This window comes from Lotus japonicus, chromosome 1, assembly GCF_012489685.1.
Source record: "Lotus japonicus ecotype B-129 chromosome 1, LjGifu_v1.2".
In the NCBI taxonomy this organism is placed as follows: Eukaryota; Viridiplantae; Streptophyta; class Magnoliopsida; order Fabales; family Fabaceae; genus Lotus; species Lotus japonicus.
The window spans coordinates 37999083-38071171 of record NC_080041.1 but is presented as its reverse complement, the minus strand read 5'-3'; the positions used below and the strand labels follow the sequence as shown (position 1 = coordinate 38071171).

General features: G+C 36.1%; 3 protein-coding genes, 2 long non-coding RNA genes and 1 pseudogene across 9 annotated transcripts in view; 2 read left to right on the top strand and 4 right to left on the bottom strand.

Annotated features, from left to right (window-relative positions):
* LOC130734629 (uncharacterized) overlaps positions 1–2300 on the top strand; it is a 6133-nt gene extending 3833 nt beyond the window's left edge. The window contains exons 1-2 of the long non-coding RNA XR_009018022.1: positions 1–1716; positions 2007–2300. The exon at positions 1–1716 is cut by the window's left edge and continues 3833 nt beyond it. This is a non-coding gene — a long non-coding RNA (uncharacterized LOC130734629). The remainder of the gene's footprint in view (positions 1717–2006) is intronic.
* A 14936-nt stretch (positions 2301–17236) lies between these two features.
* LOC130734625 (uncharacterized) lies at positions 17237–20972 on the bottom strand. 4 transcript variants are annotated; one of them, XR_009018020.1, is made up of 6 exons: positions 20834–20964; positions 20474–20513; positions 20161–20348; positions 19901–20042; positions 19079–19199; positions 17237–18721 (listed from the first exon to the last, which is right to left on the bottom strand). It is a non-coding gene; the product is annotated as an uncharacterized LOC130734625 (long non-coding RNA). The 4 variants fall into 4 exon arrangements; XR_009018019.1 differs by lacking the exon at positions 17237–18721 and having other exon boundaries at positions 18742–19199; XR_009018018.1 differs by lacking the exons at positions 17237–18721; positions 19079–19199 and adding an exon at positions 20650–20732 and having other exon boundaries at positions 19697–20042; positions 20834–20961.
* Positions 20973–21039: 67 nt separating this feature from the next.
* On the top strand, positions 21040–24231 carry LOC130734624 (protein MAIN-LIKE 2-like). Of its 2 annotated transcripts, XM_057587132.1 has the most exons (4): positions 21040–21332; positions 21865–22845; positions 22931–23691; positions 23780–24231. In XM_057587132.1, the coding sequence occupies exons 2-4, from the start codon at positions 21870–21872 to the stop codon at positions 24104–24106; spliced, it is 2064 nt and encodes a 687-aa protein (XP_057443115.1). In that variant the 5' UTR covers positions 21040–21332; positions 21865–21869; the 3' UTR covers positions 24107–24231. The 2 variants fall into 2 exon arrangements, with proteins under 2 accessions (XP_057443115.1, XP_057443114.1); XM_057587131.1 differs by having other exon boundaries at positions 21040–22845.
* Positions 24232–25846: 1615 nt separating this feature from the next.
* LOC130735044 (protein FAR-RED IMPAIRED RESPONSE 1-like) lies at positions 25847–28139 on the bottom strand. The gene is made up of 4 exons (XM_057587217.1): positions 27193–28139; positions 26799–27106; positions 26169–26726; positions 25847–25857 (listed from the first exon to the last, which is right to left on the bottom strand). The coding sequence occupies exons 1-4, from the start codon at positions 28104–28106 to the stop codon at positions 25847–25849; spliced, it is 1791 nt and encodes a 596-aa protein (XP_057443200.1). The 5' UTR covers positions 28107–28139.
* Positions 28140–35733: 7594 nt separating this feature from the next.
* LOC130731833 (transcription factor UNE10-like) lies at positions 35734–41030 on the bottom strand (annotated as a pseudogene).
* Positions 41031–54672: 13642 nt separating this feature from the next.
* LOC130731832 (remorin 1.4-like) lies at positions 54673–56613 on the bottom strand. Its single transcript, XM_057584041.1, has 5 exons — positions 56474–56613; positions 56138–56352; positions 55767–55962; positions 55124–55205; positions 54673–55049 (listed from the first exon to the last, which is right to left on the bottom strand). Exons 1-5 carry the CDS (start codon positions 56497–56499, stop codon positions 54849–54851), a joined length of 720 nt encoding a protein of 239 aa, XP_057440024.1. The 5' UTR covers positions 56500–56613; the 3' UTR covers positions 54673–54848.
* Positions 56614–72089: the final 15476 nt, after the last annotated feature.

The following is a 72089-nucleotide window of genomic DNA, read 5'->3' as shown; positions in this document are numbered from 1 at the left end:
AAAATATGTATACTTTAAAGTGCGGTACAGGGATGGTATAAATAGGTGTGAGGATGGTAACAATATGGATGCCCAGGATATTCAGCAATTTTCCCGATTGGTATAAACTATATAGAGTAGGCACTAGGCAGCCAATAACATCAAAGATACAATCTGACCCATCCATGATTTAAGTATCAGTTAAATTACAATTTTGGAAACAGTAAAAAACGGTTAATTGCAGCGGCATCTTCAATCATACATGCTGTAATTGCTGTAAATACACTGCTTCTTTGAGAATGCTTGGAAGCAAGATAGATGAATACTATTAACGATATACATGCCAAGTATATCTCATCTCAGATTTTGATTTGCATATCATATGATAGATTTGATTTTAATCTAATTAGACATATTGTAATTTAGGAAATTCTGTAATTAGAGATAGAATCTCTAGCTGATATGTAGGCATGATATTAGGAGTAATTGCAGTATGCTGAGGTGCATCTGCTGTATATAACACACTGTTATGCAAGGAATAAAATCATCTGTTCCATTCTTTACATGGTATCAGAGCCCTACAACCCTAGGCAGAAAACCTTGCGGCTGCTATGGAAGAAACACAATCAGAAACGTCTTCTGTAAAAGAAAACGTTGAGAAAAAGAAGTTGTCACCTTATGATCTCAACTCCAACGATAATCCTGGAAGTGTGATCGCACAGGTGCAGCTGAAAGGTGAAAACTATGATGAATGGGCCAGAGCTATGAAGCGGTCCCTGTGAGCACGGAGAAAATGGGGTTTCGTTGACGGAACCATAACGGAACCCAAAGAAGGATCCCCTCCCCTGATTTGGAGGACTGGTGGACAGTTCAAGCCATGTTGGGTGTCATGGATCCTGAACACAGTAGAGCCAACTCTACGAACGACCCTCTCATATCTTGAAACCGCCAAGGAGATATGGGAAGACATAAAGGAGCGGTTCTCAGTGGTGAACGGTCCTAGAATACAACAACTGAAATCAGAACTGGCACAATGCAAACAAGGAAATTTGTCCATAGTCGCTTATTACGGAAAGCTAAAAGCACTGTGGGACGAATTAGCAAACCATGAACCAGCATTAACTTGTACCTGCAAAGGGTGCAAGTGCGGACTTGCAGCAAAAATTGAAAAACGCAAAGAAGAAGAACAAGGGCACATGTTTCTGATGGGTCTTGATGACGGACTCTACGGAACGATTCGCTCAAACGTGCTGGCCACCGATCCTCTGCCATCCTTAAACAAGATGTACTCCATTCTGGTGCAAGAAGAGAGTGTGCGAAATAGGCCACAAACCAGAGAGGAGCGGCCAGAAGTCATGGCCTTGGCTGCTCAAGCAAGCATGAAGGCAAGAGGACGTGAAAACAAGATTGACTCATTCTGCTCAAACTGCAACAAAAAGGGACATGATGAGGCTGGCTGCTTTGAGATTATCGGTTATCCAGAATGGTAGGGTGAACGCCCGAGGAACAACGAAAAATCTGGCGGACGAGGACGAGGTCAGAACCGGGGTGGAAGCACAGGATCAAGCGGTGGTCGTGGTAGGGGACCGGCGCGTGTTCATGCTGTACAATGCTCAGGTTCAACCCTTGGTGAAGAAACAAGAAACTCAGCCACGACAAGATTGAGCCAGGAGCAATGGAAAACCTTGGTAGAAATGCTTAATAACTCAAAAGTCACTCCAAATGAAAGCATTACAGGTAAGCTTATTTTAAATCCCTGGATAATCGACAGTGGGATATCTAATCATATGACAGGAACCTTGCAACATCTGTGTAATTTAAGGGACATGCAAGGGGGGCCAGTTAGACTTCCTAACGGGCAAACCACAATGTCTACGAAGGAAGGAACAATAAAACTCACTGATAATTTAAAGATTACAAATGTGCTTTATGTTCCTGATTAAGATTGTGATTTGATTTCTGTATCACAATTGTCAGATGAATCGAATTGTAATGTTTATTTCATTGGTAAATTGTGTGCAATATAGGACCGCACTATGAAGATGTTGATTGGAATGGGTGAACCGAGGGATGGACTCTACTTTTTCCGGGAAGCTCCCAAGAAGCAGGCTTGCAAAGTTGAAGGCATGAATCTGTTAGAAGTATGGCATCAGCGGTTGGGGCATCCGTCTTGGAAAACTACTCAGTTAGTGTCTAATGAAGCTAGTAGTCAATTTAGTGATGTACAAAATAAAGTTTGCGAGGCATGTCAAAAAGCTAAGCAAACTAGGGAAAAATTTTCCTTGTGCGAACATCAAGCTTCTAATATATTTGATTCGATTCATTGTGATTTGTGGGGACCGTATCGAACTCGTTCTTCTTGCGGTGCTACATATTTTCTTACTATTGTTGATGATTGCTCTCGTGCAGTGTGGATTTACCTCTTAATTGATAAGACAGAAGTAACACAGACACTAATAAATTTTTTCTCCATGGTGGAAAGGCAATTTAACAAACAAATTAAAACTGTGAGAAGTGATAACGGGACATAATTTGTATGCATGAAAAAGTATTTTTTTTTAGCATGGGATTGCCTTTCAAACTTCCTGTACAGGAACGCCTCAACAAAATGGACGGGTTGAAAGAAAACATCGTCACATTTTAAATGTGGCGCGAGCCTTGCGGTTTCAAGGTAATTTACCTATTGATTTCTGGGGGGAATGTGTGTTGACAGCAGGATACTTAATCAATCGCACTCCAAGTTCTGTGCTAAAAGGAAAAACTCCATATGAGGTTCTACATGGGCAGGCACCATCGTACGCTAATTTGCGTGTGTTTGGCTCTATGTGTTTCGCACGCAATCAACACACAAAAGGAGACAAATTCGCCAGTCTTAGTCGTAAATGCATCTTCGTGGGATACCCTTATGGACAAAAGGGTTGGAGAGTGTATGATCTTGCAAATCATGATTTCTTTGTATCACGGGATGTTAATTTCTTTGAGTCTCAGTTCCCGTTTCAGCAGCTTGCCACCGTGCAAAATTCGGACATCCCCTCTGATCTTGAGATGGAAAACTCATTTGAAGAGGCGAACAACCAAGCTGAGCTAACAACCCACACACACGTTTGTGATAGGGGGCACTACCACTGCCTCAGACCCTGTTATAGTGACAGAACCCTCACATGTTGAAGGTGATAGTAGTTCTAGTGACGAGACCATTAGAGATCCTTCGGATGAGCAATCTGATGGGTCGCAAGTTCAGGTAGGTGCCGCAGAACATGAACCAGAATTGTTGGGACGTGGTTGTCGTGCAAGGCAACCTTCTACACGGCTGAAGGGATTCGTGATAAACACAGTTCAGCAGTTGAGTCCTCCCTCTCATTCACCTGCTCCATCACATCCTTCAGGTACTTCGTATCCTATTGCATACTATGTAAATTGTGAACGATTCTCTTTGCACCACCAACATTTTCTTGCAGCAATCACTGCCACAAAGGAACCAGTATATTTTCATGAGGCAGTGAAGGATGCTAGATGGAGAAAAGCTATGCAAGCCGAGATTCAAGCTCTCGAACAAAACCAGACCTGGAGCATGCAGCCGCTTCCTCCTGGAAAGAAAGCTCTTGGTTCTAAATGGGTCTACCGCATCAAATATAATTCTAACGGGACAATCGAACGGTTTAAAGCTCGTTTGGTTGTTTTTGGGAATCACCAAGTGGAAGGGATCAACTATACCGAAACTTTCGCACCGGTTGCCAAAATGGCAACGGTACGGACCATGCTCACTGTTGCCGCTGCAAAAAGTTGGGAGCTTGATAAGTGTCAAATTCACCATGTTTTCCATCATATTTTAGGCACTTATCTATTGTTATTATGGTAAATTTCTTATAAGTTAACTCTTTTTTATGTGGTTTATGTAGAAAATGATTTCAATCTCAATTTGAGTTGTAGGGTGAAGAGTATTAGAGAAAGTGCATGATTTGAATGAAAGAAAGCTTGTAAATGAAGAAATCCACTTAGCCTTGAAGAATCCCACTCAAGAACTTTGAAATATCAAGAAATCAACCTTGTTGTTCCAATCATGCTTAGCATGTGTTCCAGGGTGCTAAGCATCCTCTGGCAGTGAAGACTCCTTCAGCATGAAGAAACAAGGTGCTAAGCGTTCAAAATGGAGTGTTAAGCATCCTCTGGCGGTGGAGACTCCTTCAGCATGAAGAAACAGGGCACTAAGCACCCAAAATGGGGTGCTAAGCACCCTGTCCAGATCTGAAAACTCTATAAAGCTCAATTTCAGCCATAGAACAAGGAGTTGACGAAAATCAGAGATAAATACACAAACCCATCACTTGGGGAAAGGGAGAACTCAAAGGAGATCATCAAGGGTGACCTAGGAGACTAGAGAGAAAGCTTTGGAGCTGATTTCATCGCCGGGGAACCGTCACGAGTCGGTTTTTCATCGCTCTTCTTCTCTTTTATCGTTGTAAAGCTATCCATGGAAATGGATAGCTAATTTCTCATTTGTTGGGATTAGAACTAGTTGTTTTGATGCTCATGTAATCTATTTGATTTCCTTTCATGCAAATTTCTTGTTTCTATGCTAAAGAATCAAGGGTTTTCTCTTTTGCTTCATGCTATATCTTAGGTTGATCCCCTTGGGTATTTTGATTGATTCAAACTTGTGTAGGGAACTCACATGATCTTGAGTCTGAACTAGAGTTAATCATATGTTTCTTTTCCATGATTCAATGATTTTTACCTTGTGCTTCATGCTTGTTTTGGATTGATCACCTAGAACATGAATTTAGATTTAATAGGATGGTGGGAACTAACTATTTAAATCTGAAATAGGTAAAATCATCTAATGATTCTAAGGTCTAGGTATAGGGTTAGATCATTAGTCTATTCAAACATCCATGCTTAATGCTACTCACTATTGTTAATCGATCAAGGGATTGAAGGTTAATATAGTTGAGTTGATAATCTTCTACGCCGGGGGACTGGGTAGTAAGATAAGAAATGGTGGGAGGAATCAATTGCATAGAACGATATTTGTATGTGAATCAATAGAATACATAGAGGTCAAACAACGAAACTCTAATCCCAACAAAACTATCTACCTTGGTGAATCCAATTACTTTAGCTGTTTTCTTTATATTTTCATGTTCTTAAACAAACCCCTAATATCTCTGTTAACCTTCATTAGAGTTTGTTAGCTATTGAACGGCATAAGTATTACACCTCCCAGTGGATACGACAAAACCTTTTACTATACTACAATTGAGTCTTGAGAGATTCGAACGTAGAGTGGTAAAAAAATCTTTCAACAGAGCTACACCAAATGGATGTGCACAATGCATTTCTCCATGGGGATCTAAATGAAGAGGTCTTCATCAAAATGCCTCCCGGTTTCTCATCTTCCACACCCAACATGGTGTGCAAGCTTCGGAAATCATTATACGCCTAAAACAAGCTCCGCGGTGCTGGTTTACCAAGTTGTCCCATGCCCTTAAGTCCTATGGTTTTCAACAATCCTCTTTGGACTATTCTTTATTTACATTAAATCAAGGAACTACTCAGGTTGTGATTCTTGTTTATGTTGATGATCTAATTGTTGCTAGAAATGATTCTTCTGCCATCACCTGGTTTAAGCATTACCTCAGTGTATGTTTTCATATGAAGGATCTTGGTCCCTTAAAGTATTTTCTAGGCATCGAGGATTCCAGAAATCCTACTGGTCTATTTCTCTGTCAACGGAAATACACTCTTGATATCATCACTGAAGTTGGACTCCTTGGAGCCAAACCTGCAGGCACCCCGCTCGATCAAAATCATCGCTTAGCGGTCCCTGCCAATTCTTTACTTGACAATCCGGACCAATATCGACGGTTGGTGGGGCACCTGATTTATTTGTGTTATACACGTCCTGAGCTGTCATACAGTGTTCACACACTCTCTCAATTCATGCAACATCCACGAGTTGAACATTGGGAGGCTGCTCTCCGTGTAGTACGATTTCTCAAAGGTAACCCGGGCCAAGGCATCTGGCTTGCTCGAAACTGTGACTTGCAACTGCATGGATGGTGCGACTCTGACTGGGTTCGTTGTCCTGTAACCCGCCGGTCTGTTACTGGCTGGATGGTTCAGCTTGGTAATTCCCCTATCTCATGGAAAACAAAGAAACAACATACCGTTTCTCGTTCTTCCGCTGAAGCTGAATATCGATCTATGGCTACTACCACATGTGAGCTGAAATGGTAAAAGGGTATTCTCTCTGATTTGGGAATTGTCCATGCCTAGCCCATGATCCTTCACTGTGACAGCCAAGCGGCATTGCACATTGCTAAAAATCATGTGTTTCATGAACGCACCAAACACATAGAGGTTGATTGTCACTTCGTTCGAAATGAAGTGATGTAGGACAACATTCGACCTACTTATGTTCCAACCACTGCTCAATTAGCGGATATCTTCACCAAAGCACTTGGGAAACCACAGTTTGAATTCTTCTTGCGCAAGTTGGGCATTCAAGATCTTCATGCTCCTACTTGAGGGGGGTATTAACGATATACATGCCATGTGTATCTCATCTCAGATTTTGATTTGCATATCACATGACAGATTTGATTTTAATCTAATTAGACATATTGTAATTTAGGAAATTCTGTAATTAGAGATAGAATCTCTAGCTGATATGTAGGCATGATATTAGGAGTAATTGCAGTATGCTGAGGTGCATCTGCTGTATATAACACACCGTTATGCAAGGAATAAAATCATATGTTCCATTCTTTACAAATACACATTTTTCCCGTCACGCTTTGTATACTCCTACTGAAAGGGAAATACGATTTTTTATCTTTGATAAAAATGTATAACCCCATGAGGATAGCAGTCTGGAACAGAAACTTACCTGAATTTTGTTTTGATGAAAAATCATTGATGCTTGTATATCAATTAAGTTCTACGTACTTGATGTTGATGGAAGTATCTGTTATTTAGGACTTAAGTTTACATCCACCTGAACATGCCCTTTGGTTTTGTTCAATCATTCAAGAAGTATTTTGTCTTTGTCCTATATCCAAAAGTATTTACAGGTATGCTATTTTTGAACTGCTTGACTACATTTCTTGGCTGAATTGCTTATAGTATTTTTTTGTTTCGGATGGTGGATTGCATTCCTGATCACTTGGTCGAGTAGATTTTCAGAATCCAACAAAATATAGAGAATAAATACAGAGTTGGGAACAAAGGCTAGGCTCACGACAGAGAGGTTGAAGTTGGCAATGGCAAGGGATGGGCTTGGGGTTGAGAGGTGTGGGTTGGGCTCGACGTTGGGACGAGGCGAGCGCTACCGGAGGGATGGGAAACGATCGTGCGAGTCGTGGTTGCTCAACTCTAGGGAGGTGGTGGTTGGGCTCGAGGCGAAGAAGTAGGGGTGGGCTCTACGTTGGGACGACACAGCCGCTAGTGGGGGAGGAGTGGCTGCCGACCGTGGGAGGTGGTAGTTGCTCAACGTTGGCCGTTGAGACAGCAGGGTGGTGGAGGAAAGGTGGGGACATAAGCGAACGAGGATGTGGGGGTGAAGATTTGAGAGTGTGGGGGTTTGAAGGTTTTCAACAAACTTATAAGGACGATCTAGTGGAGAAACCGCCGAACATTAGCGCTGGCCAGGCCCATGCTAACTTGTGGGCCTAAGGGATGAGTCGGGTCCACTTCCTCCTTAATCTAATAGTAAATAATATGATTAAGATCTATCCTCCTTAATCCAATAGCAAAAAAATATGATTAAGATCCATCATCCTTAATCAAATAATCAATAGTATGATTAATATCCATCCTCCTTAATCCAATAGCAAAAAATATGATTAAGATCCATCCTCCTTAATCAAATAACTAATAGTATGGTTAAGGTCCAACCTCTTAATCAAATAACAAATAATATGATTAAGGTCCAACCTCTTAATCAATAACAAACAATATGATTAAGGTCCGAACTCTTAATCAAGTAGTAAAGAGTAGGATTAAGGACATTCCCCTTAATCAGATGATAAAGAGTATAAGGTTCATTCCCTTGGCCGATGTGGAGTCCGATATTTCGACCGTGACACTTCAAGTTATGCACGCTTGCAATAGCTAGTAAACCACGATTCGTCCTTACCCGGATACATGTCTAGCTAAAGTTCATTATCTCTGTCGTTTTTCCCTAAGGTAAATGTCGGTCCATTGACGAATTGCTTCACAAAAAGGAGTAGCACATGCACTTAGTGGTTGTTCTACTCATAACGGATTCTCTTCTTGATGTTCGCAACTCGAAACATCATCTTTCCTCGAACCTCGAATCGTCGGCCCTTCCCATTTTCGAAATCATTTTCTATCCTAAGTCTTTATCAAAAAGGGGTTATCTTTATCATTCAAAGTGTTCTATCTTGAGTTAATTCATTATGGAATTTATTCTCAAAATCAAGTCTTATGCATTCATTTGTTTCGAAATCTAACAAGTCAGAAGATTCCCGTTATCCCCAAGTTCTCTTTCCTGAGAAAGCCTTGATCCTCCATGTCAGCAGTAGCTCAGACCTTCCGTTGAATCCTACTTGCTAACTCTTATAATACTCCGCATTGACAATCAATATAATCATAAGATTTTGGCATAATTTCATGTTTATGCACATACACAACTCGAGGAAATAGAACATGTCTATCCACTAGAAAATAATAAGACAGAAATCACAATAAACGGCCGAAGCCTCAGCAATTAACAATGGCCTAAGCCCCAGAAAACAAAGGCATAAGCCTCAAGGTTTAACAATGGCTGAAGCCTCAGAAAACAGTGGCATAAGCCTCACCGATCAAATCATTTAACAATTGCTGATTTTTTGACACCTAAGCATAGTAGCTAATAACTAGGAGAGTTTCCCTTACCTCTAATGTCGCCTCCCTCCTGAGTGATAGCAGCTTGCTCAGGTTCCTCCCAAGATTGCACTTGTTCCAAACCTTAAGCAAAAACCATTGCTAAGTTACTCAAGAAGTAAAGCAATACAATAAACCTAACTGAAGTCGTAAAAGCTTATAAGACTCAAGAGTTTAACACATAAGCACGAATGGAAGAGTTTTCGCAAAAGAAATCCTCCCCCACACTCAAATGTAGCCCACGCCCACTTAGGGAAAAAAGGGTTCCCGAACTTTTTCTCCGATCTAATGTAATTCCTAGGAATTCTTAGGTGATATCTAGGGTAGAAAAACTCCCGAAAAAATTATGGGACTTAAAACGCAAATAGGGATATGTTGGTCAAACTTTTAGGCTCAACAACTCAAAGTTGAAATTTTCCAAAAATGAATCGGTAAAGGTTATAAACAATGAATTTACTAACAAAAAATCCTACTGCCACTAAGCAAGATCAAGACTTTTTGAATCAAAAAGGAACGTTGGTGTAAATATGGGTTATGAGTTCAAAATTTAGATCTACGGCGCCACAGCGAGAATCTACGCGCATGGGTAATGATTATGAAGTGGATAGAAGGTATAGAAGGTATTTGAAAGAAGAAATCAAATTAAAAGAACTTTTTTATCAAAAGCTCAAAACTTTGAGCACAGAAAGACATGGAATAAGACATGAGAAAGTAGAAAAGGTTGCAAGGATGATGATCTTTACCTCCGTGCCTATCCAACGCAACTGAAAACACAACGATCGGGCAAGTACTCGCAAAGCTCTCTCTCTCTCTCTCTCTCTCTCTCTCTCTCTCTCTCTCTCTCTCTCTCTCTCTAACCCAGGGCCAGCTCTTGGAAATGAAGGAAAAATTGTGATTTTTCTCCTTTTATAGGAGAAGGAAAAAGAAGAAAAAGAAAGATTTTGCGGGTCTGGTTGTTCCGGTACATTCAACTGCTGATTTAAATTGAGTATTCAGTGACAGAATGCCAAAACTTATTTCAAGACTCATTTAATTGAAGAAAATGATTTAAACGCAGTCTGCATCAAAATATGCCGCAGAACTACTTTTTGTAATTGACATCCGATAAGAAAACTTCATTCACGAGAAAGATTTTTAGCAGCGAAGGAATTGAGACATCGCGGATGGAAACTTCGTTAGCAACTCCGAATAAAGAAAAAGATTGTTAATGGCCTCAATCAAGTCCCCTGCGGGGATAAAGTCTAACTTTATCGAGTTTTTGGAAAGTGAAAACTATCGAGTTTACGGTCGAAAGTTCCGTAATGGAACACAGGTCAAGCGAAAAATATCCTGAAGGTCTTATTCTCTTGCCGCTGTCGAACTATATCTATAACAGTGCTCTAGAGGCGGAAATAGCATTTTTCGGACACTCTCAACCTTAGTCGGGTGCGAATATGACTCGTGTTATCACTCAAACCGACTCTAGTATCATCCTTAGTCATATTCTGAACTTTCTCCTTCATTGCACCAGACAAACCAACAAACTCTCGTTTAGGTTCTTCTCACGCTTACACAGCACCCTAGGCGTGAGTCGGAAATTAATTAATTACTAATTCTAAAAAATGTGGGTCTTACAAATACTGCTCTGAATCCATGATGAAGCTACAAGGCGCACTAGCTAGGGAATGAAAAGAAAGAGAATGACGAGAACGATGTAGAAATATATCTTTGTATTGATAATTTGTGTTAGATTACAATTGATAAATACTAATCCTTATTTATATCACATACTAGTATTTTTACCCGTGCAACACTCATTTTTTTTTTGTGTATTGTTTTCTAAATTTGTGCTATATTGAAAGAAAATTTATGAATTAAAAAGAATTAAATTAATTTTAGATATAAGCAAACATAATTTTGTAACTGTCTTTTCCTTGATGAATGTGTTTGTTTTTATTGTGTAGAAACACAATTATTTTATTTTTTTATGGATTAGCCTTTACTTTTTTTGTATGAGCTTTGATTAAAAATGTACTCACCACTACGTTGCATAAAAATTCTTTGTCTATGCAAAATATCATCACCTAAATACTATCAGGTGTTTTTCAAACAAACTCTGTCATTGAAAGCTGATATGATAACTGCAAAGTACCCCAATGCATCAAGTAAGTCCATCGTATAACACACGTCCTTGAAGATATCATAGAACCTGTTTGGATGAAAATAAAAAGCACTTGTTAGAGAAGCTCCAAAAATCTGGTATCCAAACAACCCAATAGTGACTTCATACATGTGCCCTTTGAAATTTCCTAACTCATATGAACCAAATAATGATAAACCCTTTTTACATAATTCCGAGAAAAATATAAGAAGGATATAACATGACATTGATGGGAGGACTGATAGTGTGAAATAGAACTTTAAGGAGAAAGGGATAATGGAAAGGTTATGTTTTACATCGATATCATATTTAGTATAAAAACCACCACCTTCAACTTTTAAGGATTAATATTAATTATTTATTTAATTTATTATTAAAACTCATTATATGTGTCATTTGTAATTATGTAACTGATATTAACCTCATTATTTGATGTGTAACTAATATTAACTATGATTTAAAAAAAATGGTGAAAGTGAAAGGGTTAGTCTAATATTTATTTTGAAATTCATATCAAATTTAATGTTAAAACTCCTACCTTTAATTGTAAAAAATTAATATTAATATTTATTAAAATATTATATAAATAAGATACAATTTATTATGTCCCATGAAGTTCTATAACTAATATTATATTATTTATTTAGTGTGTAACTAATATTAATTAAACACAAAATAAACAAAATTTCAGTAGGTGAAAGAGCTGTCAATTGCTAAAGGTTAATATTAATATTAATTAATATATTATATAAATTCATATATGTTATCATGTCCTGTGAAATCTTGTTACAAATATTCACTTGTTAAGGACTACTCCCTCCGTTCCAAAAATATTGTAGTTTAAGGTTATGCATGAAGTTTAAAAGTTCATTAATTGATGTAATAATTTGACCTAAACACCCTTATTTAATATGAGTTATATGAAAGAGAGAGAATTAACATCATTGGTCAACTAATTAGTGAGAGTTATGATTGGTGGAAAAAAGAGGTGGTACTTGGGAGATACAATATTAAAGGAGGGCATGAATGAAAGAGAATGAGATAAAGTTTTTTGGATATGTAAAACAACAATAGTTTTGGAACAAAATAAAAAAGCTAAAACTACAATAGTTTTGAAACGGAGGGTGTAATATTAATATTTTCTATAAATTCTAAGTAACTAATCATGTCCTTTTGAATTCCTAAGTGTTATTAACCATTAAAGTTTTCAATAAACACATATTATGATATTAACCACATGTCATTGAAACAGTTGTAGTGCAAAGGTTTTTTTCTATTCATCATTAAGGAAGAAATTCTTTTATATTGCGATTATGATCATGAATGTGTTATGTAATTTTTAAATTAGAAGATAAACATTAATAAATTATTTGGAGTTTATATCAAATTTATGTTAAAATTTAAAACTATCAAATTTTACTTTTTTAGATTAATATGTTGTATAAATTCTAGGGTTAATCGTCTACTTGGTCTCTGTCTTTGTCTCACCGTCTGAAATAGTCCCTCCCCGGGAAATTTACAAATCTGGATCCTCTCATTTGCAATAAGTCTGGAGCAGGTCCTCGTCGGAGCACGGAGCTCCGGCGAGGGGTGATTTGGCTCGCTGACTGGGTTTACTTATTTGACATGGATTTTTAAAAAATTAAAAAATTAAAAAAAAAATTACATGTCAGACTAATTACCCAAATTACCCCCAAATTAACTAACCCTACTCTAATTAACAAAATCATCTTCATCCTTTTTCAATCAAAGATCTTCAAATTCATCATCAAACTCAAAAAAAATAAAAACCCAAAAGCTCACTCCCAACAACACCCATTCAAACTCATCATCAATTTCACTTTCCACTCTATTATTTTCATAAAAACCCAGGAAAGTTCAAGAACCCAGATTACTAAGTAAATCAAATACAAAGGTTAAACAAGAGAAAAAAACAGTAACGTAGACTCGCAGAGGAAAAGAAAAACAAGAGGAAGCAACATACAGGGAATCTGATCCTTCAATATCAGGAAAACGAATAACTAACAGCTTATACAAGAGAAACTAGGAAGCAGAAAAAGTTCCTCAGGCTTCACACGCCGCAGCACTGGAACCTTCAAAGCTTCAAAAACCAGAAACTGCAGAACCTCCTCTGCAGGAACCGAGCCACCACCACCCAGAAACCCATGACCCACAAGATGAACACAACAACCTTGAAGCCACCTTCTCTCCTTTAAACCAAGGAACCGAGCCACCACCACCCAAACCCAGCCTCCAACGAAGCCCCTCCTTCCCCACCGCCAGAATCAGCAGCAGCACCAGTAGATAATTTACACAATTCTCTCCCTTTCCAATCGCTCGAGTTCCTCCCGATCCCCATTCAAATCCACCCAAAATAAAGAGCAAACAGACCCACAAGATGAACACAAAACAAGAAGTGAACTTTAACAGAGGAATGATTCTAACTCCATTATGAGACTTAACTCATGCGGTCGATCTTGTCGCTAGTCGCCCAGATCTGAAACAGGGTTAGGGTTTGCGTTGAAAATGGTGAAGGAATCAGAGTGCATGATGGTGGGCGAGCGATTCATCCTCCGTCGCACCCAGACGTCGCGCTCTCTCACTCTCATTTTCTTCCTTCGTCCTCTGTCGCACTCAGATCCAGTTCTTCGTGGTAGAGGGTGGGGTGGGGGTGGAGGTTGGGGTTTTGGTAGGTGGTGGTGGGCGTTGGCTAGTGGTTGGTGGTGGTGGCTTGGTAATGGAGTTTGTTGGGGGTGGTGGTTGTTGGGGTTGGGGTGGTGAAGAAGAAGAGATGATGGAGAGGAAATTGGAGAAGAAGAAGAAGAAACAGAAGCAGGGAACCCTAATTTGGGAAAATTGAGGATGATCTTGATTAGGGTTTGAAATTGGGATCTGGGTTAATTTAGGGGGAAATTGGAGATTATTTTTGGGGGGAAACTTATTTTGTTAATTACATTAAATTAGGGTTAGTAAGTTAATTAGAATTAGGATTAGTTAGTTAATTAGTGTTATATTTTGATAATTACATAAATAAAACTGACATGTAATTAATTTAAAAAAAAAAATTCCTTGCCACGTCAGATAAATAAACCCAGTCAGCGAGCCAAATCACCCCCTCGCCGGAGCCCCGGGCTCCGGCGAGGACCTGCTCCAGACTTATTGCAAACGAGAGAACCCAGATTTGCAAATTTTCCGGGGAGAGACTAATTTCAGACGGCGAGACAAAGACAGGATCAAGTAGATGAATTAACCTAAATTCTAACAAATTAATCATGATTTTTTAATTCCTAACTGATATATTAACCACTAAATTTTTCAATAAACACAATTTAACCACACATAATAGACATAATTTTTTCGTTCTTTTTAAATTTTAATATTACATTGTTACTATTCAAATTAAATTATTTTTTAATTTTCAAAAATGACGTACCAATTTTATTTTATACTTTCTACATAATAATAACCACATGTTATTGAGATTGTAGAAGTGGAAAAGTTTTTGACTCACAGAATTCTTTATTTTTGTGTCATCATTAGGCACCTTGAGGTGAGATTTGAATTAACTATTCTTTAAAGTTTTAAATTTTCTAACTTATATATAGCTCTCGTAAATGATATTAATTCATAATATATAACCAATATTTTCATGCTTATATTCTTATTTTTAAATATGTTAATAAATAATAACATTTTAGTTTTATAACATACTAGTATTTTGGGTTAAATATGTTTTTCGTCCCTGGACTTTCAGCGAGTGTTGGTTTTCGTCCCTCGCCGGCGTAAAAGCTGATTTTAACCCTTGAACATAACGAAAATAGCTGGCTTTCATCCCTGTCGGAGTGGTGGTAATGACCACCGTGGCCACATGTACTGGCGAGCTTACGTGGCAGATGAGGTGGTTTTTTCTTTCTTTTTTCATTTGTTTTTTTTTCAATTTCATATTATAATTTATTTATTCTTTTATTTTTAAAACAAAAAAAAGTAATTAAAAAATAGAAAAACAAAATCACCATTAGGTTCATCAGATTAGAATCACGTCCTCTCCATCCTCTCTCCTCTTCTTCTTCCTCCTTTTCTTCTTCACCACTCCCAACCCTAGCACCCACCACCACAACAACTCCATTAGCGAGCCACCACCACCAACCACTAGCCAACACCGCCTTTTCTTCTGGGTTTGGAAGAAAAATAAGCTCCAGATCTGGGATAACAAAAAAGATAAAGAACGAGGAAACAGTGGCCGGTCCATGTTTGTTCTTCAATTCGAAGTCAAAGCTCTGAACTTTCTGTTTCTTCTGGCGTTTTTCTTGATTTTTTCTCTGCTTGTTCCACTGGTTGTTGGGTTCGGTGGTGTCGGGGTGGCTCAATCTGTGTGGGTTGGGGTTGAGGGTGGTGGCTATGTGTTGGGGTGGCTCGATTTGGGTGAGGTTGAGGTGGGGGTGGAGGGTTTGGGTGTTGATACGTGTGATGCTGATTGGTTGAGATTTCTGGGTTGGATTGGGGTTGCAAGTGCTGAGGGTGGGGAGTTGCGGTGGGGTGGGGCATGTTAGCAAGCCAAGATCTGGTTTTTGGGTTCTTAGTTTTTGGTTCCAGGTTTTGGGTGGGGGTTCTTGGTTATGGGTTGGGTGGGGATTACGGTTGGGGTTTTTTTGAGTAAATAAATTTGAGGTTTGTGGTAGGGGACTAGAGGTTTTGATGGAGAAGAAATATCCAAGTTGAAAGAGAATGAAGAATATAGGGATATTAGCTTTTGTTCCTCTTCTACATCTTAGGTTTATGGGTTTGGATTTTTTGGGTTTGGATTGGGTTAATTTCTGGGTTTGGAAACAAGGAAAACACTTGAAGAAGAAGAAGAAGAAGAAGATGAAGAGAGGAAGTTTTTTAGAACGTTTTCTTCAGTCTGTGTGTATGTCTCTCATGAAGATGAAGATCTCTTGAAGATAAAAAAAGTTTATTTTTTTTAAACTGGTGATAAAAAGATGAGGATTTAAGTATTTCTGTTTATTTATGTTAATTAATTTTACTTAATTTTTTTGTATTTTAAAAAGAAAAAGAATAAATTAATTATGATATGAAATTGAAAAAAAAACAAATGAAAAAAGAAAAAAAATCCACCTCAGCCTCATTAATTGACGTGGAAGGACCACGTAAGCTCACCAGTACATGTGGAGACGGTGGTCAACGCCACCACTCCGGCGGGGACGAAAACCAGCTATTTTCCTTATATTCAAGGGCTAAAATCAGCTTTTACGCTGGCAAGGGACGAAAACCAGCACTCGCTGAAAGTCCAGGGACGAAAAACATATTTAACCCTAGTATTTTTTACCCGTGCGATGCACGGGGATATTCATTTTTTTTTGTGTGTGAATTTTTTAAATATGTGTTATTTTTAAAGATATTTTATGGATTAATAGACACTGAATCATTTTTTCTTTTTTTTTTATAATTATAATAATTACATTAAGAATAAAACTGAGAACGAATTGTTTCATATTTCATGTAAAAGATCTTCATCATATGACATTGCAAAATACTACTTTGTAAACTCCATTTGAAGTACTATGAGAATTTTTGTCACTATCGCAAAATGAGGATTTTTGATCATTTACAATGCGTGATCTAGAGAATGCTACATATAGTTGGCCATGTGAAAACACTGATTTTGACAAATATAATCCCACCTTTTTTTAATGATTGTCCTTGGCTTTTGTTTATTGTCATGACAAAAGAGAGTACTATAGGAAATTGTCTCCTTTTAAATTTGAAAGGAATTCCCCTATCTGATGGAGTTAATGTTAATCTTGTTATGAACACTATTTGTTCTGGATATAACCTCTATTCCAAAATATATGTTCTCATTCGAGTAATAATCAGATGTGTATCATTACACAATCCAGCTGATTGCCCTCCAATTTAAAAAGTATTAATAAGAATTTCATAAAATTGTAAATTTCCATCTAACAATTTAAATTTAAATGGTTTGCACCAAAATAATTGAAATGTTTATTCGCTTGTTCGGTTCTTAATAAAAAATAGACTTAAATAAGTTTTTCATCCCTGCAAAATTTATTAATTTATTATTTTTTTTTTTCATCTCTGGAAAATATTTTAAGTCTAAACCAAAGAATCATGATTTTAGAGAGACCTAAAACATGTTTAAGCCTAACTCATTCCAAAATTGTATCTTTTCCCCTGTACCCATGACAAATCTTTCAAGTGTGTTCATATATAAATAAATTGAAAATTTTCTCAACATTAATAGCCTCTACTTCAGATTCCAAAGCCAGCCTTATTAGTTATTTCCTTTCACCTCACATTGAGATTCCAGTTTCTTAACGTTAGACTTCAATGTGGCAATTTCTTCTGTTAGTGCTTTATGCTTCTCAGCATTGCCATTTTTATCATCCTCAAAACTTTTACTTGGTTTCTTAACCGCTTCCATGGCCTTCCTGAGTAAACGAAGCTCTCTTATGTAATGGTGCAGTCTATCAATCATCAGAGACAGGAACAACACAAAACTTGTGTACATTTGATAAAAAACAAATTCAAAAACTAAAACAAATATAAAAGTGAAAAGAATTTTAAAAACACTACAGTAGAAACATCCTTCTAACAACACTCATGAAAACTAAAATATCCGTGATGAAAGGAAGGAAGGAAAAAAGAAACAAACCTACATACAAAAATCATGTTAAAGCTTCTCTGAATTTTTTTTTCCCCTTCATAAAAGAGTTCGACCACAAAGGCAATGTCTATTTTGGTTCATTGGAGGCTACACAACAGGGGTGCATTTCTTCTTCCAAGTATTAAATATTAATACATCAACATCACTGTTACCCAGTCTCAACAGGTTCTGAACCAAAGAATCTGAACAATTCTCCTAAGTTCACTATGAAGCATTTGTTAACCCATATTACCAATTTATGACGCACTAACTAATTGAAGGGAAATTTACCATGACATGATTCACTTTCATGACAATATACACCCCCCACTAACAAAATCCAATGTAAAGTTTAGACAAACTTTGTGATAATATGGAAGAAAGCATGGAATAAACCAATTGAGCAACTCTTTCAGCTGCTACTTATATAATAACTGATGGCAGCAAAACAGAAGGACCAGAAACCCCATAACATTGAAATGGAAAAAACCTCCAATAACACAAAAAGATGCCAAAAAGATAGCTTAGCTTGGTACGATTATTCTTCTATTTAAATAAACGACTAAAATAGCTTTTTCAATGAGAACACTTCTATCCTAATTGAATCTTACTAAGCATAGGTACCTGCTTGTTGGTTTCCTTTCATACTTAAAATATTTATTATCTAGTAAATTTCAGCTTACATGGAGTGGGAGGGGCTGCATTCATTCAGCTTCATAATTAATAACATTTTCTTTCAAACTAACATATTTTCTATCTAATAAATTTCAGCTTACATGGGAGGGGGATTGGTTTCATTGATTCAGCTGCATAATTCATAACAGAACACTTTTCGTAAATAAAATGTTATATTTTTCTGCATACATGAAAGACAAAATATTTTGTGGCATCTCACATTTTGAAATACTACACTTTACACAATTAGTTTCAGATGTAGTGATGCAATAGAAATATACCATCAACATTTTATTTTAGCCATTACCAAAACAACATTTTATTTTGGTGTTGCAACTCCATACACAGTGAGTCACGCTTATATTTGACAGCAAGGGCTACAAAAAGAAGGCAAGAATCAATGAAAAGTTTTAATTACAGATTAGATGTTGCCATTTAAGATTCCAAAAAAAGTGACTCTTAGATATACCATTTCTCAAACAGTGTTTCTCTAAACAGCACAAAATCTCATCCTGACACACACCAATCAAGCAAAATTAAGAAAAGCGAAAAAAATGTGATCCATTTCACTGAAGCTGCTAATTCTGGTAATATTCTTTTGGGACACAAAAGGGTCCTCCCAAAAACACACTGAATTTCATATAGGTAAAATGAAGCATATAATGAAAATGAACTAAAATAGTTCTATACAAATTAAACCAAGACAAGCAAAAATGCAGACTTTGGGAGCTTACTTCATATAAGAGAACAATCTTCTCACTCCAACTAAGCCCACCTCAACAATTCTCTCACATGAACATCCAGTTGCAATGCGAAGCACAATCCAGTGCAACAGAATCACTTACCCACATACCCCTAACATTTTCATTTAAAAAACCATAAATAATATTTAAACTCAAATCATAACCTCAACTGAAAACACAAAATCATTCCTAAAGCGTTTGCCAATAGCTGAACAATGCATTGCACCAGTTGCTGAAGGTTTCTTAATGGCTAAACATATGCATATGTAAGTGCTTACCCAAAAAAAATATGCATATGTAAGTGGCACCTGGTTATCATTCATCAAAATCATATGGAATGTTTAGACTAATTAATAATTATGCAAAGAGTAGTGTTTACCCGGAAATGCCAAATTAAATATAAAAACTAAGCAAGCAAACATATTATGTTAAAGAGGATTAGTATCAGCTAAAAAAACTGAGGAGGCAACAGTGATATGAAAGCTTTTCTCTTAAATATTTAAAAGTTTCTTATGTGATTATCAATTGAACTCATAATAAGAACCATTACGTGATCTCAAAGGGAAAAAAAATTAAGTTGCAGTTCATTCAAGATTAGTTGGAGATTACTTCTTATAATAAAGAATTGATATCAATATATAAGACAACAGTGCAAAACTTAATCTGCAAAAAATTAGATACATGTACAGCCATGATAGTTCTGCTAAAAGTATAACCAACCTGATTACAACCGATAGCTTAAGTGAAAATGTCAACCATGTTTCTGTTCAACATTTAGGGGAGAAAAAAAACAAAAAAGAGAGTAAAGTGAACCTTCTTCTTTCCATCTCCATATTTGACAGGCTCTTGCAGGAACATGGTTGTCTATGCCGCCAGGAACCCCACTTCCTGATCATCTCCACGGTTATGCTTTTTGTGGAATGCTTCAAGAGATGGAGTTTTTTCTCTACTACCCCTGCATTTCGAAATTTGATTTTACATTTAATAAGTAGCACTTTTGTTTATTTTCCATGCTTTTGTTTCTGGATAAATATAATTGCAGTGTACTGTTATAGGCTACTGCTGCTACTTACCCTGCAAAAGTTTCACCAAAACTGGCCAAAAAACTCTTGCTATCCTGTTGTTTCCTTTCATTATGGATTCATGCTTGAAGTACTTCGACTTCTATAGCCTTCAAAGGTGAAGTGCTGCTATAACCAAAGGGACGCTCCACAATCCTCTCCATTGTATTCATCATTTGTTGTAGAGTGGTTCAACAAAACTACAAAAAGAATGTCATCTTTATCAGTTTCCTTGAACCCCATGTTTGATGAAGGAATAAAATGACTGGGTATCCTAATTCCTAAGCCCACAAAAGAAAGAAATTGGAAAAACATGAAAACTTACAGCGTATAGTCTTTCTATGAAAACATGAAGTTGGATGTACCTGTAGTCCAAAAAAATTATCTGAGCACCCATCATGGATAATAAAATAAATCCAACTGATTACCCCCGTCAAGCAATAATTACATTAAGGAGAGGGGAAAAAATGAAACCAAAAAAAGAAGAAGAGAAAAGCAAACCTTCTTCTTCTGCTTGCCACCGCCAAATCTGGGGTTTTGGACTACTAACTTATGAGTTATTGAAGCAGCAAAATTACAATAAACTGAGATGTTTACAATAACAGTTGCATATGGTAAGAGATAATGTAATAGAAAATCTGATTGACTAATAATCAAAGAGATTCGTGTTAACCAATCTACTAACCTGCTGAGCCTCAAAACTCTTCAAAGTTTCTAGGCACCTGGCTTCCCTTCTTTGCTGCTACTCCCAATCGGTTGCTCTCCGATCGCGTCCGCTCCATAGACCCATTTCAGAAATTGACTTCTCAAGTAACCTTCAACAAATATCAGAAAAGCAAAGAGCCTCGCAAGCCTTTATTTCGGGAGTTGGGTTTGGGGCCCCCTATGGGGCTCCCCGCCCCACTTAAAGTGGGGAAATTACTGGAACGCCCCCCTTTAATAGAATACGGAAGCAACATTTCCGTATTCAATACGGAAGTCTTATATCCGTATTATATTAGTATGTAAACCGGCAAGGGTTTATTCAAACCCATTTCAAACTTCATTCCGTATTTTGCCAAGCTCTTCTCCCCTATTCAACCTTCGATCTCTGTCGCTCCCCTTGCTTGAACCGTGTACTTGAAAGGTTCCATCATCTCCATCAAAGCACTTCACAACCCCATTCTCAGAATTGAAACCTAGAGGTAAGGATTTTTGGATTTTCCCCATTTAACTTGAAATTATGTTAATCATTGAACCCTAGGGTAGTCGATTGTTGCTTGTGTAGAGGTATTGTTGGCTGAAATGTCTTGAATGTGGTTTGGGTTTAGGGCCGATAGCTCATTGTCGTTAATGGCGTTTCTGGGTAAATACGGATCACAGGTTTCCGTATTGAATATGGAAAATGGTATTCCGTATTCAGTATGGAACATGGTTTTCCGTATTGAATACGGAAAAACGTTTTCCGTATTCATCTCAGAACCAAACCCAACACTTATAATTGATTCTGGGTTCAGAATCAATTATAGAAGGTTTCCAAAGCATTTGTGAGTAGTTTCTAGATGCCATAATTGATTATTAGGAAAATAAAAGTTGATCCAAGCATGCATAATCCACAGAAGATCCGATTATCATCTATGTACTTATAAAATTCTAGGAATTTTCCATTTGCTTGCATCATGTTTCTGTCTATGGCTGAAATGGTATATATAGTGAATGTTTGCTCTGAATATATAGTGAGAATGAAGAACAGAAAGAGGTCTCATGCTTCTAGTGAGGATGTCGGGGCTACTGAGGATAGACACCGGCGGTTACATGCTTCTAGCCGGCGCGACGATCATGCTGCAACCTCTCAGGCGGTGGAGGCTTCAGCTCCAGTTGTTTCTCCGCCGTCTCCCATGATTGAGGTTCCTCTGGTTGATTATCCGCCGTCTCCCACGGTTGAGATACCTACAGTTGTTTCTCCGCCCTCTCCCATGGTTGAGTCATCAGGCGAGGAGTCCTCAGGCGAGGAGTCTTCCGGCGAGGAGTCATCAGGCGAGGCCTCATCCGGCATGGGAGGATCTGACGAGGATAGTATTCCTCCGCCTACTGTTGATGCTGATGTCCTGCCGCCAGAGCAGGGGGAGCAGGGGGCACAGGGTGGCGAGGAGGACCTGATCCAGAGGTTGCCGCCGTTTCCGGGGGGGCCTGTTGAGCTATCGCTCCTCACCCATTATGCTGATCACAAGGCTCCCTGGGCGTGGCATGCACTCCTACGCACAGACGAGCGGTATGTGGACCGTCGACAGTTGAAGGTGGCCACAGCTGGGGGGAAGGTTTGGAACCTTGCTTGTGATGGTGATTCAGACAGTCACAGGCGGGTTCGAGAGTTGATTGAGCAGACGGGTCTTCATCAGCTACCCTATTGCAGCTACCCGGTGACAGATGCAGGCCTTATTTTGGCCCTTGTGGAGCGATGGCATGAGGAGACTAGTAGCTTCCACATGCCGTTCGGGGAGATGACTATCACCTTGGACGACGTGTCGGCTCTTCTCCATCTCCCCATGGGGTCGAGGTTCTATACGCCTGGGAGGGGGGAGAGGGACGAGTGTGCAGCGCTCTGTGCTCAGTTGATGGGAGGATCTGTTGGTATTTATGAGGCTGAGTTTGATACGAATAGGTCCCAGACTATTCGCTTTGGGGTCTTGCAGACCCGGTATGAGGCTGCGTTGGCGGGTATGTCTTAATTATTATTGTATTGTCTTTGTATCTATTATTATTGTATTGTTATAAACTATTAACTTAATTCACTTCATTGTAGAGCACCGATATGAGGACGCTGCACGGATTTGGCTGGTGAACCAGCTAGGCGCCACGCTCTTTGCTAGCAAGAGCGGAGGTTACCATACGACCGTCTACTGGATAGGGATGTTGGAGGATCTTGGTCGAGTGTGCGAGTACGCGTGGGGCGCGATTGCGCTCGCTACGCTATACGACCAGCTTAGTCGAGCGTCCAGGAGGGGGACGGCCCAGATGGGAGGTTTTAGCTCGCTCCTGCTAGGATGGGTCTACGAGTACCTTTCTGACCGCGTCATTATCCGTAGGGCGGATCCGGAGTACTCGCAGGACCAGCCTAGGGCGCGGCGGTGGGCTATGTCCCGGGTCGGGCATGCAGGCCTTGATGAGAGGCGAGTCATGCTCGATGAGCTGACGGTGGATGACGTTATATGGACCCCATTTGAGGACCATCGGGCTCATCGACCACGGGATCCGAGGGCCATGTATTCTGGCTACATCCGGTCGCCATTTGGCCGTGTTGTTCGACGGCATCTACTAGAGAGGGTTCTGCGCCAGTTTGGCTTCATACAGGATGTCCCTCGACACCCCTTTGAGATCCAGACGTCTGGGTCCCTTGCTGAGACCGCAGATGCTGCCTTTGCTGAGTTTGCGCCGCACCTCCGCCCTCAGGGGATCCCCGCTACATATCCGGGAGAGGCTGTGGAGGATTACATGAGGTGGTACAGCGCTGTGTCCCATCGGTTCATCATCCCTGATGATAGGAGGGAGGAGTTCAGTGCAGTGGTAAGTTTGAATTTTATTTTCCATTCAATTGTGATTTTTTGTTCATGATATTTTATTTGTATCTAATGTATCTACATTATTTTTGCAGACTGTTATGCGTCGGGCCGTGGACTTGTTGGAGCAGTCACTCGAGGTGCCAGATGCTCCTGCAGAGGGCACGCATTCCCGATCCCTCACTGAGAGGGCGCTGGATCTTATTAGATCCAATGCCTTCATTGGTACCCAGGGGGTAGCCTTTGCTGCTGTCCGAGGAGCTAGAGCTGCAGGAGGCAGAGGTCGTGGAGACAGAGCGCGTGGAGGCAGAGGCCGTGGAGGCAGAGCCCGTGGAGAGGGTGCTCCTGCAGAGGGTGCGCGTGGAGGCAGAGGCCGTGGACCTAGAGGTCGTAGAGGGGCCGGTAGGGGTCGGGGCGAGTGATTGACTGTATATTTGTATATTTTTTTTGTATTTTTATATTATGACATGTGACTCTTTGTATTAGGACTCTCTTTATATTAATCATGCTTTCTATTTTCACTCATTATATGCCGACTCTTGTATTGAAAAAAACCCGTATAACTACACCGTAAATAATCAAAGGCAGGATAAGTAACATAAATAATTCATGGCAAACAGTTTAAAGGGTACACGAAATTATTCAAAAGCAACACGAAAACAAAATTAATCCTCAGTGATATCGATGAAGTCGTGGGGTCCGCTATCCTGTGGAAATACTTTGACTATGTTGGGCAACGTTATATTCAGATAACGAACAGATTTACTCGGTGCAAACACAGCAACCTGCAAGTAAATTGCAAATTTAAAAGATTAATGCGTACTTGTTCAAAGGAAGCAAGATTAATGTTTAAGGTAATAGACCTTTTGGAGAACAAGAACAGATCCAACAGTTATGACATTCCTAAATTCCCCGTCAGTGAAGGCCTTGCGATGGACGCTAGCGTCAACGGTGCCCGTAGGGTCCTAAATCAATGCAATCGTGAGAGAAAATGAGACAACAAATTGACGGTTAAAGAAGCTGGACAAAAGCGAGCAAATACCTTGAGGGTAACTTTGGCATCTCCGAAACCATTGGGAGTGCATGATTTAATAACAGCAACAACACTCTCTACTCTCTCAACATTCGTTGTGATTGTGCCCAGCGGAGTGGCAGATTCCACCAATTGCAGGGCTGTAAGCCAAGCATTTGAATTGAAATCAGGATCGGTTTCGGTTGATCTGTCTTCGAGCGCACGCCTCACAAATTCTTGGGTCGGAATGAGTAGTGTGTTAGGGTTGGATCTACGCCCATACATGGCAGCCTGGACGGCGCCAGCTGGCCCATGAATGAGAGGACGAGAGCTGCTAGAAGTGCTGCCTTGACGTTTGCAACGGCGGACTAATGCATCCCAGTCTTGTTCCATTGTTTTTTTTTTATCTTCGAAAGCAAGACATGAAGAAAAGGATGAAGAAGAATAAAGAACCCAGAGAGATTTATAGCAGAATGGTCAAAAGATTTATGGTGTTTGGTGGATAATACAAGTGTGGTTGGGGTTGGTTGGTGGTAGATAGTAATGTCAGGTTTCAAGTTCGTCATTTAGTGGATGAAAATGACAAGACTCTGATGATGGGGTGGTTGGAAATGACAGGACTCTGATGATGGGGTGGTTGGAAATGACAGGACTCTGATGATGGGGTGGATGAAAATGACAGGACTCTGATGACAGAGTGGTTGTCTATGTTAATTATCCCTGATGCTGATTCAAAATAATAAGGCCCATCAATATAACAATGACCATCAAATTAATATTATTAAAAGCAACAAATGAACATCATAAAGGCAAGGCCCATCAGATTAATATTACAGAGCGTTTACAAATGAATATCACACAAAAGTGTGGTGTCAATCTGAGGTGATGTCTACATAGCTTTGGTGAATAAGAGGAACACCAAAAGTAACAAGCCAAGCTTCGTATTCTGATGTGAATCTTCCTAAACGTGTACCATATGGGGCGCACCAGCTTACTGATGTAGGATCAACATACCGTTCCCACTGGAGAGCAATTGGCGGCATAGAATGTCCAGGAGTTAGATGGAGCTACATTATAGAGAATAACAATAAAATTAGATAACTTGCAAATACAACAAATCAATTCACCAATTGGATATTAGTGTACTCAATCAAAAAATACCTGTACAAAGTGATTAATCACATGACCAACAGCTATAACAGGATGTACATCCGGTGGACCTTCTCCTCTTAGTGGAAGGTATGACCAACAACCCGTAGAGGAGATGGATATGAAAACCACTTGGAACCTGGTTGCTACAAGGTATCCCATCTCTGGCAGTTGCATCCATTTATCCTCGGTAGCCGGATCACCAGGAGGAAGAGTGAGTCGGGAATGTAAGGCATTAACCACATGTCTGGACCACATTTCATCATACAACCCTCTGTGTCGTTCAAGTTCTTCTATCAACGCTGCCCTAACCCATGACCAACTTTCCTCACATGATGGTAGTCCGAGTAATGCAGCAACGGCTCTATAGCCACAGTTACCATCATCCTCAACATTCTGAACTGTTTGTATATATGGGTGGAAAAAGGCTGGAAAATGACCCATGAAATAGCTTGTATCAGACTTCTTCACACGCTTCTTCTTCTTTGGTGGTTGTGAAACCTTCTTTGCCTCTCTGATCTCCCTATCAACATGTTCAAAACCTGAAAGATCACGAGTCAAGGATCCTATTGCTTTATTCTTAGGTGGTATTTTCTCATTCGCCTTAAGAGTGCGCTTGGACCTTATCTTAACCGCAGGAGTACAAAGTGAACTGCTTTCAGGACAATAGATCGCTTGAAGCTTCCTCCTTACCATACTCTGCCCTCCAGTATCCAAAGAACTGAAATAATGTGTCAATGCCTCAACTTCTGGTTGCATATCTCCATGGTTCATGCCGCAAATATGGTTGCTGGTAGTATCTGCAACAGGTTCAGGTACATGCTCCCAACTCAGTCTCTTCCAGAATGGATGAATTGACTCATATGGAATTCTTTCATAACCTGCAAGTTCACAAAAGTGTCACTTTCAATAACAAATAGAATTAATTGACAAGAGAGTGGTTGACCGGTGACCTGCAAGTTCACAACCGCAAGGTAGTCCATGAGTCTCTCTCAACAAGCAATCGCATCCGCCGTAGGACTTCATTCTTATATGTTCATCGTCGATGAGCTGCAGGCATTTGTTTGACACAAATCCTCTAATATTTGTGTAAAATGGGAACATGAAAATGTGATCAATTCTGTGAATACTGCGCTCAAACGATGCTAATATTTCAGTATGTCGATTACATGTCAAACTATGCGACGCATCCCATGAAGTGGCCAGGTCACCCTTGCAATCCCGTAACATCTTCTTCAAACTGGCATGTGCACCCTCAGCCCTGCAAACAACAAATAGATATCTTATTAACAACAATCTATCAAATGAACAAACAACGCATAAATTAAGCTCATGTAATTTTTTTACCTGTTACTTGTTGTTGTTCCAAAGTGCATCACATGATTTGTCCATGCCTTGGCGAATTTCTCCTTGTGAACCAACCATGTAGTAGAACAATAGGAGGTAAAGTTGCTGTATTTTGCCTTGCACATATTAAACAATTGCATCCATTTCACTTCAAATTCTTCAACTGTTGCAGCATCCACCACCTCTGCCCACTTCATCATAACCAACTCAGCAAAATCATCTGTGCCAACATAGAGTTTGCACTTTGCCAAAACACACTTGTTGATGTGCCACAAGCATAATAAATGTGTAGTGTTAGGAAGGCTTTGCTTAGCAGCACTCAATAAGGCAAGATCCCTGTCAGTAACAATCACCTTAGGCAACATGGCTTGATCAGCTAATAGAGACTTCATACACTCCAGTGCCCAAACGTAGTCATCTGTGCCCTCATTAACAATGTAGCAAAAGGCTATGGAGTATGTCTTATCTGTGGAAGTCAGTCCAACAATCTCAAGCAAGGGAATTGCATATTTGTTTGTCTTGTATGTGCAATCCATAATCACTACATATGGAAATGTGTTGAACAGTTTGATAGCATTTGGATGAGCCCAAAATACATCCCTAATGACTTCCGATCCAGGCTCATGTCTTTCAAAGTGGACATACTTGTCACCGTCCAACTTCTTCAACAAGTGTTGCATTTCTGTCAATCCCCCGCGGAGGGATTTTCTTAACCTCTTGCAAACACCATAAATCTGAGATATGGTAGTCAAGTTTGAAGGATTGTTTTCCTTCAAAGTCAACAACATCTTTCTCGGTGGAACCCAACTCCTTGTCATTTTTCCCACTTGCTCCTTCTCTCCGGGTTTTAGACGACCAACAAAATTGTGCCCAAGTAGTGACCTAGCTGGTTCATGGTTGTGTATACCTTCCATCACCTTTAGCCGCCAATCTCTATCTATGCCATTTTTCCTAGGTCGTCCTTTTAGTCTAAAAGGACAACCTGTCTTTTGTGATCTCGTCCCTTCAACAAGGTCAGGGTCTCTATAAGGAACATATTTACCATGCTTCTCGCACCCCAACATGACATAAGCTTTTCTGCTTCCATTCCCACCATAATCTGACTTTGTGATCAACGTAACATATCCATTTTCAATCGCAATTCCATGAACCCAATTGATAAGATCATCACGGGTAGGGAAAATCTGTTATAATAATAAGAATTGATTACAAGGGTGATCAAGACATAATAAGAATTGATATATTACACTCTCAAAACAATGCAAAAATATGTTCAAAGAATACCTGATCAGTTGCAAATAAATGCGAGACATCTATACTTATACACGGGGGCACAAATGCTGGTGGTGGCACCTCTGTAGTGGCCTCTTCAGGTTGACCATTGTGAAATCCAGCTTCAATCAATTGTGACTCACCAAAGAAAAATGAATCTGTCATCCCTGGAAGAGAATACGGAAAGTTACATTCCATACTCAATACGGAAATCTACTTTCCATACCGAATACGGATTGTTACTTTCCATACTGAATACGGAAAGTACCTTTCCCTATTCAATACGGAAGATAACAATCCGTATTATATCACGACTCAGAATTCAAAAACCCATCCTTCTAACTACTTAAACTACTTAATCTAACTACTTAAACTACTTAATCTAACTACTTCCACTACTTAATCCTACAAAATAACAACAAATAAACACATAGACTTACCTCTACTACAACACTTGTTGTAGTGGTGGAGAGCTTGGGAAATGAAGGAGTGGATGGTGGTGGAGAGCTTGGGAATGAAAGTGAGGTAGGAGAGGGTGAGAGAGAGGGTGGTCTGGAGGCATTGAGGAGGTTCAGGGGGGCTGGTGAGAGGTTGATGAAGGTTGGTGAGGGAGGAGTAATGGTGGAAAAAGGGGGAATCCTGTCAGAGTTAAATACGGAAAATACCTTTCCGTAGTCATCAAAATATAATACGGAAAGTACCTTTCCGTATTCAGTTAAATTGAATACGGAAAGTACCTTTCCGTAGGGTACTTTTGGGTTTAAAAAAAAAGGGTGGGGCGCGCAGCCCCATAGGGGAGGCCCCAAACCCAACTCCCCTTTATTTCAGATTGAATGGGGGCTTTAGAAGAAGTGGAAGAATCAACGCATGAAACCTAAATTGAAGGAGGTTGTGTCAATTTGGGTTTGATGGAGGTGGAAGGTGGGTTTGGCAGCGGATTCACTGGGACTGGGTGGTGGAAGCGAGATGTGGTGATGGAAGATTGGGGATGAAATAGTTCTTAACAGACGCAGTGGGAGAGCATGAATCGAAAACGGAAGAAAAATTGAAGAGGGAATCGAAAACGGATGCTGTTAGAAGAGGTGGAAACGAAAGTGACATACAATAATAAGTGCCAGCGAAATACTGAAGGCAAAATGGAAAAGAAACAAATGGCAGAGATTGAAAGATTGAAAGGGAAGGACGGCCAAGATTAAATCCTGAACTAATTATATTGAGATTTACCAAATTACCCATACAAAAATTATCATTCATGTTCAATCGTTTATTGAATTACAAAATTACCCTCAAGGCTGCAAAAACTCTTTTTTTATAATATAGTATAGATAGATAGATAGATAGATAGATATTTTCTAACCAAGTTTGTTTGCATACTTATTTGACACTTCATCCTTTAAGCAAGTGGTTGAGGGTTTGAAATTAACTTTTGTGAATGGAAAAACTCTTGCGTTGACCGTATAGCGAAAAATTAGTCTCACAACTACCCGTTGTTGGAATACCTTGACCAAGGCCAAAGAAAACTTACATAGATATTGAAACCAATGATTTACATGTACTGGAAATGATTATTAAGCCATTAAATTAAGTGGTTCGTTATTATGGAAGAAAGTTTAATATTGCTGTTATAACCATGACTATGTGTCCTATATTTTTCCATGATGAATAAACTAATTAATTGTTTGGGATTTTTTTAAGAACTATGAACTATAAAATGAAGTATTAATTTTGTTCTTAGTTATTCAAATGAAACTGTTATAATGGAAAGAGTTTTTTCACTAAATGAACATCTTGTTTATAATGTCATTATAACTATTAATTTTTTTTGTTTAAAATAATACATATTAAATTGTGTGTTTCAATTTTAGCCTTAAATTTCTATTATGTTATTAAATATATATTTTTTTCAATATGCACAACTTTTACTAATAATATAAATAAGAAGAAACAATATACCAATGAACTTAAACGACATTCTTCTATCAAATTCAAGTAAACTTTTTTTATTTAACATTGGATTAGACTTTATAGTAATTCAAATTGATACACTTGTCTCTTTAACATTTTTCTGCATAACTACTCCTTCTTGTTTCGTTTTACTGTCCACCATACTTTTATATCTTCCATAGCATGCTATGTACTATGGAGACTTTTTTTAGCCCCTAGAGTTCTCAATATTCTTCAATGAGTTTACAAAACCTTGAAAGTAAGGTTGGGTTCTTCAACCAATGTCTATTTCATTTTTTTCTAATTCACATTTAAAGATGTATGTGTCTCTATTACAGTTGGACATCTCCTTTTTTTCTTGTACCAATAGAACAAATCACTTGATATATTTAACCCAAAAAAAATGTTGTCAAGGTTAGAAAGATATATAGATGAGAGGCAATGATATTAAATTTTTTAAGGATAAAAAAAGCATAAGAATAGTAAAGGAATAGATACCACAACACGTTAAGATAACAGTCATAATTTTGGAGGTTGATCATACTCATCATTCGTATCATCACTGTTGCAGCAATTACCCCTTAATAGGATGCACTTTCCTAGTTAATTCAATTTGCTTCTCAAATTGTTCAGCTATGGCAGTAAAAGCTCTTCATCTTGGTTATTTAAACCAAATTCCAAATAAAAATTCTTTTTTTTTTTCTGTTTCAAAGCCATGCCAAAAAATGGTCGCAAGTTGAGTCCTCACCCAACAAAATAACAATTTGTAAATTCAAGTATGAATGTTTAAAAGACCTACATTTTAAAGGAAGAAAATACAAATTGATTAGTTACCTTTCAAATCATGATTCTAAACACATTTGTCTTGCTTATCTTGTTCCTATATAATAATCTCATTTGTCCTCTTCTTCACTCGCAAAATTTGAACCTAAAATTAACAAAAACTAAACATGATATTCGAAAAATAGAAGTTCAAGAGTTGATAAACCTACCAACTTTTTAAAAAATTTGCAAAAGATAAAAAAATGATAAAATATGAGGAAAAAGTAAAAGATATAGTGAAAGAGCATTCACCATTTGAGAGTTTGATCAAGCTTGAAGGGTCAATGATCGAATCTACTTTAAACCAAATAAGAAGCAAAAATAAATGCGGAAGAAAACCGATGAAAAAGTAAGCATCAAAGGGGTATTTATACCTCTAGTTTAAGTTTTGAAGAAGATTAAAGGTCTACAAAATTTGAGAAGATTGAAGGTCTCTTAAAAAGTACTTAGGATCACCTATGAATGAGAGCATTGATTTTTACAATTAAGCTTAGTTAATGTATTCGGGAAGGCAAAAAGACAATGAGATTTCTATGAAACGGACGGCTGTGTGATTGAATCTAGGAAAATAAATTGCAATTTTACCAAAATAACCATAATCAAATTTCTAATATAGTGTAATTAATTGTTAAATTACTATTTTATCTTCAAGGTTGTAAAAACTTCTCTTTTATATATATTATTATAGATATCTAATTAAAAAAAACCATATCAAAGAATATATACAAACTAATTCAAGTAACCGTATATTCTTAATTTAACAAATTAATTATAATTACCTAGTTTTCCAATTATTTAAAGTATATTTTTCAAATTTTAATATAGAAATTTAGTTTCCCTTATACCCAGATTATCCAAAATTCTCCAATATAAACTAATGGCTTAAATATGTTGGAGGTCCCTCTAAAATAGGGGTCATTTGGTTAAGGCCCCTACAAATTTTTTGGGTGGAATAAGCCCCTAATGTGAAAATAATATACAGTGATAAGCCCCTGCCGTGAGGTTCCGTTTAATTTTTGATGATTCTGCAAACGACGCTGACGTGGATTATATTTTGTGAAAATTATTAGGGTGCCATGTAAGTAAATTAGGGTTGAAAAAATAAAAAAAAATAAAAACCCAAAGTAAAAAACCAAGTAAAATCCCCAAACGTACTAGAGTTTTTTACTTTGGATTTTTTTTTTTTCAACCCTAATTTACTTACGTGACACCCTCTTTAATTGAATAGTTTTCACAAAATATAATCCACGTCAGCGCCGTTTCAAGAATCATCAGAAATTAAACGGAACCTCACGGCAGGGGCTTATCACTATATATTATTTTCACATTAGGGGTTTATTCCACCCAAAAAAATTTGTAGGGGCCTTAACCAAAGGACCCCTATTTTAGAGGGACCTCCAACATATTTAAGCGTAAACTAATCAATATATCATATTTGGCGTAATATACCCATGATCAAAATAGAATATTATAAAAAAATAATATTATAATGCATATATAATATACTAGTACTTTTACCCGTGCATCGCACGGAGGTTATTCATTTATGTTTATCGTGTATATTTTTTCTTTCTAAATTTGTGTTTTTTTATGTTTATTGATAGAAAATTTATTATGAATTAAAAGAATAAAATTAATTTTAGATATTAGTAAATATAAATTTGTATTCTTTTTTAAGTGATGAATGTATTTGTTTTTATTTTGTAGATGCGGTGAAATTAATTTTTTTTGTGGTTTTTGTCCTAACTTTTTTTTTGTATGAGCTTTGATTAAATATGTATTTACCACTACGTTGCGTAATAAGTCTTCGTCTATACGTAAAATATCATCACTTAAATACTCTTAGGATTCTTTCCAAATAAATTATGCCCTTAAACCAGATATTATAATAGTAATGTAGCAAAAAGTCTTCTAAGATTGTTTGTTGTGCCGCAATGCAAGGCTTCTGTTACTTCATCAATGTATTCTTTATCATCTTCAAGTAAACTCATCGTATAACACACGTCCTTGAATGTGTCATATATAACTTTATATACTTTTCTTATGTTTAGATTTGAATTTTTTTTTTCGAGAACAAGAAATTGTATTGATATATAAAGGAGCCATGAGAACAATCCTCTCAAGTAGATTAAAAGGAAATAGAAAGATCCAAAAATAATCAAAACAACCCCATAAACTAATAAGCCCATGTGCTATTTTGGAGAAACAAGAGCTAATGAAAGAGCCTCATTAAAACCTCCATAGGAAATCTTTAAAGTTTATATTTTCTAACTTATATATAATCCCTTGTGATTTTTTATAATCTTCATGTGTTTTTCACCCCTGTACTTAAGATTTAACTTTTGGATGTTTTATTGAATAATATTTGCTGATAGAGACTAAGCATGTTAATGAAATATTTTTCAATACTACAAAAAATCAGTTTAATCTATTTTTATTTGTATATATAAGAATTTGACCCTGAAAAGAAAATAAGACCAATATCCTTCAATTTTTGGTCTAGAAAATATCATTAATAAAAAAATTGAAAATAATAAATCACTTATTATGTAAATCTAACTTGAAGGTTAGAAATTCTTTTGTCATATAATCATTCAAGGAAAAATGTCTTCATGCTAGATCTAAGTGAACTTTTTTCAAAAGCATAAACTTTTATTCATTAATAAAATAAAAATCGAGAAAAAATCTTTCGCAATTTGACAAAGAGTAAAAATATGACATAAAATATATTTATCACACTCAACGAAACATACTTTCACAATTGACAAAAAAAGTCAAATAAAAGGGTTGTCAGCCTACAAAACAATCTTTAAAAAATTATTCAATGATAATTTAGATGTTAAATGATATGAATGAATAATTGGGCCACTGGAAAGCAATTTTTCAGGTGTTTCGAGTCCCTTGTGGATGTTCACAAAAACTTCTCAATGCCATACACCAAATTTTTTAAGGATGACAAATAGGCAATGGAAAGATTGAATCAAACTAAGAAGAATGATATAAAGAAATTAAACTATATATAAGATGAGAGTTCATAAAGTTTAGTTAGTTGGCTACCTTGAGATGTACAACTTTTTAATGGCTAACATCAAGCCTAGCATGAGAAACTTAACATCGGTTACATTATACCTTAGAGAGTAGATCAACCGCAACAATTGACCTCAGATAAGAAGATGTTGACTTCAAATCTTGGATTGATTTTTGAACCAAGAAGAATGCATATTTTTTAGAAAGTAAAAGAGTGTATTATTCACAACTTTGAAAAACAAAGCTAAAAAAGAGACAAAGCAAGGGGGTGATTATAGTAGAAACAAAAAGCTAACCAAGAAGAATGCATATTGGAAACATACTGACACAAAAATAGAAAAATAAATCACACAAAAATGAAATCGATAAACATGAAGTCATTGTTTAGGAAATCTTGATCTTACATCCTTCTAGAAAAATCTAAAGAAAACAACAAAACAGAACATGTACACTGTCTAAAAAACGTATTGATTTTCGGTGCAGGATTTACAAAACTTGAAACCTAAAACATAAGCTAGTAACTCACCAATTTCACAGCAACAAAGAAACCCTGCATAGAGTTATGATTTGTAGTCACTGACAACTTTGGAGCCAAAAAATGTAGATGAAGTTAATGGAAAGATGTAGACAAATCAAACAAATGAAGAGTATTTATACTTAAAGACTCAACCATGAAGGATATGAAAAGCCCCAACAATTCACTTCCCCATTCCATTCATTGAATAATATTCATTTTAGAATCAATTAAAATTGGAGGAGAAGTTTTGGATAATGAAAAGTCATGAACCATTAATTTAAAAAAGTTGAAACAATTAGAATATTGAAAGATCAATAATTCTTTTAAAGTATTAAAATCATTAAAGTGATCTCAAATTTTAAAATCAATTTCATAATAGATGAATTAAAAATATATATTTTTTAGAAAATGTATAAAAAAATATAAATATTTGATTGGACAAATGGAGAAATTAAAAGAGAAATAAAACTACATAAATTCTAAAAATTTAGAATAAATAAAAAACTAAAAAAGTATGTGATAACAAAATATCACTCAAAAAATCACATAATAAATAAAAATATTTTTTTAAAAAAGTATGCATGATAGTTAAAGAATTGTTGATTAACCAAATGGAATATGAAAAATCAATGTTATTAAAAACCACACATTAATTAATGTTTAAATTTAAAATGTTAAATTTTATATTACTTTTCTTATGTGAATATGATTGTAGAATTTGAAAGGTTCTTGTCACATTATTAGACACTTTGAAGTTGGATCAATTGTTCTTTTTAAGGTTATATGAAATGAACGGCTGAGATTCAATCTAAGCAAAATAAAATGCATATTTACTAAAATATCCATGCTCATCTTTCACAATTTGTAAAATTATTTGTTGAATGACAGATTTGCCTCCAAGGTTGCATAAACTCTCCCTTTATATATAGTATAGATAGATAGATAGATAGATACGGAAGAGCATGTAGAATCTCATTGTGTTGTAATTGGATACATATGCTTCATCATCATTAATTTCTCAAGGTGGACATTTACTGCGGATTACATTTTAATTTAAGCTTGTTCCTGGGCAAACAATACATATGCAGTAAAATAACCCCAATAGATTTTGTCCATCATCCTCAACGTGCATCACATTTCTTCTCAATGTCCTTGCTCATGGTGCATTTGTGTCAAGTTGCTGCTCAAGGCTTTGATTGTTCTGAGTCTTCTGACTCATCTGTTGCCGGTAAAGACCTGACATGTTGTTGAGGATTTCCATATTAACCAACTGCATCGATAAATTGTATTATTAGTAATCTTTAATGACAATTACAAGAGAAAATGTGTCAAATTAAGTTAACCAATATGTCTAGTGTAACTTTTGAATAGTTTTTATTTTTTATTTTTATTTTTTTTAGGTTTCAAAAAAAAAAACTTTTGAATATAGTTTTTATTTATCTATTGATTCCTTAACCATTGCAAGAAGGGCACTCTTAGCATAAAGTTAAACTTTATATTACTACAATCACCTTAATTATGTCATATAACCTCTTCAAATGATGTAGCAAAACAAAAGGATGCTAGTTTCAGTCTTGATTTCTGCATACTTTTACATGTAGGAGACAAATGGGCATAAGAGAAAGAAGTTTTGAATGAGGTAAATGATGTAATGGAGAGATGGAAAAATTGAAAAATAAAAAAGGTGTTGTAGAAGAGTTATGATTTGAAGAATCCAAAATCGTATTTATTATTTGTTTTCTCTTCATTTCTTATTCTGGATATCTATCGTTGTGAACCAGCTATTCAAAAATGTTGTTGATGAGTGAAAATACATTAGTGGTATATATCTCTATCAAGCAATAGCTCACTTGGCCTTGAAGCATTAATATTGCACAAGTCTCCCTCAAATGTGCTGAAATCCAAGTTTTTATTAGAATAACGGGGAAACAAGAAATGAACTCTAGGTCACTTAGTTATAGAGACTCTAATACTATATCACGGACTAAGTATCCAAAAAGTTTAAGTTGTTGGGAAAAGATACATTAATGATTTTATATTATATTTGTAACCTCTACGCCTGTTAGGTGTCTACCAAACATTTTCCGTTGTGCAAATATGAAAATGGAATAACTAAAAAGAAAAATGCTAGCAACATTCATTGCAACGCTCTCTTTCTAACATTATCTCATTGATTAATTGAAGTTTATGTGTATCCACAAAAAACTAAATTCTACCTCCAATTTAGGGGACCCACATAAATTTTAATCAATTACTCTATAAAATTGTTGAAAAAAGAGTGTTACTAGCACTTCCATGATGATGTATTATATTCTCACTTACTTTTAAACAATGTGTGCTTTGTAAACTGCTGAAAATGATTGATTTGTGACCAACAATCACCATTTGGTAACATGCGTTTGAATAAATCACATACTTGTGTCAAATTTGCGCAATATGGATTGGGCAAAGGAATTGAGGCATTGATGCCTGAAGATGAAGGCTCAGGGTTTGAAGATGCAGGGGCACGAGGTTGAACCAAAGAAGCTGGCATCATAATTGATGTTGGTCGAACTAAGTGGTTCATGTTAACCATTCCCATAGCACCTATTCTGGCTAGCTGCATTGACATTTGAAGCTGTTGCTGCATTGCTAAAGGCACCATCATCTGGGGCAGATTTGTCATATTCATTATTTGGATTTGTGCTTGAAGCTGTTTTAAGTAGTTAATCACCTCATCTAACATTGATGCCTTATCAGTCTGCAATTTTGCCAATTAATCATGAAGTTTATTACCCATTTACTCATGAAAAAAAATCAGTTAATTAGTGAGTAAAAATATAGTAATATCTATTATATACTTTGGGAAATTGAAAAGAAGCTAGCTAAGACACTTCCTTTTGTGGAAAAAATTAATGTGAAATTAAGAAACAAGTGATCATTATTCTCACCTTACTTGCATTGGGGACCAACTTCTGCAAGGCTTTCAACCTCTGATTAATTCTATCTCTTCTTTTCTGGATCTCAAAAACAACAAAAGCATACATTAGTAAATTATTTGAACAAATTAAACAAAAGGACTGAATAATCACTTCATTTAATTACCCGCTCTGATTGGTTGAGTGGCAGCAGTTCGATTTCGCCTTTTTGTGTTGGTTTGGCATGTTTCTGCTTTGCTGTCTCTGTCATCTTGTTCAAGGACATCCTATATTGAGTTTAAAAACACAATTAGTCATAATCTCCATACTCTTAATAATCAATTAGTCCATTTTTAAGAGTTGACCGTTTCCTAGATTTTTTTTTTAATCATAGAATTTGAAGAACTAGTAAAAAAGTATTACATAGCTTCAAAATCTAAAAATTGAAACCCTTCTAACCCTCATCTAAATATAAATTAGGTGTATCAACAACGTGTTGGTCTAGTGGTAAACAAATTAAATTCTTGCAAGAGTTCACACGTTTTTGGTTGAATAGCTACATTTTCTCGAATATGAGAGATATATTAAAGACAAAAATAAAATAAAAAATCAGATATATATATATATATATATATATTCTAAATACCTAAACTTATAGGAGAAGGTACAATAATAATTTTACACTTCTAGCTCACGAGGGGTAGGAAAATACGAAGGTTTGGACAACAAGCAAACCACGTTAGTCAATTTTACACCACATCTATTTATATATTGTTTAATACTTTCATTTTCATGCCATATTTTGAATCACACTTAAATCTCAACAATTTCTATACCAAATATAATAAGAAATGGAAAGCAAAACCACACAATGTACCTAAAGTATATCCAATTATAAACCAATAAATTTGAAGTGAAATATGTAAGTTACCGATCCAAAGTGACAAGCCGAATGCTTCTCATGACTTTTCTTCTTGAAAGAATGATCTGATTCAAGAGAAGCCCAAGTCATCATGGTTGTAGTGTCAGTATTGTCCCTACAGAGAGAGGCACCACCACTAGCACTAGCACAACCACTAGCACCACCACTGGGGAGGCCGCCACAAAATTCTTCTAACATGTTAGTGGCGGTGCTGAAATTTCTTCCGCAGTAATCAGTATCTGACCTTGCTCGCTTCTTTGTCAATATTGGAATCTCACTGGAGGATGCAGTACCAATAATGGAGTTTACACTAGTAGGGGCATGGTCTTCCAATATGTGTTGTTTTGACTTTTGATGTTGCAAGGTAGTTGCTTGTTGAACCACAGACTCTAATGTATCACGGGCCTTAATCAATAATGTGGGTTTTTCCTCAGAAGTGGGATGAAGCCCACCAAGCCCATGCATCGATAGTTGCCCATTTTCCCATATCAGCTCAGCAACCTCATCATAGATAGACCTGAACAAGTAGGTAAATGAAAAAGCAGCTTAATTAAACGTTTATGGTCATAACTCATAAGCGCTTATGACATAAGCGCTTATTCATAAATTATTTTAAAAAGTTTAATGAAATAAATTGAAAATAAGCTATTAATAAGTATAAGCTATTTTTTATAAGCTATCGTGAGTAACTTATGAAAATAAGCTCAAAACAGCTTATGGTTTCATAAGCTCTGCCAAACACTGATATAAGCGTTTATGCTATTAGATAAACTCAAATAAACTCTTCAAAACAGGGATCTAGTATTGCTGAGAAAATCATTTTAGATGATAAATTAAGTTATATCATACAATTATTAATATTGGTTACCCATGTTAAAAAGTCAATTAAACAATATAACTAATGATTATGATGACTTACTCTACTCTCGATTTAAATGAGGCAGACCCAATTAATGCTACCATGGTACCTGCTAATAGAATTTTTTTTTTTTTAGAAATTCAAGAATTATAGTTTCATTTCCTTTTTGGTGTATCTCATTTTATTTGTTTGTATTCTCATTGAATAATAATTCCTGAATAAATTTTATCTCACATATGTATTTATCACTATTATTTTTTTATGGGGTTGTCTAAATGACCCATGAGAAAGTTTGGGTCAAATAACTCACCATCCAATCACTTTGGAGATAAGTGAGTTAGAAATAAATTAATAAATAAAATATAGAAATTTCAACTCACTTATCTTCAATGTGATGAGTTATTTAACCCAAACATTTCCTAAGTCATTTAGACAACTTTTTTTTTATGGATTATATCATTATTGTGAAAATTTGAGGAAAAATAAATGACACGTAAAATGTACCCAAAAATATTTATTAAATCATATATTCACCTCACCTATAGTCTTACACAATAAAAAAAAATTGTCAAGTGTAATAGCAATTTAATAGAAATTAAAGCAGCACGTGTTAACAAACAATGTCAATACATGTGCAATATATGAAGGAATTATCAAGGAATTCCTGAAGAACTTGACACTAGCTATATGAATCTAGTTCTCCAAGATAAAAAAAGATAATGACAATAAGTAAAATAAAAAAGATGTTCACATTTATAAAGTGACAAAATAATGAAAAAGTACCGGAATAGCATTTTCCGAGGTATAAAAAAAAAGTACCGGAATAGATAGCAAATAGTTTTTTTTTTACAAAAATAATATAAATGAAAAAAAAACACTTTTTTCAGATTACTAAGCAGATCACCAACAGAGACCCACTCTTAAATAAGAGCATGAAGTGAACGTTTCAAATAACACATTTGGGACAAAACACAAAAGTTACTAGATTTTTCAATGAATGCTTGCCTCTTTTTGGATCAACAGATAAACGTCCTTTAATTGAAATAAGTCACGGAGCTTGAAAAAATTTAAAAGAGGGCACATTAAAAACACCAACAATACCTAATTAGAGAAGGCAGCATAAAAGAATTCAGGGAGTTTTTTTTTGTTACAAAAATTTAAGGAGTTGAATATAACACTGGAATACTATTTTATTAAACAAATTATTTTTCTTTCCGGGAGCGAGTGCCCCATTTTCCCTTAGGCTTAGCCTAGTCTTGTCCCTTGTTGAAATTGCAAAACAAATACTAAAAGACTAAAACCAAAAAAATAGATGGTACTTAACTTGGACAAATATTCAATATCATCAAAAGAAGCAGAGACTAAAGAAGAAAATCATATCACAATTAAAAGGGTTCCAAAAGGAAGAATAGCTAGCATACATTGAGACAAGAAGCTAGTTTGTCAGGGTGGTTCTGCTGGTTGTGCATGTGAGGAGAGGATCTGTTTTCTCCTTCCCTTTGACTCAAGTTCTTATTGTTGATATTTCAGATTCAAGTTATGCCACAAAACACTTAAACTCTTGATGATACTCCCCTTTCTTTCTCCCTCATACATATAATGCAATGAATAGTAGCTTTTAATTATTCCTTAGGAAAAAATCATTTGGTCCCTATTTGATGTGTCCCGTTCACTTGAAAGAGATTTTGCAAATAACATGTGGTGGCTATCTATAAGGAGTTAAGGACTTTGAGGGAATCAGATATGCTTGGCTCCATTCATAAATGAAAATATTTTTGTAGGTTAGAAAAGTTAATTAATAAATAAATTTGGCGTTAATTTGAGCTTTTTGAAAAATAAAAATAAAAACAGAAAATTATATTTAAGTGTTGTCTTGATCCACCTCCATCTCTAAAGATATAGAAGAAGGGATGAGAGACAAACGAGTGATGTGATAGAGAAAGAAGAAATATATTATAATCGTCCCGGACATCTTAATACCATCCACTTTTTAAAAAATCCCAAAATACCCCTTATATCAAAACCCACCGGCCACCACCTTATCCCTTACGCACCTTTCTCTCTCCCTCTCACAACCCCTCTTCATTTCTCCTTCTCTTTCTCGCAACCATTCTTTCTCCCAACCCTAAAACCTCGCATCGATCATCAAGCATTTATCAACCTCAACCTCATCTCTTAAGGTAAACACCATTCTTCTCATCTTCTACTTTTTTGCGAATCTTTTCTTCATATTTCGCCATTTTTGTTCGCGTTAAAGTTCTGGTTCGCATATTGTTAGTACTTGCAATTTTTGTATGATTATGTTTTACTACACTTTGAAAGTGCAGTATCTATTTTGTTCAATACCATGAGTTAGTTTGTGGAGTATATAAATTTGAATATCACAACTAGTTTGCACAATATAATCCCCACTTCTCTGTTCGATAAAAAGGTCAACCGGAAGTATAGTGAGCACATGCCCAAGGTTATGTAGTGCAAATGTCTCTAGGGTGATGGACGCTTATCTAAGAAGCGGATGAACCTTAACGATTTGGTAGACAACTCTGTTATCTGGACACCATATGATGCACACAGACCACACTTCGCTTTCCAGGATATCTCTCTGTACAATGAGTTTTCAATTCATCATTGATAGTTAAGTACTGTATCGCACCTACACTAGAGCGATACAGAGTAGGATCCCCAAAGAAATCAGAACCATGCTTTGATAGTTTGCAGCCAGCAACCATAAGAGATGAAATCGATTTAACATCTTGCATACTAGTCTTCACCTCTATGTCTTTAATGTATTTGTCTTGTGTTAGATGTAGAGAACCAACCATTAGAAAGAGAGTGAACTTTGTAACGCCCCGACTTTCAGGAGTCACAATAGTGACCTGCTAGAGTAAATATGCAATTATTTTCAAATTGGATTCATAAAAGCGGGTATATTTTTTTCTTTTCAAAGTATTTCCAAAACATGTCATGCATACTCCAAACTACAAATAGATTCATGTCCAGCCTTGAACAAGGCAAATACCCGAAGGTAAGGACGGATGAATACAACATACAAAACCTAACAATTAGAGTCAGATTCAACGAAGAATCTATTATGCGATGACACCATAAATTCGATATACTCCCTACGATTTCCACATCAGGGAACTGCAAGAAAGCAATGTATCGAGACCTACCCGAAACCTCAAATATAAATACGTAAAATCATTATGCAAGCTTTAAACAATATGGTAAGCTCTATATCCTAAGGCTCTCGTCTTGGAGTCCTACCCGACTCTACTCTTCGAGTTTTCCACTGTTCTTCAAGTTCTCATCTCTGACTCGTACATAGGTTGAGCTTCATCGAAGATTCTACATCGCCTAATAGCGTTAAGCGCCCAATAGCGTTAAGCGCCCAAACAACAAGTAGCAAACATAAAGGGATAACTCCATACAATCCCTTCACATAAAAGAGAAAAACATGGTATTCTAATTCAATACATGCCCTGGTAAGTAAGCTACCAATTTAATTCAAGATAGATGACAACATATATCCAACAACATGAAATCAAACCAATTATCAATCAAATTCAGTATAAGTTCCCTGTAGTGCGACTGTACACTACTACCAAGATGGCTCGATCAAGAACGTCTCTTAAGACGGGGGAATCACGTGGGACAACACCACCTCATCACCACTTTAAGTAGTTCAAAGCATTCCAAAGAATGGGACAATCTCATGGGACAAATTACCATCTCATTTCCACTTCAAATGGTATAGATATTATGAAGAATGAGACAATCTCATGAGACAAATTATCATCTCATTGCCACTTCAATTGATCCAAACATTCTGCAGAATCAGACAATCTCATGGGACAAATTACCATCTCATTGCCATATAATCATTCCGACGAATGGGACAAATTACCATTTCAATGCCACTTCAAGTAATTCAAAACATTTCGAAGAAGAGACAATATCATGGGACAAATTACCATCTCATTGCCACTGTATAACGTCTCGAAATATAGGACAATCACGTGGGGAAAACACCACCTCATTGCCACTATATAATGTCTCGAAAGACGGGACAATTGTAACTCCCCAATTTCTCAACTGAGGAGTCGCATTAGTAACCTAACAAAGTCTAAGGACTATTTCGTAACCCTAAGAAAACACGATATAATAATTTTTTAAAACAACTAAACATAGTTGAATACATAACATAGCCTTAATTAAACAACCTGTTCCCAACATAGAGTAGTAGTAACCTTCAATAACATAAACAAGGTTCAGAATAAGTATGCACACTTAAACAGTGGCGAAAGTAGGGTTTTAGTAATGGAGTTTTCAGAAGACGAAGAAGACTCAAAGCATAAACTACCAAGAGAAACTAAATAGCTTCTTCCATCTTTGCTCTGCCGCTTGCTATCCCTTCTTCATCTCATGCATAGCTAAGCATCGCCAAAAGGCTCTTCATCGCCTAATAGCGTTAAGCGCCCAAACAACAAATAGCAAACAGAAAGGGTTAACTCCATGCAAATTACCACATATAAAGAGAAAACATGTTGATCGAATTCAATATCAAAGCATGATAATCAAACTAATAACCCATTTCAACACATAGGATCAGACGTTAGTTCCCTATAATGCAACTATATGCTCCTATCAAAATGGATCGATCAATAAAGTCTCACAAGACGGGACAATCACGTGGGACATAACCACCTCATTGCCACTTAACGCCACAACAGACGGACAATCGCACGGGACACAACCACCTCATTGCCTCTTTAGAACATCTCAAAAGATGGGACGATCCCGTGGGACACAACCACCTCATCGCCACTTTATAACGCCTCAAAAGACGGGACAATCACGTGGGACACAACCACCTCATTACCACTTAGGAACATCTCGAAAGATGGGACTATCACGTGGGACACAACCACCTCATCGCCACTTAAGTTCTACCCTTATATGCCTCAGTTAAATCAACAACATCCCGTGACGTCATTAGTCACTCAGTCCACAGTCACAACTCAGAAATCAAATCAGAATAATCATACATTATTCATAATCTCAACGAACATAAATCAATTCAATGCATACCAGCTCAGTTCAATGACAGAAACCAGTAAACGACCGAAGCCTCTCAGAAAACGGAGACACGCGTCTCAATAAGTTCACTCGGCCGAAGCCTCCAGAAAACATTTGGCACAAGTCTCAGAAACAGTCAACATAAGCAAGCATACAACATTGCAAGCATACCAACATTTCAATCAATTGCCAATCAAGTTTAAACAACTTCATCTCAAATGCAAGCAGTGCGATTAAAGCTTGCAAGACTCAGACGCTCTAAAACTGAGTTACCATTTCCTTCGTGAGTAGAAGTTGTGCATGGAAGTTGCGAACCTAGAACAAGAAAACACAAACATCAACACAAGCCCTACTAGAAGCAACATTGTCTAATAACACTAATCGAAACCGGAAAGAAAGCTTTTAAAGCTTCAGAGTTCCTATTTAGGCACGAATGGACAACGAAGTCTTCGTTTGCTAAAACGCGCATAACTCGAGCTACAGAACTCGGAATGACACGAAACCAAAGCAAAAATTTCGACAATTGAAAGAGCTACGATATAGCTCAGACCATACAAACCCAAAAATTATTTTTGGACTCGGTATAACTACAACAGGTCTCGGCCACTTCTGAAAATAGGGTTTCCTGAACTTTTTCTTCGATCTAATTTAATTCCTAGGTATTCTTAGGCGATATCTAGGCCAGAGAAACTCTCAGAAAAATTTTAGAATTCGAATTGCGACTAGGGGTATTTTGGTCAAGTTTTTAGCTCAGAAACTCAAAGTCGGAATTTCAAAAAATAAATTGGATGAGGTTGATACCAACAACGTTTATGACAACTAATCCTACTGACTCTAAGCTCAGTCGAGAGTTTTTTATCCAAAAAGCGGAACCTCAACATAAAAATGGGTATTTGAGCAGCTTTTGAATTCCTACGACGATCCGGTGAGAATCGGCGAAATACAATCGGATATTCATGCTCTTGGGTTAGTAGAGAAGAGGTTTTGACAGAGAAATCAAGTTATTTGGACAGTCTTACAAAAAGCTCAAAACTTTTAGCATAGAAAGACATAGAGAAAAGCGACATAATTTACGATCAGAGGTAAGGAATAACATCAGTACCTCGAGGCCTACGCGTAGCAACGAACAAAGCGACGATTATACAAGAATCGGAGAAAATCAATTCTCCCTCCTTCCTCCTCAAGCTCTCGGCCGTGTGTGTGTGTTGGTGGTGATGTTATTTTTTTTTTCAAGCTATTTATAGAAAAGGGAAAACACGGGAAAATGAAAATTTCGCGATTCCGATTTTTCCTGCACATTACTCTATGAGTTATAAGAGAAAATCCGGCGACAAAATTCCAGAACTCGAAACAGGTTTCTTGGAATTTAAGTAAACGATTCACTAACAGTGTTAATCGATTTAACCCGAAAATTTACTTTTTGCAGTTGATGTCGGATGAGAAAACTTCCTTCTGAAGAAAGGTCGTAAACATAGAAAGAAATGGGTGCACGTGTGTGGAATATTTGTTTGAAGCTCCGAATAGAAAAAGTCTTCATCTACAGTTCGTTTTAAGGTTCTTTGAGTTATCAAGAACTCGGTTTCGAAAAACTTCCGAGAATTAAAATCGATTGTTCGTACAGTCCAGGGTTTCGTATCGAAACACTTGTCGTGGAAAAGAATAAGAGAAATTCTTATATTTCTCTGAATATTTTTGAATATCGTTTTTACAGTGCTTTAAGAGCATATTATCCCTTTACTAACGCTTTCGCCCTAAGGCGGGAGTGAATAAGACTCATGCTATAACCTATAGTGACTATAGAACTATTCTTAACCATTTCCTGAAGTTTCTTCTTCATAACACTAATCCAAACATTAAACACAAGTCAAGCGTGAGTTGGAAATTCATTATTTATTTAATTCTTAAATCTTGCGTCTTACAACAATCAAGTGGGACAAACACCACCTCATTGTCACTTAAGTTCAAGCTCTATATGCCAAAGTTAGTCAACAATTTCAAATTCAATAATCAACAAATATGTCTTATTAAATATGCTTAAGAATTCATGAAATAACTTTTAATAACAAATAGATTCTCATAGAATTCACATCAAGCAAGTTATTGAGTAGCTCATGTTATATACACAACAAGGTAATCAATTGAACCAACAATATTACTCAAAATCCTAGCAAGCATACAACATAGTAAAACATGCAAAATTCAAACGACAATCAACTGAACACATTCATCTCAAACGCAAGCAATTCAATTAAAGCATGCAAGATTCAATGACACTTCAATACTGAGAACAATTCAAACCCCCCTTTTCTTATGCTACTCTGAGCAACTTCAAATTCCACCATCTCCTTGCTCACTAAACTAGTGGATTGGCATAAAAAATGAGTAAATATGTTATCTTTCCTCTTTATTTTTTTCTCATAACTCTAGCGTGGCCAAAATGCTCTTTTCCCTTTCCATAGAATTCTAGTACAAGATGTTCTGTAAAGGAATGTTACAGTATAGATTTTCCATACAAATGATTCTTGTCGAATGAATTTTCTCAAGACCATGATAACTTCTCTTTGCATATCGTTTCTTCTTGTGTCATTACGTTTTCTCTTCTAACGACTCTTCTTTAATCTGAACAAATTATGAGTGCATCTAAACGACTTATGACGTTTCAAATTTTCTGTTTAAGAATATGTGATTCCTTTAATGAACACTGGATGTGTGAGTGTTTTGATGCTTTCACCATAAACAAGTCATACATCTTTTCTTCTGCTTTTCAAAAAGTGATTCGATTGATGGGATTTGGTATGATACTTATGAGGTCGATGAAATTCAAATACTTTTCCTTAAAACACATTTCTTTGATCCCATAAGAAGAACCACCACCACATAGCATGTTGCCGCTAGAAGCAGAACTTCGTATTTCTTCTAGATAATTTCCTAATTGTTCTAGAGTAACTAGAAAGAGATTCTTTAACCAGGAAGAATTATGTTCAGATGTAGGATACCTATCCAGAAGTTTTCGATCTTCCTTTAGAAGATACTAATCTTGTTGTCAGCTTGGATGGGTTTCTATAGGATGTTCGTTCAGCTGTGCTCCTGTGTTGGTCTTCTTCTGAAAGAGATTTTAGCACTAAGGTATTCTTTTAGTAGAGTCTTTCTTGATATCGAAAAGTAGTTCCATGTGAGTATGGAGATCCTATCTTCTGCTCTATCTCTTTGTCCACGACTCTCTCCTTGTTTTGATCTACTTCTGGTCATGTCTTTTTCTGAATTTGAGAGTTGCAATCAAACAAATTTGCTCTTAGGAGTCTGCATTAACTTTCAAACTTTAGATGATTGTTCAGTGGAGACTTGAGAGATTGAGTTTCCATTTGATCAGGTTTTCTTCTGATGATCTTCTTTGGACTGCAACTTCTGATTTGTCCAATTGCTCAAGAGTGCTCTTCTTGAATCAACATGAGCTCATATGATCATCATTTCCTTATATTCTGTTTGACATTATTGCTTCAAGGATGTGCTTGAAAGATAGCTTAAAACACTACTACAAAAAAATTTGATATATGCAAGTTGTTATCCATCAAAACTTAGAGAGTGTTCATTTAGGATCCAACAGGTCTCATTTATAATTTATGGTACTCATATGAATTTCAACCAATCAATAAAAGAGTGTTAAGTATACTCCAATTTCCGCCTTTTGGTTCCAATCGTTTTCTGGGTCCTGGTCTTCTAGCTTCACATAGTGGCTAACTGTAGTGTTTCTATTCCATTCTTTCTTCTCAATCTCGTATCATGTCTGTTGCATAAAAGGGGATTTCATTCGTAGCAGGTTATGGCTTCCGGCCTAGGGCCCCAACGCTTGGTGGGGGTTTTGTTATTGATGGAGAAATGGGAGAAGAATGCAGTTCTGCGGGTGAGGGAGATGAGACAGTTCAGGGGAAGGGAAAAGGAGGATGCTGCAGCCGGATTTTCACTCTCTTCATCGACTTGATATAAGAGCTTTCTAATTACTTTCAGATTCGGGGACTTTTTGCGCAAATTGGGAACCTTGTGAATGTTTTTGTTCAGAGGAAGGTTGGGAGAGCTTCTCGGTTCGGGTTTGTGCGGTATTCTTTGTTGGAGTTGGCTTCTCGGGCTATTAGCCTTCTGCATGGTGCTCAGGTCGGTGGTTAGACATTGACGGTGGCTCTAGCAAAGTTTCCACGTCAGGTTGTTGCTGACAAGAGGAAGGAGACACCTAGAGCTAAGGTCTCGCCGGTGATAGATGAGGCTCTTCCGTCCTAAATCGGTGGGAGGTCGTTCTGCCCCTCGGGGAGGGATGTCGTTCTTGGGGAAGCGATGGTTCGTCATGTGGCTTCTTTCTCCTAGGATGAAGAGAGAATGATGTTCGGTCTCTCAAGGGATTGTGTGTCGGGATTGAGATGTCTGCATTCTGATCTCTTCCTAGAAATTGCTCTTGATGGCTGCAGGTATTTTGTTGCTTCGGACCTTGAAGAGGTTCCTACTGCAATACTCTTCCCAGAAACTTCTCTTGCTGTTTGCAGAGTTGGTGATGTTGTGGAGCTTGAAGATAAGATGTTGTCGTCACATGGGAGCTCTGATCGTGAAGGCAGGAGGGTTCGGAGTCCTTCAATTCTTGCCTAGGCGGTCACTCAGTACTGCTCCCCCCTCTTTTGATCCGGGGGTTTCACGCGATCTTGAGTTTGTGGAGGGGCTTGTTCCCTCTCCTTCAGAGGCTGCCCCGTGCGGTTCTTTACCTCAAGATCAAGTTAAAACCCCTAGGACTAGGGGAAGACCCAGGAAAGCTGAGAAAGCAGGAGGAAAGAAGAACAGTCTTGTTGAGAGCTCTAGTGGGCTTATGGTAGCGGGAGGGGAAGATGTTGATGTGGATCCAACTGGAAGAGAGTTGATGGTTTTGCCGATGGAGTTGTTAGAGCCTTATGGTGTTCTTACTAGGGCGCGAAGTGTCGTCTTGATGGGGAAACGCTTAAGCACCGTGTACAAATTGCACATATGATGTTGCCTCACACCAGATCGCATCCCAGATCTTTGCGCGCAGGTCTTAGGGTAGGAGATGTAGATTTTTGGTTGGTGTCTGGTTTTAGGGGTCTTGGAGGGCTTTGTTTTATTTTCTTGGTGCTTTGGGTTTAGTCTCTTGGCTTTTGTTTCTTCTTTGGTGCCTTGTAGGTGAGATGTTGTTCGTTTTATGTTGGATTGTTTCAAGCTTTGCTGGTTTTTGGGTTGGGTCCGGCTTTGCTAGTTTTTGGGCACTTTTGAGGTGGACTGTATATTTTCACATTTTCCTCATTAATATATATTTTGCTTCCGAAAAAAAAAAGTGTTGGTAACACTACTCTCACAATAATTAACAATTCAAATTCTCATAAATACAATTATCTCTCTATTTGGACATAAATAATAAGCCTATTATGTTATTCGGTAACAAAGTCTTGTCGGTGAAATTACTCTGAGGGTTGAAATTAACTAGGTCAAACCAGACTTTGCGCGACCCAAGTCTAGCTTCATTCTAATTATTATGATGCTCAGGTCTGACATGTGACATGTCATAGACCAAATTTTAAGGTCTGGTCTGATCGACTAGTTTGTTTACAATTTTATTTAACAGAAACTGTCATCTTAAAGAGGTCATTCTCGGGGCTTGGCCCCCTCCTTGTAACCAAAAAAAGAAAGAGGTCATTCTACATATTGCATTTTCATTTATTTATATTAAAAATAAAAATAATAGAAAATTTTTAGCAACACCTTCTTTCAACACTCAATTGAACATTGTTTTTTTTTTTAAATTCACGTGGTATCCATTTAAAATATGGGTCTCATTTCCAATTTAGTGTAACTCACGTGATTTTCAAAAAGAAAGTGTTCAAAAGAGATATTACGATAGCATTACTAGCACTCATCCAAATAATATTATGTACATAAATATTATGAGGTTAGCCTTTTTAGTTTATTTGACATTTTGAAATTTCCTGAGTTGAGATTTTAATATACAAGTTTAAGTCACGGGCTCTGATGTCCTTACATGCGTTAGGTTTTTTTGCGTTGTCTCCTTTGGGTGTGTGATTTTTGTTCTTTGGGTGGTTTTGTGTTTTCTTTTGCTTTTCCTTTCCCGCTGGGATGTACCTTCTTTTGGCTTTTATTGAATAAAATCCTTTTTGCTCTCAAAAAAAAAAAGTCACGGGCTCTGATGAGACCAGCCGACTAGCCTACTTCCACCCTCACTACTAAATATGGATTTGTTCCTGTCGATCGATGGGCATTATAAATTTTCAGTACAAGCAAAGACACAACATGGAGACAAGCATGCATCCCTTCCACGTGGGAACACCCCCGTTGAACAATGCATGGTCCTTAACTTGTCACCATTGACAATTGTGCTCTACTTCTAGCAGAAGAGTCCAGGTTAGCTAGCTTGGTCCCCATTAATTTACACTCCCTCCAAACTGGGTAATGCAGAAACTTGAGAAATACACTCACATCAATTTGCATAACATAGAATCCAACCAGGAACCAGAAGAAAGGTCGCCAAATGTAATCAATGATTAGGGTCCAATAGTTTGAGGTCTTAAATTGTAGGACAAAATAAGGACCGCTATATTGCTTTAATTAATTAATTTCACATCCAAAATTCATATATAAAATCAAGGTGAGCATTCACGAATGCAATCAAGGGTGGTCCGTGATTGAAATTGTAGACACCCGGTAGGATATGTAATCCCAAAAAGAAGAGTCTGCATATAATAATACGCGATATATAGGTTATGTTTCACATGTTATTTCAGCTAGCTTATAGCTTATTTGACTAGCTTAAAGTTTATTTGACTAGCTTAAAAACTCTTCAAAAGTGTTTGATGAAGGAGCTTATTTCAGTAGCTTAAAGCTTTAAGTTATAAGCTATCTCAGGTAGCTTCTAGCTTAAAGCTTATAGCTTATTAAATTTATTCTCATTTTTATCCTTATTATTTTATTAAAGTTCCACCACTATCCTTATATATTTATAAAAACACTAAACTTATTTTCCCCTCACACTTACGTATGGAGTTCCCGCCATCATTCCCGTCACACCACTACGCACCACAAGTATTAAAAATATTATATTAATAAAAATAAGTAAAAATTAATATTATATTTTTAAGATGATAAATAACTTGAGGTAATAAAAATATTTAAAGTGATAATAATTTTAATATTAATATCATATAGGTATTAATGTGAAAATAAAGCAATGTTAAATATAAAAATAATTATACAAGTATGTCCTTTTATATCTTTTTACAATTTTAGCTGGTTTAACAGCTAATTTTACCAAACACTTTTGTTTCAATCACGTAGCTTTTCAGTTTTCAGCTATCAGCTTTCAGCTAGTTTATCAGCTTTCAGCTATCAGCTAGTTTATCAGCTAAAAATATCAAACATAACCATAATCTTGAAAAAATAGGTAGTATTGAGAAAGAAAAAAAAACCTTCCAAACTTAGTAGAGGAAAGTGTCAGTGATATGTTGAAGACCCCAATTGAAAGTTTCGAAACCCCCAACCTGTGAAAATTAATTTAAGAATTAAATCCAGAACCTCTAGATGTGTCAATCCAAATTGGTATCTATATATATATATATGCAAAGGAGACTTGAGTTTTTGCCTGTATTAAATGCATTAAACCATGAAACCTCCCACACATTTATATTAAATACATTAAAAACTAACAAATAAATATTAAATAAATTAAAAACTGAAAAAATTTGTATTATAAAAAAATATTCAACTACTTATATTAAATAACAACATTCATAAACTTAAAATTGACTTGAGATTTGCATTTGACAAATATCAAATATTAAAATTAATAATAAAATAATATTTATTAATAATTAATTTAGATAAAATACTTTTAAAATAAAAAATTATATCTATCTATATATATCTATATAAATATGTAAAGCATATTTGAAAAAAATAGCATTAGACACATAAATAAATAATAAAATTCTTTTGTATTATAAACATTAAATAAAAAAAATTGAAAACTAAAATAAAAACTACATCCACTTTATTAGTCATTAAATATTAATTATTAATTGTTAAACTTTTCAATTTCTCATATTTAAAAGTAAATATTAAAATTTAAAAATTTTCAATTGCTCTTATTTAAAATTAAGTAATTTTAATTTTAATTATTCATTACAACTTGAGGTGAATTTTTAAATAATTATAATTGAAATTGACTACCTTTACATTAATGACAATAATAGATTGTTAATAATAATTTGTTTATATTCTTTACTAAATTTACTTGAGTTTTTTATTTCACAATTATTAAAAATTAAATTAAATAAGAATAATATTTATTAACGAATAATTTAGATAAAATAGTTTTCAAATTAAAAAACTATTTTATATGTAAAGGAGACTTGATTTTTTACATCAAATACATTAAACCATAAAACTCTCATACCTTTATATTAAAATACAAATAACAAAAAAATTAAAAACTGTATTTATAAATTTCCTTTGTAATTAAGGAGTTTGAGAGTTCTTCAAGATATGAAAATTATTTTAATATTTATTATTTATATAATTACACTATAGTAATTTTTATATAATATTTAAAAATATTACAAATAAACTTATGTAACGCACGAGTATATGTAAATGAGACTTGAGTATTACATTAAATACATTAAACCATAAAATTCTCATACCTCAATTGAATATGTTACAACCAAATTTTTTAAAATTAAATATCAATTACTAATTTTGAGTGATATTAATTTTTTATACAAAGAGAACTTTAGTACGAGCAAGTTAATACACAAAAACTATTATTTTGATGTAAAAACCTATTTTTGATATTTGGTAATTTAATTGCACTATAATAATTTTTAAACTATATTAAAAAAATAGTGTACATAAACTTGTGCACGGGCATTATTTCTAGTGATACGTATATGAAATGTTATAAGATTGTTATAGTAGAAAAATAGAAGAGAGATATGAGAGATGGAGAGAGAGCTTAGCTTCCTTCCTTTGGTAAACGAGAGAGAAGGGTAAAGAAGAGAGACAAAACTGGTGGGCCCGGTAACTTTTTGCGGCCTTTCATAATTGAAGAGATATGGGTGAGAGAAGGTTATTTTTTATTGGTTAAAAAGCATTTTTGGCCCCTGATATTTCAAGTTTGTGCAAATTCTGCCCCTATCTATTTTTGTCGATGTTTCTACCCCTCATGTTTTCAAACAGTGCACCGTCTACCCCTGACGGAGGGGTAGACGGTGCACTGTTTGAAAACATGAGGGGTAGACGATACACTGTTTGAAAACATGAGGGGTAGAAACATCGACAAAAATATAATAGGGGCAGAATTTGCACAAACTTGAAACATCAGGGGCCAAAAGTGCTTTTTAGCCTTTTTTTATTCCACTTTCTCACTTTATCCCTTCATCATCATTATATCTATTTATAAATATTTATATATTTAGGATAAAAATATCATTTTATGCCAAAGTTATTTTCTTTCCTTCTATTCTCTATTCAACCAAATAAAGGGGAAGAAAGTCCACCTCATTTTCTCTTTTATTTCTATAATATCAAATAACTTACAAAATCAACTAATTTTTACCATTTTCTTTCTATTTATCTTCTCTCCTCTATTTTCTCTCTTCTCACTATTGACTCACATATAAGTGTGCTATTTAAAGATGGGGTGAATTAGCCAATCCAAAAGCGATTGAAAAAATAAAGAAAAATGTGGCAAAGGATTTTGCTAGCTCAACAGAAAACGAGGATTTGTTTTTGGGCAAGGAGCACGTACGAAGTTGACTTAATAACATTTCCTATGATGCATCATTTTTTTCTCTTATTTTCCAAACTAATTAAAGTGTAGTCTTTGAAGGAACTCACTGCTCTCTGAATTTTGTACATGTGAATTGGCATTTCAAGTGGATGAAGCATAAATTTCCAATACACACTAATCCGAATGACTGCTTATAGTATATATATATATATATATATATATATATATATATATATATATATATATATATATATATATATATACATATATATATATATGATATATATATATAAGTAACATTTTTATCTTACAACCAGAACATTGAGTTTGTTACCATGATGACATTAAATATGAAATTTGAACAATTATAATACATTATGAACAATTTGGGCAGCAAGGTAGGATCGCATCATCTATGTACAATTAATCTTAGTTATGTATGCTATCATTAGATTTCAGAAGCTTGGTTGGGGTGGAAGTTTTTTGAACCATTTCTAATTCTTGGGTTCCAGCTCCATGACTTGATCCTAGAAAGATTTGAAGCAGAAACATTTGATGGGGGCCTTTCCTGTTTTTCTGACTTTGTTTGCTTTTTCTCTGACCTTGGACTCTTCTTTTCTTCTGTGGTCTTCCAACTGTGTTATTGCTCCTTTTTTTACCATATCTATCCTTGCTATCTTATTCTTGTAATGTAGTATTTCCATTTCTCTTCTGTGCTCCAATTCCTTCTGTATAGTTCAACCAGTAATGAGAACATGTTTATGAATTTTAGAAATTGAAATCCAAGAATTAAGAGGAAAACCTTCTTCTTTTCCATGTGTACTTTGGCTTCAATCTTTTTCTCACTCTCCCAAGAAAGGATATTGGACTTTAACTTCCCATACCTGAATTTTTCTTGCAATGACAAGAGTAACTTTTCTTGAACAATTATTACAAAGAAATAATTTTAAGCTTGTTTAAAAATTGATCTTTCTCCAATAACAATCTCATCTGTATAAGTTCTTCTTATCAAAAGTTAATCATTATAACTTCAATTTGTGTTCGGATACCAATTATGTGGAACATGAATGAACTTTTATATAATTCAGAAGAAAAGCTTCATTTACTTTTCTTTTTCTTTTTCTGGAAGTGCCATTTTCTTTTAGCACTAGTGTCAACCGGTGTCCAAATGTTTTAGATTCTAAATTTTTTCAAAAGCTTCTCCAAACTATTTAAAAACATTATAGCATGTTTGGATCATATACTCATTTCTTTAAATCAATTCTGAAATCCAAAAGCTACTTACAAAATATTTTCCCTAGAACTAATTCTAACTTTTGAATCAATTGCAGAAATGATTTTCAAACATGCAGTAATTGATTTGATTTATTAATAGGAAAGTAATTTGTTAACAAGAAAATCTTAAACAAAATCACTAAAGGTGTGAAGACTAGAATTTCGGTTACCGCTTTTGAATCCTTTCTATCTTGGCCTTTTCCCAAGCTTCTGCTTTTGCCATGTCATTTTTGTTTTGTATTGGAATCCCTTTCTTCCTTTGATACCCTGCTGCTGAGGATATACTACTTGGACGTCTTTCAGGAATAGCACTTTCTGTTTTCCTTGGAGGGTCTTCTCCAAATGACCTTTTCATTGAAGTTTCCCCTGGCACAACACACAACATAACATTTCTTCATAATATATAGTTGGTTACTAAAACTTAAGCAATGAGCAATAGCATGAGTTTGAGAATCCTTCTACAATTGATTAGTTTCGGTAAGTAGCTTTAGAGGGCTAGAATTGATTCTGAGAAAAAACAAGTTGATCCAAACACACTAACCATTACTCAGCTTCCTTGATGTGTTCTCCTCTTCTCCTCTCACAGTAAGATTCTTTGAAATTTTGGGACCCTCTCTCATTTTTTGCAGATTTTTCTGCAGATTAAGCAACCTTGCTTCCTCTAATGAATGAATGGCAAATGCAGCAGCTGCAACTGCAGTTACATGCTCATCATCTCGTGTGTATTTCATTGATTGTGGATCAGAAAATGACACTCTGGTATAAAACAACAATTTTTCTTATCAGTAGTTACCAAAAATATACTATGACATGCAGAAAATCTCAAATAAGACCAATTTCAATGGCATCACATATTTTCAGCTTTGAAACTATGTACCTTTTTTGGGAGAGCCTATTTTCCATTTTTGTGAAAATGAAATATGTACTGAAAGTTGAAACTTCTAATTTCCAAGTTTGATTCTGATGATGTGAATGAAGATGAACTGAGAATAGTTCTCCCTATTTATTAATCTGAACAGGACATGTAGACAAGCAAGGAAAAATGTGCTTTGCAAGATGCATGCCTCTTTAGGAGGCAAAGTATCTTTAATTTTTTCCATTTCTATTAAAACACCCACACATGCACATAAACTTCTATCATCAATTTGTTAGCTCTTTTGGGTGCATCCTTACTTTCTAGCTTTTTGTATCTGTAAAGATAACTTTGGCAACATAGTTTTCTTAGTCTTTTAATTAATACATTGCGGATGATGAGAACAGAAACTTGGCCTATATTCTGCAGCTATTCCTTGTTCCCTGGGAATGGAAGGGTATAATTGCACGTTCACTGGTTGGCTTAGAGATTAGTTTTATCTAATCTTTTTTTTTTTGGTTACAAGTTTTATCTAATCTAACTCCAATGTTCATGTTACGTTCATTTTTTCAATTTTAAAGAATTTCTTTTTGGTTTGTATTTTATCAATTATGTGTATATATGTTATGACTTTAATTTATTTTTCTTGTCTTTTGAGAACACGTAACGGTGCGTGCATTTCTAATGTTTTTTTTTTCAATGAATGAAAAGTACATTTTGGTGGGCTTGGCTCCTAAGTTATGATAAAGTAGTATTTTTGGCACGGGGGATTCTTTTTAATTTAGGTGGTGTTTGCCCCGGCTTATTTTTTATTTTTAAGTTACTTTAAGTCAAAATTGGGCCAAATAGAATTTTCAAAAAGTTGTAAAATTTTAAGAAGCTTATTTTTTATAGTGTAAAATAGAGAAAATATCTTTTTTAAAATAAGTTAGCTAGAGGAGCATTTTAGTTAAAAGTAACGTATTTTTGCCTCTATCCACCCACGATTTTCTATCCCTTTCCCTTCACTGTTTCTGGAAGATCCAACTTTTGGCCATTAATCTGCAGAAGAATGAATATCTCAGACTTTGTAACCATTTCTGTAACTATGAAATAGAACGAGAAGAAAGGGGCTGAGTGGGTTCGGTCATGGTGTTGGGGTTGGTGGTGAACTCTACGGGCAATGGTCATCAAAAGCCCTTTCTCCTCTTGTTTTGTTATTTTTGTTGGCTTCTAAAAGAATTCGATCAATATGATACGAGATGTTTAATTTTGGGTGTCTTGGTGTGCTTGGACGTGTAGTTGAATTGTTTGGTGTTTTCCATGTCTTCATTACCTGTGTTGGAACCTGCTGCTGCAGATGGTTTGCTTTCGAGTGTGGGTCACATGGTTTTGGTGTGTTAGAAATCCTATAGAACCACACACCACAAAACCTTAGGCTTAAGGCAATGAGTGTGTGTTCTTTATTATATATGCACTTGCTAATCTTGGCAATGTGAGACTTCTTTGAGTTACCACTTCATTATCTCTATTACTCCCCCTCAATTAGGACTCCATTTTTCTTTTGGCTTAATTCCAGTTTGGGTCCCTGATGTTTCACAAATGTGCGGTTTGCATCCCTTGTGTTTAAAATGTGCGGTCAAACTCACTCATGTTTCTAAAACGGTCCAGTGAAGCCCTTCCGTCTATCTCTGTCAGTTGACCAAACGGAAATGCTGACGTGTCACTAGTTTAATTCATAAAATATAGGCTACTACTTGGTAACGGAAATAATTCGTCACAAAACCCTTTAGCCAAAACCCTTCTTCACATTGTTCCTTTTTCTCCTCTTCTTCCTTTCTTCTTCCTCCTTTCTGCGAATAAACAAACATGTGCCACCACACCAAAATTTCTTCCACAAACTTAATCTTCCTCCTCTTTCAAGCTTGCGCCCCTCTAATCCTCAAGCTCGAGAAGGTCGCCAAAACCCTTCTCCATGAACCCTTCTTTATGACACTGAGTGGGACCTGATCATGATCAATGCGCCGAGGGGGTATTTTGAGGAGGCGCCGGGGCGGATGGCGGCGATCTTCTCGGCGGCGGTGATGGGGAGGAATCGGAAGGGATCCGGTGTGACGCACTTGTTTCTGCACGATGTGGATCGGAAGGTGGAGAAGGTTTTTGTGGAGGAGTTTCTGTGTAGGAAGAATATGGTGAAAGGTGTTGGTAGACTCTGGCATTTCGAGATTGCATCTCAGATTCATGGTGGTGATGATGATGGTGGTCGATTCTGCTAGATGAATTTTCAATTTTAATTTTAATTTTTTTTTATCTTGACGAGTTGTGTTGCGATGATAGAAACTTGAAACACCATTGTTAGTGAATTGATAGTGATGATGATAGTAAAATATGTTACAGCCTTATTTTATTTTCTTGTTCCATTTTATCTGTTTCGTTCTTTGATTCCAATTTTGGTTTTTGATATTTGTGAGTTTTTGGGGTATGTGGAAACTGGAGAATGGCATGTCGGTGCAGTGGGTTCTGCACTACAGGTGGATGGTTGTACTGTACTATGTTGCTTTTCTGACAGCAGCTGGTTGCAGATGGATAATCTTTACTTTCAAATTTGGTTTGTTGTGTTGAGGGAATTAGAAAATTGCAATTCACAAATTCAAAGAGGAGGAAGATGAAGTTTGTGGAAATTTTTTGGTGTGGTGGCACATGTTTGTTAATTCGCAGAAAGGAGGAAGAAGAAAGGAAGAAGAGGAGAAAAAGGAAATGTGAGGGAGAAGGGTTTTGGCTGAATGGTTTTGTTTTGTGACGGATTACTTCTGTCACGAATTAGTAGCCTATATTTTATGAATTAAATTAGTAACACGTCAGCATTTCCGTTTGGTCAACTGACAGAGATGGACGGAAGGGTTTCACTCGACCGTTTTAGAAATATGAGGGAGTTTGACCGCACATTTTAAACACAAGGGATGCAAACCGCACATTTGTGAAACATCAGGGGCCCAAACTGGAATTAAGCCTTTTTTTTTTCCTGTGCCTTGCACTCCAGTGGGAACATCAATGGTCGTCGGACTTGTGCTCCTTCGTCTGAGTCTGCCTTTCGACTGTCTTTGTCTGGGCTAGTACTCTAGCGGGAGCATCGGAGTTCCTTGGACTTGTGCTCTTTCGTCTGAGTCTGAGGCCTTGGCTTGCGCAAATGAGACTGCCATTTTTGCTTCTTCTTTTTTTAGATTTTTTTTTTTACTTTTTTTTTCGTTTTTTTTTTTGAAGCAGAAGTCATGGCTTGGATCAGACCAGCTCTGATACCATGTTAGAAATCCTATAGAACCACACACCACAAAACCTTAGGCTTAAGGCAATGGGTGTGTGTGTTCTTTATTATATATGCACTTGTGCACTTGCTAATCTTGGTAATGTGGGACTTTTTTGAGTTACCACTTCATTATCTCTATTATGGTGGATACTGGTATAGTTGTTGTCAGCGGGTTTGGTTATGTTGGGTTTGGGGTTATTTTAAGTTTTTGTTTGTAGTTGACAGTAGATTGGTGGTATTGGCATCATGTAGTTGGTTTTTTTGGTTCCTACTAGGGTGGGTAACTTTTATTTTGGTCCACCCATAGACCAAGGGTATAACAGACATTGCACAAGGGTTATTTTAGACTTTACCCCTTCCCTCCTTCTTCCTCCCACTATCTCCTTCCTTTCTGCTTCCAAACCAATATGAACCCAGACCGATCACAACGATCTGCAGCCAGGGAGAAAGTGCAGCGTCGGCGTCGGCGCCGGCTGTGGGAAGAGAGGCGCCTGTAGTCACAAGCAACCAACGACCACCGCTCCTCTGCACCGTCTTCACCACCTCCGCAAACAAACCCCAGATCTGAGCTCCTCTTAACCCCAAAATACATCTTGAAATCGGCAAACTGACCTCGAAGTTTCAGATCTGGGTTGAAGTTTCTCTCTCCTTACTTCCCAGCCTCACAAACCAATCTGATTCTTCACCTTCCTCCCGTTTTTTTTTTTTGTTGAAGTTGCAAGAAAGCCCCAATTTTTCTTGCCTCTATCATCATAATAAGAAGGCTTCAGAACACAAAAATTGAAAAGAGATGAAAAAGGTTAGAACTTTAGAAGGGACCTTGAAGCAGCTTGAGAGAGATATGGCTGAACCATCAAACTCCAACCAAATCTGGAAAAAAAAATCAAAACTCTTCACCTTCCTCCTGTTTTCACTGTGTTTTTTTTTTTACATGTTCTCTTCACTTGCTTCTTGTTTATCAAGTGGAAGAAAGATCTCTTCCGTCTGTGTTACTGTGTGTGGGTGTGTGTTAACTTTAATTTCAATGTTATTTGGGTTGAGTACTGATTTGGTATCTCACAATTGAAATCTTAAGCTCTGCTACGTGAATAGCATGTTTGGTTCCTGAAAAAAATCACAATGAGGAGGAAGGAGATTGGGTTTGGAGATTTTAGGGGACAATTATGCCATTTTAATAGAAAATCAATCTTGACCGTTGATCTAAAGAATATTCTTATATTCCAAGATCCAACGGTTATTAATAATGGTCTATGGGTGGACCAAAATAAAAGTTCCCCACCCTAGTGGGAACCGGTTTGGTTAACTGTATTGTAATTTTCTCTCTTTCTTCATCTCTTTGTATTTGGGTTTGGCACCCTTATGCTGATTTTAAATACAATTCTTTGGCTTATAAAAAAAAATGAGATGTTTAATTTTGATGGTTTTGCGAAGGAAATTGTCATGTTAACGAAAATGTGTGCTTTATTATGTTAATAAAAAAAAAATCTGAGTCCGTGTGTAGGTGAATGAAGATGAGATGTTAGTAAAGATGAGTACTTTATTATGTAGAAGCTTGCATACCAACCATTTGATAAAATGTTTAAACCAGGATAGTGGGTAAATATGGATTATCTACCAAACATCTTTTACCTTAAAAGTTACATTTAAGATGTAAAAATATGAAAACCACCAAACAACTTTAGTCTTAGTATTGTGTTTTTTATGGGTTTTTTTAATTATTTATTCATATGAAAAATGAGTATAAATTTTTTTTTTAACTAGATTTTTTTTTCAAAGTGTTAATTTATGCTTTTAATTGTTTATTTTTTGTCGTAGGTTTTTTATGAGTGTATTTTTTTATACCGTTTGTCCTTGTTTATATAATTGATGCTTTGGATTTTTTATTCTTTTTGATATAACAATTTTATTGTACTTTATAGATGGAAGTGATTTTTTTTTAAAGATCTTATTTGATATTAAGTTTGTAATTTTGAGTTTCATAACTCATATGAAATAAATAATGATAAATTTATTTAAAATAATTTTGTAGTTAATAGTATAAGTTCATATAGTGACATTGATGAAGGAAGATTAAGAGGAAGGGTTAGGGAGTTTTTTTTAATGACCTTTAACTTTTAAGGTTTTTTATTAAAATTAATTATTAGTTGATTAATATTTCAAAAAATCTAAATCTAAACTAATAAAATGTGTCTTACGAAATTCATACCTAATATCATATTTAATATTAATTTTGACCTATGATATCATATAAAATAGATTTAAAATTAATAAATATTTTTTATTAAATAATTATTGATAGTTAAAATTATCATAGAGTAATTTTTCTATTGCAATAGCTCTGGTGGCTCCTATTCCTTTGGTCCGGGAACTAGGGAGATATCTAGGCTTTCCTCTCACGGGGGGAAGAATGGGTCGCTCTTCATTCAGTTTCATTCTAGACAATATCCAGAAAAAACTCTCTTCTTGGAAGGTGAGGATGTTAAGCTTTGCAGGCAGGCTTTGTTTGGTTAAGTCGGTCCTAGCATCGATACCAACTTATCTGATGCAACTGTTTTGGCTTCCCTCTACTATTATCTCAGAGATGCAGAAAGTCATGCGCAGGTTTCTTTGGTCCAAGGAGGAAGCGGCCCGTGGGTGGCACCTTGTAAATTGGTCTACAGTGACAGAAGAGAAAGAACATGGCGGTTTGGGTGTGAGAGATATGAGGTTGGCCAATACAGCGTTAATGGGGAAGGCTGTATGGAACCTTTTACACAAACCAAACAAGATGTGGGTGAGGGTTATGACCCATAAATATCTGAGTAGATCGACGGTGTTCCAGGCGCAAGCCACCCAGCAAGCTTCTCCAGTGTGGCGGGGAATCCTCCGGGCCCGTGATCAGTTGAAAAGGGGATTTATCTACCAGTTGGGTGCGGGGTCATCTTCAGTTTGGTACTCTGATTGGTCTGGAGAAGGTCCCATTGCTCTGAAACTCCCATACGTTCATATTTCGGATACTACTCTCACCATGGCAGATATTGTTTCCAATAACAATTGGAACCTTGATCGTCTCTACACGCCTTTACCTCACGAAGTTAAGGATCTCTTTCTCTCGGGTCCAGCCGCGAATCTATGCAGAAGGTGAAGACCTGTGGACCTGGGAGTGGAACAGCAGAGGTTTGTACACAGTCAAGGATGGGTTTGGATGGCTAATGGATCATAAGAGAACCGGATCAAGGGTGGATAGAAGATGGATTTGGAAGCTTAGAGTCCCGGAGAAGGTTAAGACGTTTGTGTGGCTAGTTGTTTGTAAAGGAATCCAGACTAATGAACATCGTTTCCGTTGTAACATGGCGGCGAATCCCGCTTGTGGTCGTTGCTCGGCACCAGTGGAGGATTTTGCTCATTGTCTTCGCGATTGTCCTCATTCCCGTGAACTTTGGTTAAGAATGGGGGCGATGGTCTGGCAGGACTTTGGAGAGTTGGATATTGAAACCTGGGTCCGTAAGCAATCTCATAGCAGTAATGGAATCCGGTTCCTGGCTTGCGTGTGGGGGGTTTGGAAGTGGCGAAATCAAGCGCTCTTTGAACCAAGGCCTTGGACAGTGGAGGAAGCCTGGCGGCGGGTTTGTTATGATCACGACGATTTTAGAACTCTGAACTCAAATGCGTCAGCTCCAGAGTATGCAGGTGAGGATCTCATGCGACATAAGTGGACAAGGCCTCCGGAGGGTTATATAAAATTAAATGTTGCTGGAAGCTACCGGGACTTGGAAACCTGTATGGGTGGGGGCGGGGTGGTGCGTAATAGTCACGGTGGTTGGGTCCTGGGTTTTTCCTGTCAGGAGCCAAGGGGCAGTGCGTTTAAGGCAAAGTTACTAGCGCTCCGTGAAGGGTTGCAATTGGTCTGGGCTGCAGGCTATCGTAGGGTCATGGTGGAGACAGATTGTGCTGAGCTCATTACGGCGTTGGCAGATCCTCTGAATGACCATTTCGTGCCGGCGGTGCAGGTTGTGCGTGACTTGCTCCGGCGAGACTGGGAAGTCCAAATAAATCGAATTCCAAGGGAGTGTAATGGGCCAGCAGACTGGTTCGCGAAGCAAGGAGCGAGTGCAGGTCCACCAGGACTTCAGATTTGGCAAGATCCTTGTTTTGAAGTCTAACCGCTCCTGCTTAGGGATGAGCTAGCTCTTTAGTTTTGTTGGTTTTGTTCTTTTAATTTTCCGCCGTACCAAAAAAAAAAAAAGAGTAATTTTTCTATTTAACTACATATATGATGATAAATAAATTAAATATATTAAAAACTAAGTTATTAAATTAGGTTCCGCTACTGTGGAGCCCTATTTTTCAGGCTCCAATTTTGGATCCTGTTTTTGACATGCTATCACCCTTCATTAAAAAAAAGTAAAAAATAAAAAAATTAGATAGTTTTAATTAACATTTAAGTTCTTCATTAATTTAGTTTCAACCCTAGCGTTCTTCTTCTCACTTCCTCTGCTCCCCGTCTCCCTCGCGGCCGCCGTCTCCGCCTTCGCCTCCGCCTCCTCCCACAACCAAGACACGCGACGCCAACAGCCCTTCGTCCCATATACCAATCCTTGTCTCAACTTCATCCAACTCGGAGAAAGAAAACAAAGTAGGACCCAACAACGTCGTTCTCGAATGGGCAGCGAGGGTGCTTCAGATCCGGAAAGGAGAAGATGCCTCTACTGATGGGTATGGGTTTCTGTATGCCGCGGCGGCGACGCGAGAGCGTGGTGGCGGCGTACTGGATCTGGTGCTTTATTAAGGGGAAAACAAGGCATCGACAAAATAGAGTGTGAAATCGTGGCAGCCAAAGAGAGAAACAGAGAGATCGTGCGAACCAGGGAAGGAATAGCGTAGAGGCTGGTGGGAGCGGCGAAGACGACACGGTTGGAGGTGTTGTTCTGGATCGGGTGCGGTGGTTTTGATGGAGGTCCGTTTGGGTTGAAATTTGTTACCAGATTCTTTGGCTTTTGAATTCTAAAGCGAATTGGTTAGGGTTTAGTTCTGTATGCAAGAAGATTACTGTGATATCAATTAATGCAGTTTAGTCACCGATTTTTCGGATCTGAAAATTTTATTGTACTTGAACTGAATCCCTCTATTAGCAACTGGTATTGCTGTTTTAGTTTATTTACCCAGAATGATGTGTTATCCATCTGTGAAAGATTGGACCAATTCATTCTTCTTGGCTGTCTCGTTGGAAAGTATAGTTACTTTGATGCCTTACTCTTATGTTTGTCCACATGATGCTTAAAGATTGTGTGCTTTTATCTGTTTCCTCCCCTGTTCCTTGGCTTCGCTGCGTGTAAAGCTTTGCCTTTTCTTTGTTATTTCTTGGAGTTTTTCTCCCCGTTGATCTATCCATGGTTGAGTACTTCCATTAATCTAATTTGACTTATCTATTTTTTTTTTACCCAGAATGATGTTGAAGGTATATATGGTTTTCTCAGTTTGTGTTCTTAATTGTGGGTTCGGGATTTCAGAGCTTTTGCAGATTATTATTTTTTTAAAATAAAATGTAACTCAAATAAGAGAAGATGGAGTTTTTTCCATGGAAGAATGAAGATGCAAATGGGTTGATGATGGCACAGTGAGGATGAGGATGAGGATGAGGATTCGATGACGGCACAATGAAAGATTTGAAAAATGGTGAAGTTGAGTCAGTAGAGGAAAGAAGAGAGGTTGGTCTTATTAATTAAATTAAATTGAGATTTATTCATTAATTAAGTTTTAATGTAAATTAAGATTTTTTAGAAAAAAAATTTGAAAAATGAAATTAAGGTTTATCACCGGTCAAACACAGGGATCTAATTTTGGAGCCCGAAAATCGGGCTCCATGTTAGCGGAAACCTATTAAATTAGGAGATATATATTAAATATGTTATCTATGCCATGTTAGTTATAAAAAATAATAGAATAACTTAATTAAATTTATCTATTAAAATAGTTTAATTTAAGAAAAATTGGCCCGATAATAGTTATAATTTTGATTTAAAATATGTTTTCTAGTAATATTTAGTATGAGTTTATAACCTCCTATGAGATATATCATTGTTGCACTCATCTACAATAGACTAAAAATGTAGTATACAATGAAGTATTTAATAAACTTCCTAAATGAAATTATATTTGATATAGCTACAATGTTTTTTCATTGATATAAAAATAACAATTATTCTTAACCAACTTTAACTTTTGCACATTATTATAGTACACGAGTTTAAGAATATTCTTAACTAAGTCCTTATAATTTATTTGTGCTACCCATATGTATCGTCTATTGAGGGAATCATGTTCTACTCAAGTGTATTGAAAGTTAAAGGCCTATCATAAAGTGCATTCCTTAAGGATGGAATCTCAGGGATTCAAAGAGTTAATTTTAACCACTGTAATAGACATTCATTAGGTTGAGTGATTTGTGTTTGCAAATTGTCTTATGAGGTTTTATAATTTTTTACTCTCTATAAAACTATAAAAATTTATCGAATAAGATAAATTATTATCTTAATTTATAATTAAGTTGTTTTTTAGAGAGCAATTTGTAATTAAGTTAACAAATATATGCTCTTACAAACTGCATATTAACTAATTAAATACTCATTATGAAATAAATAATATAATTTTTATATGTATGATTAAGAATATGTTTCGACATTAAACTTTCATTAGCACACTTCCCATAAAATTTCAACTAAAAATACTACTTTCATGGCCAAAACATGAAAGCAAGAGATAAATACTACTTTATAAAAGTTTTTTTACTTTTACATATGATTTTGCACAAACACGGACTAAATTATTCAGCTCTAATTATATATTTTCTTCATTTTACTTAATATTGAGAGCGCATTACTATTTAAACATATAACCACCAAATAAATTGTAAATAATTTTTATTAAAGAAACATAAAATATAAAATATGTGCTTTAATATACTAAAAAATTAACCCAAGAGGGGTAGCTCAGTTGGCAACGTAGGCTGAGTGTGTGTGTGAAGAGCTCTCAGGTTCGATCCCCACACAATACACTATGTAGGAGGGATGAGGAGCCTTAAATGTGACTAAATCTCGAATCTGACGGTAAATCCAAAGGGTGACCAATACCAAACATTTATACAAAAAAAATATATTAAAAAGTTAGTGTACAGTAAATTTTTTATTGAACTTCATTAATGTAATTACATTACATATATTAATCATATTCTTAATTATCTACTATTCAATAAATTTTCATATTATGTAATTTATTTTTAAAAATAATTGACACATAACTTAAAAACAAAATATCTTAGCAATATTTATAAAACACTCAGCGAATATCTTAGTTGTATTTTCAACTAAGAAACTTTTCACATTCAAGTGAAATACTCTCAGCGAATATCTTAGCAATATTTCTTCATTGTTATTATTGTGTTTACTTCTGCTTATTAAGAAGCATCTCTTTGTAAACCGAACTTTTTCACAAACTCTGTTTGTAGATTCCTTGAGAGACTAGTGAGGTCAGAATTCTTGAGAAGACTAAGTCAAGGTTGTATTATTAGTCATTGAGCAGGTTGCTAGTACAGTTGTAACAATCATTGAATAGTGAATTGTCTTCATTCTAAGAAGGAAGAAATCACCTTAACGGGTGGACTGGATTAGCTTGAGGGATTTATCAAGTGAACCAGGATAAAATTATTGTGTGCTTTTCCCCTTCCCTTAACTCTTACATCTTGTGATCTTTAGTACGAAAAGATTATCATTAATCTTAGAGGGGAATTTCAAAAAGCCAAAAACCCTATTCAAACCCCCCTTTCTAGTGTTTTTCATACCTTCACTTTGCACATCACATTTAGTCTACCTAAAGTTTCTTTAGTTTACTTCGCCATTCACCTCCATTCTGCTTCTTCTCTTTCTTTTCATCTTCCTTCTCCCACCCAACCACCACCTAGCCTTTACTTCCCACTCCCCTCCCTTTCCCTACCTTCAGAATTCCTTCGCTCATCCTTACACTGCTTTTCAGTTTTGTACTCTAAATTTGGTCCAGTTATAATAGTTCAACTACGGAAAAAACATCAAATATTGTAAATAAAATTGGTGAGATATTTGTTGATTGTGCTTGGGGGTTTCCATGGCTTGGTTTTTAAGCATATCCAGTTTGACACCATTTGTATGGTTTGGTTTTATGAACAGAATCAAAACCAGTTTTATTCTCCTAGTTCGGTCACGAAACCAGTTTTAAAACTAGATATGTAGTGCGCGTCTGACGGTGCGATAAATGTCTTGTTTTTACTATCATTATGTGCCTGCTTTACGCATTTACTATTCAGAACTCATGTGATTTTAAGTATTTTTACACAATGTAGGTTAAAAGAGAAAAAAAGTAGAAAATGGTGAAAAAGAAGGCAAAAAGGATGCTAAAATGTGGATTTTAACGTGTTGACATAGAGTCACGACCATGCTGACCAGAGGCCACTGTGTGCCGAATAAAATAAAGACTCAACGACCATACATTATCCCCACACCCCCGTATGTGCTGACATGTATTGAACCTAGCACAATCGTGACTCCAACTTCATCACCATGCCACCTTACGCTATAGCAACCCACGAAGTTTAACCTAATACTTTCAATTTAAAGTGAGCGTACGTAGGGAATTTTAAAGTGTGGAGAATTGGCCGAGTGCAATCTCAGACACACAGAGAGAGTTTTTACACAGAGTAGTGAGAGAGAGAGAGAGAGAGAGAGAGAGAGAGAGAGAGAGAGAGAGAGAGAGAGAGAGAGAACGTGACTAGCTCTGAAGAGAAGAAGAAATCATAAGCTTGGAAGACCATTCCAGTTTTCTGTAAGATGTTAGCTACTAGGAATTTGATGTTTCTTATTGATAATATGAGTAGCTAATTACCATCTCTCGATGTTGCAATGTAGGATAAGATTCGATCCCTATTAATATATATATATGTTATTTCGTACGTAATTCAGTTTTATAATTGTGTTTGTCTTTTATGTGCTTATTGTTTATTTCTTGCTAACCTATTCTTGAAAGAGCAGCTCATAGACTATGAAAGAACGAAGAAGCACCATGAAGCTACACTGCAAGAGTTTTTCACTCTTATCATAGATGTGACGGACAACAACCGTCGTCCAATAGTAGCTGCTAACTTCGAGTTGAAACCGATACTGGACCAGGCGGACCTTTAAACAAACTTCATGCCCGCCCAAGACACTAGTAGGATATGGCGAGATACTCAGTGAATGGACCTCAGGCGATGATAGCAGGGGAAAATGGACGGTTGGCTTACGTGTGGCCCCTCTTGCTAGCTGTTAGATTCTTTTGGGTTTGTCCTATTCACATAGGGATTTAATTTGGGCATCGGTTGTGAGGCCCAAATATGGGAACATTCTAGATAAGGACCACACCCACTATAAAAGGGGGGATCTTGTACCAATGACCTTTTTTGACAATTAATGAGAATATTTCTTTATTTTACATCATCTTTACTATTTGTGCTATGCTATAGGGTTTAAGAGGAACATATACTCATCTCAATGGTTTAGAATGTTGGATGGTTCATTGGCCGACCATGTCAGGATTCGTTGGTTCATCTGAAGAACTTTTTCGAAATCACTGTCAGAAAATAGGGAAGAAAAGCTGCGTACGTAGTGGACGATCCACTGCCTTGAAAGCAAAATTTTGGCAGATCTCGGTGTAATCTATTGTCGAGTTTGCTCCCCAAAGTTAACACAACTGCATGCAAGATACTGTGCATTCAGAATCTAAACATGTTGCAGTCTCTACTACAATGATCAGAAGAAGATAAAAACGAGAGGAATATCTTTTTATTTTTTCAATCTACTCAAGTTCTATTCCTCCTATTCTTATAAAAAGAAGATAAAAACGAGAGGAATATCTTTTTATTTTTTCAATCTACTCAAGTTCTATTCCTCCTATTCTTATAAAAAGGTGCTGAACTCTTTTACTCATTCGACCATTTAAATCCAATTATCCAGCCGAGATTGTGATCCAAAGCCATTTAAAGCAAAGGCATTAAAAAGGTTTTAAAAGCCTTTGAATACAAAAGATGTAACCAAAGACAAAGACTTAAAAGACCATTTAATGAGTAACCAGCCAAATTAAAAAAAAGATTAACGGTGGATAAAACAAAAACTGAGTAAATAAACAATTGCATGCCATTATTTCCTACAATCACGACACCATCGAGTACAACGACATACCGGCAGATCAGTGATCAGCCTTAGATTATTCTCATTTTCCTTGACAAATCTATAATCTATAATCTATCTATAATATATATAAAAGCAAAGTTTTTGCAACCTTGGGGGTAAAACTGTAATTTAATACTTTAATACACATGGGTTGAAATTTTTCCATGGTCATATACGTAAATTTATGAGTAATTCAATATGAAATCAATCCTGGCCATTCATTGCTTCTAATCCTAACCGTTGATCATTTTCTTATGAAACTCTTTGTACAATCTTTTCATATTCTTGGCCGTTTATTTGTTGCTTTTGTAACTCCTGATTATGGATTATGGTTACAAAATCACAAAGAGTTTCTTCCTTCATCTCCCATATATAAAACATTTTTCCATTCCCCTTTCAACTTATTTTCATCTCTCTCATTTTAACCTTCAACATCTCCATTCATGTGCAGGTCATATCTCTTCAATTTGGATTCTCCAACAGCATCATTCCAGCACAAGAAGATCTTCCATCAGGTTAGAAAATTTTCTTTTGCGTATTTTCTTCTCCATCAGTCACTTCTTCTTCATCAATTTTCATTCTCAGGCATTGAAGTTTTTCTCCATCATCATCTTCCATCCGGTAAGAGCTCTTCTTTTTTCGCCTTATTTATCCTTTTTGATTTATCTGTTATGATTTTGCCATTTCTTTTTCTTCAGATTTTCTTCTCATGTTACGTTCTTCCCAAACGGTCTTATTTTTTCTCATTCGTTCTTCTCATTCTTCATCTTCCACTCCTGTAAGATTCAGTCTTTATTCGCAATATGCACGTTATTATCGCTTATTAAATAGATGAAAGTTACAAATTTTATTTTACTTTTGTAATTTATGCATGTTTTGTTCTTTGCCGTTGATTATCAATATTATTATGATCTATTTGTAACTTCTATTTCATTTCAGAAATATTTTATCTTCATAAACTATGAAAGTCGTCTCCTTGATTATTTCTCTAATTGTGTTTCATTATTTTTTTTGCACAATTTTATGATGTTTACTTCCATTTCTTTGACAGCTTAATCTTCAACCAATGTAAGTTTTTTGCTTTCTTTTAATTTTGATTAATTTATTATCAACTTAGTTGACCAAATGATAATAGTTTCTTCTAATCCGGTACAATGGAGCCTCTTTTTATCTTTTACATTTCATTGATTTAGTTTCAATTTGTTTCTTTTTTCAGATTTTCTCATTGTTGTTTTCCATTATTCCAATGTTACATCTTGAAAACATGTAAGTTTCTTGCATTTTCCGTAATTTTTATTGTTTCATTATGAACTTAGTCGACTAAATGAGAGTCACCTTTATTTTATTTCATAACTTGGTGTTATCATCTTCATCGTCTACCTTAAGCTTTATTCAATTTATGTCATTTTTAGGTGATATTTACACTATGAATGTGGTCGCTAATTTTACATTATTTTTTCAGTTTTCGGTTTTGTTTTTCCTTCTTATTTATTTTTTCTATCAACTCTATTTGGTGAGTTTTGTTTCATTTTTGTTTATTTTTCTATTGAAAGTAAATCCTTGATTTAAAAAAAGGTTTCATATATTTGTTTTTACCTATGAGATTTTAAGTAATTAATCATACATATTATTTCATATGTGATTTTTCAGAACCCGTTCGATATTCAGCAGACTTTAAATTTCAGTCGTTTGATATTCCCCTTGAACTTCCTCCATCAATGTTAGTATATAACTTTCAACTATTAAGGTCAAAATTATTTTAAATGAAATTATTATTATTTAATTTATATGAGTTATGGAATGTCTTAGGTCAACATTAATATTAAATATGATATTAGTAATGAATTTCATAAGACGCATATCATTAGTTTAGGTTTGTTGAAGTATTAATCAATTAATATTTAATATTAATAATAAATCTTAAAAGTTAAAGGTCGCTAAATAAAAAAAAACCCCTACCTCTTCCTCTTGAACTTCCTTCATCAATGTAATTCTATAGACTTCTACTATTAATTGAAATAAATAAATTTATTATTATTTATTTCATATGATTTATGAAATTTAAAAATAAATTTATATTTATTTATATATTGAGAAGTTTAGTAACCTTGAGGGTAAAATAGTCTATCAATAAACAAGGTTTCAT

Coding starts and splice junctions, on each gene's coding strand:
- LOC130734624 (XM_057587131.1), top strand. CDS start 21,807: ATGTTTCTGTCTATGGCTGAAATGGTATATATAGTGAATGTTTGCTCT. Junction 22,846..22,930: donor GTATGAGGCTGCGTTGGCGG/GTATGTCTTAAT, acceptor ACTTCATTGTAG/AGCACCGATATGAGGACGCT. Junction 23,692..23,779: donor GGGAGGAGTTCAGTGCAGTG/GTAAGTTTGAAT, acceptor TTATTTTTGCAG/ACTGTTATGCGTCGGGCCGT.
- LOC130735044 (XM_057587217.1), bottom strand. CDS start 28,106: ATGGAAGGTATACACAACCATGAACCAGCTAGGTCACTACTTGGGCAC. Junction 27,107..27,192: donor GGAACAACAACAAGTAACAG/GTAAAAAAATTA, acceptor TGTTGTTTGCAG/GGCTGAGGGTGCACATGCCA. Junction 26,727..26,798: donor TTGCGGTTGTGAACTTGCAG/GTCACCGGTCAA, acceptor GTGAACTTGCAG/GTTATGAAAGAATTCCATAT.
- LOC130731832 (XM_057584041.1), bottom strand. CDS start 56,499: ATGGAAAATAGGCTCTCCCAAAAAAG. Junction 56,353..56,473: donor AATAGGCTCTCCCAAAAAAG/GTACATAGTTTC, acceptor GTTTTATACCAG/AGTGTCATTTTCTGATCCAC. Junction 55,963..56,137: donor ATCAAGGAAGCTGAGTAATG/GTTAGTGTGTTT, acceptor GTGTTGTGCCAG/GGGAAACTTCAATGAAAAGG.